The following is a 72,089-nucleotide window of genomic DNA, read 5'->3' on the forward strand; positions in this document are numbered from 1 at the left end:
GGACTGCAAGGAGACCCAACCAGTCCATCCTAAAGGAGATCAGTCCTGGGTGTTCATTGGAAGGACTGATGTTGAAGCTGAAACTACAGTACTTTGGCCACCTGATGCAAAGAGCTGACTCATTTGAAAAGACCCTGATGCTGGGAAAGATTGAGGGCAGGAGAAGAAGGGGACGACAGAGGATGAGATGGTTGTATGGCATCACCGACTCAATGAATATGGGTTTGGGTAGACTCCAGCAATTGGTGATGATAGGGAGGCCTGGAGTGCTGTGGTTCATGTAGTCGCAAAGAGTCAGACATGACTGAGCGACTGAACTGACTGAACCGACAAGTTTGAATGTGATTATAATAATAATAATCACTTCCTTGCTTTTCTTGTTGTATAATAAAAATCATCCGTTCCCCCACACAAAAAAAAAGATATTTAGAAAGATATTTGATTGAATAAAAAAAGAAATATATTTACTTGAGTAATGCCTTATACAAACATCTTACCCCAAAATTATTGCTAGATTCCAGATATCCTTATACAATTAAGCCTCAGTAATTTGAATTCCCACTTCATATAAACACTGATTAGCACAAGGTATGTGCTTGTTCCTTTAGTACCCTGAATTAACATTTAAGCACTTTTAATTTTGGAGGTTGTGTAAAAGGAATGTTTTTAAGGTATTTTTGGCAGGTGCTTTGGCTAGCTTAACTGAATCTATTCATTAGTATAAGGGGACATTTTCCCCTAGTTGCAGAAGAACCCAAAGGTAAAGCTTACTGAGTAAACATTTCTGTTTACTTGTCATGGTAAATTATTTGATTTACATTTGAACTAGTTTGCTATAGACAATAATTTTGCTTGATAAATTAATAAATAACACATAGGCGCCAAGACACATGGCTGGTAATATGTTAAGGATGACATAACATTGAAAGGTTTTATATAAAGTGAATAATAATATAATTCAGTTCAGTTCAGTCACTCAGTCGTGTCCGATTCTGTGTGACCTCATGAATTGCAGAATGCCAGGCCTCCCTGTCCATCACTAACTTCCGGAGTTCACTCAAACTCACGTCCATCGAGTTGGTGATGCCATCCAGCCATCTCATCCTCTGTTGTCCCCTTCCCCTCCTGCCCCCAATCCCTCCCAGCATCAGACTCTTTTCTAATGAGGCAACACTTTGCATGAGGTAGCCAAAGTACTGGAGTTTCAGCTTTAGCATCAGTCCTTCCAAAGAACACCCAGGACTGATCTCCTTTAGGATGGACTGGTTGTATCTCCTTGCAGTCCAAGAGTCTCTCAAGAGTCTTCTCCAACACCACAATTCAAAAACATCAATTCTTCGGTGCTCAGGTTTCTTCAAAGTCCAACTCTCACATCCATACATGACTACTAGAAAAACTATAGCCTTGGCTAGACAGACCTTTGTTGACAAAGTAATGTCTTTGCTTTTGAATATGCTATCTAGGTTAGTCGTAACTTTACTTCCAAGGAGTAAGCGTTCTTTAGTTTCATGGCTGCAATCATCATCTGCAGTGATTTTGGAGCCAAAAAAAAAAAAAAAAAAAAGTCAGCCACTGTTTCCACTGTTTCTCCATCTCTTTTCCATGAAGTGATGGGACTAGATGCCATGATCTCAGTTTTCTGAATGTTGAGCTTTAAGCCAACTTTTTCACTCTCCTCTTTCACTTTCATCAAGAGGCTTTTTAGTTCCTCTTCACTTTCTGCCATAAGGGTGGTGTCATCTGCATATCTGAGGTTGTTGATATTTCTCCTGGCAACCTTGATTCCAGCTTGTGCTTCTTCCAGCCCAGTGTTTCTCATGATGTACTCTGCATAGAAGTTAAATAAGCAGGGTGACAATATACAGCCTTGACGTACTCCTTTTCCTATTTGGAACCAGTCTGTTGTTCCATGTCCAGTTCTAACTGTTGCTTCCTGACCTGCATACAGGTTTCTCAAGAGGCAGGTCAAGTGTCCTGGTATTCCCATCTCTTTCAGAATTTTCCAGAGCTTATTGTGATCTACACAGTCAAAGGCTTTGGCATAGAAAATAAAGCAGAAATAGATGTTTTCCTGGAACTCTCTTGCTTTTTCCATGATCCAGCAGATGTTGGCAATTTGATCTCTGGTTCCTCTGCCTTTTCTAAAACCAGCTTGAACATCTGAAAGTTCAAGGTTCAGGTATTGTTGAAGCCTGGCTTGGAGAATTTTGAGCATTATTTTACTAGTGTCTGTGATGAGTGCAATTGTGTAGTAGTTTAAGCATATTTTGGCATTGCCTTTCTTTGCAATTGGAATGAAAACTGACCTTTCCCAGTCCTGTGGCCACTGCTGAGTTTTCCAAATTTGCTGACATATTGAGTGCAGCACGTTCACAGCATTATCTTTCAGGATTTGAAATAGCTCAACTGGAATTCCATCACCTCCACTAGCTTTGTTCATAGTGATGCTTTGTAAGGCCCACTTGACTTCACATTCCAGGATGTCTGGCTCTAGGTGAGTGATCACAAAATCATCATTATCTTGGTTGTGAAGATCTTTTTTTAATACAGTTTTTCTGTGCATTCTTGCCACCTCTTCTTAATATCTTCTGCTTCTGTTAGGTCCATACCATTTCTGTCCTTTATCTAGCCAATCTTTGCATGAAATGTTCCCTTGGTATCTCTAATTTTCTTGAAGAGATCTCTAGTCTTTCCCATTCTGTTCTTTTCTTCTATTTCTTTGCAATGATTGCTGAGGAAGGTTTTCTTATCTCTCCTTTCTATTCTTTGGAACTCTGCATTCAGACGCTTATATCTTTCCTTTTGTCCTTTGCTTTTTGCTTCTCTTCTTTTCATAGCTATTTGTAAGTCCTCCGCAGACAGCCATTTTGCTTTTTTGCATTTCTTTTCCATGGGGATGGTCTTGATCCCTGCCTCCTGTACCATGTCATGAAGCTCCGTCCATAGTTCAACACGCACTCTATCAGATCTAGTCCCTTAAATCTGTTTTTCACTTCCACTGTATAATCATAAGGGATTTGATTTAGGTCATACCTGAATGGTCTCGTGGTTTTCCCTATTTTCTTCAATTTAAGTCCAAATTTGGCAGTAAGGAGTTCATGATCTGAGCCACAGTCTGTTCCCTGTTTTGTTTTTGCTTACTGTATAGAGCTTCTCCATCTTTGGCTGCAAAGAATATAATCCATCTGATTTCGGTATTGACCATCTGGTGATGTCCATGTGTAGAGTTTCCACTTGTGTTGTTGGAAGGGGGTGTTTGCTATGACCAGTGTGTTCTCTTGGCAAAACTCTATTAGTCTTTGCCCTGCTTCATTCCATATTCCAAGGCCAAATTGCCTGTTACTCCAGATATTTCTTGACTTCCTTCTTTTGCATTCCAGTCCCCTATAATGAAAAGGACATATTTTGGGGGTGTTAGTTCTAAAAGGTCTTGGAGGTCTTCATAGAACCATTTAACTTTATCTTCTTCAGTGTTACTGGTTGGGGCATAGACTTGGATTACTGTGATATGAATGGTTTGCCTTGGAAATGAACAGAGATCATTCTGTCGTTTTGAGATTGCATCCAAGTACTGCATTTTGGACTCTTTTGTTGACCATGATGGCTACTCCATTTCTTCTAAGGGATTCCTGTCTGCAGTAGCAGATATAGTGGTCATCTGAGTTAAATTCACCCATTCCAGTCCATTTTAGTTCGCTGATTCCTAGAATGTCGATGTTCACTCTTGCCATCTACTGTTTGACCACTTCTAAGTTGCCCTGATTCATGGATCTGACATTCCAGGTTCCTATGCAATATTGCTTTTTACAGCATCAGACCTTGCTTCTGTCATAAGTCACAGCCACAACTGGGTATTGTTTTAGCTTTGGCTCCATCCCTTCATTCTTTTTGGAGTTATTTCTCCACTGATCTCCAGCAGCATATTGGGCACCTACTGACCTGTATCCTATCATTTTGCCTTTCATACTGTTCATGGGGTTCTCAAGGCAAGAATACTGAAGTGGTTTGCCATTCTCTTCTCCAGTGGACCACATTCTGTCAGACCTCTCCACCATGACCCGCCCATCTTGGGTGGCCCCACATGGCATGGCTTAATTTCATTGAGTTAGACAAGGCTGTGGTCCTAGTATGATTAGACTGACTAGTTTTCTGTGATTATGGTTTCAGTGTGTCTTCCCTCTGATGCTGTCTCACAACACCTGCTGTCTTACTTGGGTTTCTCTTACCTTAGAAGTAGGGTATATTACATTATAATAATATAATTAGTATGGCTATATTGCAATTATCACCACCATCATCATTTTACCTTCATGTGGAGTTGAAATTTCTTATAGAAAATGAATATGAACATAATTCATATTTAGTAAGTATTTCAGTTATGCCTTTGTATTGGCCAGGGTTCTCTCTGAATATATGAAGATATTTGTTTTAAGAAACTGGCTTACCTGATTATGGAGGTTAACAAGTCCAAAACTGGCAGAGTTTTCAGGCAGAGAGGCTGGAGACTCAGGAAAGAATCAATGCTACAGTTCAACTCAAAAGCAGAATTCCCTTTTACTTGGGGGAGGTCTGTATGTTTTTCTATCTAAACCTTAAACTGATTAGATGAACCCTATCCACTTTGAATCCATTCCATTCAAACTTCACCAATTTAAATATTAATCTCATCTGAAAACACCCTCACAGAAATAACTAAAATAATGTTTGAATATGTATTTGGCACCATAGCCCAGCCAAACTGACACATAAAATTAGTCATCATGCCCATTTTTAATTGTAATCAGGTTTATTGCAACTTTTAAAACTGAGTTAGAAGGATACATATCTGTCAGAAATAGAGATGACTGTAGTAAATTACTACCAGTGAGAAAGTTGTCAGATGTTCATACTTAATCATTTCTGCTATTCTGGATAAGCAAGTTGTCTGCAAAACACTTCACCCTGACTTTTTTGATCTCCACTCCCACTCCCTAACCCTTATACCTACTTTGAAGATATTAATCCTATTGTTTCTGTTGCTTTAGTCACTAAGTCATCTTACTCTTTGCGACCTCATGGACTGTAGTCCACCAGGCTTCTCTGTCCATGGTACGACCCAGGCAAGAATACTGGAGCAGGTTACCATTTCCTTCTCCAGGGGATCTTCCTGTCCAAGAATCAAACTCGCATCTCCAGCATTGACAGGTGATTCTTTACTGCTGAGACACTAGGGAAGCCTCAAAGTTAATCTTATGTCAGCCTTATTAAAAAATGCAAGCAGGCAATAAGTGGCATGTCATATGTTTCTCCCCTGCTCCCACTCCCCTTCTCTTCTCCTCTCCTTCTGTCCTCTCCCCTCTTCTCTTTGGCAGCCTCTAAGCCCAGGGACTTGTGAACACTGTTCTGGAGAGGTGTGTTTGACATTAATACCTTACACAGGAGGGAATGAACACATTACAACTGGCTTTGTCAGGCAAGTGCAATAATAGCACCAAACTCTGAAGACCAGTACTAGACAAGAGAGTGCAGAGGGTAAGATTTCTGATTTCTTACTCAATGCATAAGCACACTAACACGTATATTTTGTAATTTTTAAAAATATGTAAAACATTAAACCATATAATTGGAATAACTCAGATGACTATGATATGCATTTTTATGATACACATTTCAAATATAGTGTTACCAATGGCACAAATAAAAAAGAAATTTATTCTCACACAAGTTAAGGGCCCATGCTCGTGTGGCAGTTGTGCTACACAAATTAATCACAGAGTCAGCCTCCTTCTATCCTGTGTCTATCTATGTATTCATAGAAGATTCACTACCACCTATACAAAAGTAAAAAGGAAAGAGGGAAGGAAAGATATTTCCTTTTTCTTTAAGGGTATTATTTACAGGAGGCAGAGAGTAGGTCTGTTTATATGCCACTGTCCAGTACATAAATATATCTAGCTTGGAGGGAGACTTGAAAACTTCTTTTCCAGTCTAATGATGTATCATCATTATAAGGGGAAAGAAAATGGATGAGGGCCATTAATAAACAGCAGTGTTGACCACATATCTAAATTTTAGCTTAGTAATTATTATATGCATATATAATTTTATATATGTTGTTTATATTATATATGTATAATTATTCTATTACACATATGTAAAAAATTAGGAACTTTAGCCTAATTTTCATTTTCACAGTGGTCAAAGTTTAAGTAATCCAAGTCTATGCCCCAAACACTAATGCCGAAAAGCTGAATTTGAATGGTTCTATGATGACATACAAGACCTTCTAGGATTAACACCAAAACAAGATGTCCTTGTGATCATAGGGGACTGGAATGCAAGTGTTGGAAGTCAAGAGATACCTGGAATAATCAGGCAAGTTTGGCCTTGGATTACAAAATGAAGCAGGGCAAAGGCTAACAGAATTTTGCCAAGAGAACACAATGGTCATAGCAAACACCCTCTTCCAGCAACACAAGAGATGACTCTACATATGGACATCATCAGATGGTCAATGCCAAAATCAGATTTATTATATTCTTTGCAGCCAAAGTTGTAGAAATACTATGCAGTCAGCAAAATAAAGCCTGAGACCTGACTGTGGCTCAGATCATGAATTTCTTACTGCAAAATTCAGACTTAAACTAAAGAAAGTAGGGACAACCACTAGACCATTCAGCTATGACCTAAATCAAATCCCTTAAGATTATACACTGGAAGTGACAAATATATTAAAAGGATTAGATTTCATAGACAGTCGCTGAAGAATTATGAATGAAGGTTGATAACATTGTACAGGAGGTAGTGATCAAGAACATCCTCCCCTCAAAAAATAAAAAAGGGAAAATGGTTGCTGAAGAGGCCTTACAAATAGCTGAGAAACGAATAGAGGCTTAAGGCAAAGGAAAAAAGGAAAGATTTACCCATCTGAATGCAGAGTTCCAGAGAACAGCAAGGAGAAATAAGAAAGCCTTCCTCATTGATCAGTGCAAAGGAATAGAGGAAAACAACAGAATGGGAAAGAAAATTAGAGATAACAAGGGAAATTTTCATGCAAAGATGGGCACAATAAAGGACAGAAATGGTATGGACCTAACAGAAGCAAAAGATATTAAGAAGAGGTGGCAAGAATACATAGAACTATACAAAAAAGATTGTAATGACCCAGATAACCATGATGATGTGATCACTCACCTAGAGCCAGACATCCTGGAATGGGAACTCAAGTGGGCCTTAGGAAGCACCACTACAAACAAAACTATTGCAGGTGATGGAATTCCAGTTGAGCTATTTCAAATCCTAAAAGATGAAGCTGTGAAAGTGCTGCACTCAATATGTCAGCAAATTTGAAAAACCATAGCAGTGGCCACAGGACTAGAAAAGGTCAGTTTTCATTCCAATCCCAAAGAAAGACAATGCCAAAGAATGTTCAAACTACCAGACAATTGCACTCATCTCACTCTAGCACAGTAATGCTCAAAATTCTCCAAGCAATGCTTCAACAGTACACGAACCAAGAAATTCCAGATGTTGTGTTGGAGAAGAAAGGACACCTTTTTTAGGTGTTAGTTCTAAAAGGTCTTGGAGGTCTTCATAGAACCATTCAACTTCAGCTTCTTCAGCATTACTGGTCAGGGCATAGACTTGGATTATCGTGATATTGAATGGTTTGCCTTGTAAATGAACAGAGATCATTCTGTCGTTTTTGAGATTGCTTCCAAGTACTGCATTTTGGACTCTTTTGTTGACTATGATGGCTACTCCATTTCTTCTAAGGGATTCCTCCCCACAGCAGTAGATATAATGGTCATCTGAGTTAAATTCACCCATTTCAGTCCATTTTAGTTTGCTGACTTCTAGAATGTCAACATTCACTTTTGCCATCTCCTGTTTGACCACTTCCAATTTGCCTTGATTTATGGACCTAACATTCTATTAACTTCCATTCCTAGTTAATATTGCTCTTTATAACATCAGACCTTTCTTCTATCACCAGTCACATCCACATCTGGGTGTTGTTTCGCTTTGGCACCATCCTTTCATTCTTTCTGGAGTTATTTCTCCACTGATCTCCAGTAGCATAGGAGAAAAGGAAAGATACACCCATTTGAATGCAGAGTTCCAAAGAATAGCAAGGAGAGATAAAAACCCTTCCTCAGTGATCAATGAGGAAATAGAGGAAAACAATAGAATGGGAAATACTAGCTGCCGCTGCTGATAAATCACTTCAGTCATGTCCAACTCTGTGTGACCCCATAGACGGCAGCCCACCAGGCTCTGCCGTCCCTGAGATTCTCCAGGCAAGAACACTGGAGTGGGTTGCCATTTCCTTCTCCATGGGAAATACTAGAGACCTCTCCAAAAAATTAGAGATACCAACAGAACATTTCACACAAAGATGTGCTCAATAAAGGACAGAAATGGTATTGACCTAACAGAAGCAGAAGATTTTAAGAAGAGGCGCAAGAATACACAGAAGAACTGTACAAAAAAGATTTTCACAACCCAAATAATGATGATGGTGTGATCACTCACCTAGAGCCAGACATCCTGGAATGTGAAGTCAAGTGGGCCTTAGAAAGCATCACTACAAACAAAGCTAGTGGAGGTGATGGAATTCCAGTTGAGCTATTTCAAATCCTGAAAGATGTTGCTGTGAAAGTACTGCACTCAATATGCCAGCAAATTGGAAAACTCAGCAGTGGCCACAGGACTGGAAAAGGTCAGTTTTCCTTCCAATCCCAAAGAAAGGCAATGCCAAAGAATGCTCAAACTACTACACAATTGCACTCATCTCACATGCTAGTAAAGTAATGCTCAAAATTTCTTCAAGCCAGGCTTCAGCAATATGTGAACTTCCAGATGTTCAAGCTGTATTTAGAAAAGGCAACGAACGAGAGATCAAATTGCCAGCATCCACTGGATCATCAAAAAAGCAAGAGACTTCCAGAAAAACATCTATTTCTGCTTTATTGACTATGCCAAAGCCTTTGACTGTGTGGATCACAATACGCTGTGGAAAATTCTGAAAGAGATGGGAATACCAGGCCACTTGACCTGCCTCTTGATAAACCTGTATGCAGGTCAGGAAGCAACAGTTAGAACTGGACATGGAACAACAGACTGGTTACAAATAGGAAAAGGAGTATATAAAGGCTGTACATTATCACCCTGCTTATTTAACTTATATGCAGAGTACATCATGAGAAATGCTGGGCTGGAAGAAGCACAAGTCGGAATCAAGATTTCCAGGAGAAATATCAATAACCTCAGATATGCAGATGAGACCACCCTTATGGCAGAAAGCGAAGAAAAACTAAAGAGCCACTTGATGAAAGTGAAAGAGGAAAGTGAAAAAGCTGGCTTAAAGCTCAACATTCAGAAAAATAATATCATGGTAACCAGTCCCATCACTTTATAGCAAGTAGATGTGGAAACAGTGGCTGACTTCATTTTTTTTGGGCTCAAAAAATCTCTGCAGATGGTGACTGCAGGCATGAATTTAAAAGACGCTTAATCTTTGGAAGGAGAGTTATGACCAACCTAGACAGAATATTAAAAAACAGAGACATTACTTTGTCAACAAAGGTCCGTCTAGTCAAGGCTATGGTTTTTGCAGTAGTCATGTATGGATGTGAGAGTTGGACTATAAACAAAGCTGAGTGCCGAAGAATTGATGCTTTTGAACTGTGGTGTCGGAGAAGCCTCTTGAGAGTCTCTTGGACAGCAAGGAGATCAAACGAGTCCATCCTAAAGGAGATCAGTCCTGGGTGTCCATTGGAAGGACTGATGTTGAAGCTGAAACTCCAGTACTTTGGCCACCTGATGCGAAGAACTAATTCATTTGAAAAGACCCTGATGCTGGGAAAGATTGAGGGCAGGAGAAGAATGGGACGACAGAGGATGAGATGGTTGGATGGCATCCTGGACTTAAGGGACATGAGTTTGGGTAAACTCCCCGAGTTGGTGATGGACAGGGAGGCCTGGCATGCTGCAGTTCATGCGGTTGCAACGAGTCAGACATGACTGAACGACTGAACTGAACTGAGATTAACTAAGAGACCTTTTTAAACATTGTTTTTAACAGACAACTTTAACAAAAATTTTAAGAAAAATTATAAATATAATAATAAGAGTTTGGTGGAACGATAGAAATGCTAAAATGCATTACTATATAAAAAGATGAGCTAGTCAGAGGGTAAAGTATACAATGAAATGAAGCCGAATGAAATATATGCAATTCTTATTTTATGCTTAAACTTTCAGATTCCTTTCATCTCACCAACCTTATAAACACGTATATGACATTTGCCCCAATTTTGTGCCCTCATTCTTCAGTCTGAGGGCTTAATACCAGCACATTTGCCTTGTCTATGACAAGTCTGCCATCTAGTGACAATTACGTGTAACTACAGAATATGGGAATGTATTTAGTGCATACAAACATGGATGTGCTTGTGCTTGTGTTTGTGCTTAGTCACTAGGTCCTGTCCAACTCTTTGCAGCCTGCCAGGCTACTCTGCCCTGGGGATTGTTCAGGCAAGAATATTCGAGTGGGTTGCCATGCTCTCCTCCAGGAGAACTTCCCAACCCAGGGATCAAACCCAGGTCTCCCACATTACAGGCAGATTCTTTACCAACTGAGCCACTAGGGAAGCCCACAAACATGCATGCTTTACCTCAAAACAAACCATTCTTCTCCCCGGCCCCCCCACCCCCCCATCCCACCACCCCTCCCACTCCCCTCACTCCCCGACCCCCCCCCACCCCCCGCCAAACGAATATTTATAGAGTTCATTTTATGAGTAGGAATGTGGAGAGACAATGGTTTGAAACAATTAATATGGCTTCTAAAATTTTAATGGACAACAGATATCAAAATAATCACCAGTTAAATGTAAAAGTTGCAAATATAATCACATCTCTAGCACCAAAACTCTGTCAGAATAATTCACTTAATACTTACAGCAATTCTAAGATAAAGATATTGTCTTCTTACAGATCAGAAAACTGAAGAAGAGAAGTTAAGTAACTTTCCCTATGTTACAAAGCTGAGCAGGATTAGAAGACACAGACTGTTTCACTCTCAAATATATGTTTTTAAATTGACTGTGAATGTAAAACTGAAACTGTGATATATGCAAGCAAGATAAAAATATGACTTGACAACATTCATTAATTCAATAAATATTTACCAACCTCCTACAATATATCAGATACTATGTTTGGCCCGTAGATAAAGAAGCAAATACAGACAAACATTCTAACCTCATGGAGCTTATATCATAAACACATATATGCATGCACACACAAATACACATATAAGATTTAATATATAACTTCTAGGTTGTTATATGGAGAAGTCAATGGCACCCACTCCAATACTCTTGCCTGGAAAATCCCATGGACAGAGAAGCCTGGTAGGCTGCAGTCCATGGGATCGCTGAGTCGGACACGACTGAGCGACTTCCCTTTCACTTTTCACTTTCATGCACTGGAGAAGGAGATGGCAACCCACTCCAGTGTTCTTGCCTGGAGAATCCCAGGGACAGGGGAGCCTGGTGGGCTGCCGTCTCTGGGGTCGCACAGATTCGGACACGACTGAAGCGACTTAGCAGCAGCAGTAGCAGTTAGTTAGTAGTAGTTGTTATATGCCAAGAAATGAATAAGGCAAGTAAGTGATTAGTGATTTTAAATGAAGTGGCATGCTACTTCCAGAGCACTGGCAAAGTCCTCTCTGAGGAAAGGACATCTGAAAAGAGACTGAACAAATGGGAAGGATGTGCGCATCTAAACCAAGAATGCTAGAAAGAGTGACAGCAAACACAAAGGCATTAGACGGGAGCCTATTTTTCCTTCGGTGCCTTCACCCCACCATCCTCAACCCCCACTGAAGCAAGAATGACTAAAGGGAAGTATTCAAGAAGAATAGTAGTGGGATATCAAATTACAGCAGTACCCAGAAACCCTTAGAGGGCATAAGAACTTTCTGTTTTATTCCAAGTGTGATGGGAAATCAAAGTTTCAAGGAGGGAAGTAACATGATCAAATTAATTTTTTTTTAAATTTCACATTAGTTAGTGTGAGAAAAGTAGACTTCAGAGTATATAAGGTAGAGGATAGCGCAAAATTCCAGGTAAGGGATATTGATGAAGAAGTTTAACCATGTCAAATCAAACTCACAAATAACCATAATTCAAAAAACTATAAATGTCATAACAAAAGGTACAAAGTACACAGGGAATAAAAGAAAAGGTCATATTTGAATGACGATCAAGAAAACATGAATCAGAGTCAAGTAATGGAGGGACTAAAAGAATTAGGGAAAAAAATATTAATCTCTATTTTTTTTTTCCTCCATGCTTTCTTAACACAGCTTCCAGAAGGTCCTAAAACAATTCTGTTATTGCTGGTTTCTTTCTGTCAATGTGACTAGTACATGCATTTTTAAGTTCTTGGAGTGTTGAGCACAGAAAATGTTTGGAAACGATTAATAAATCTGCTCAAAGACCATTAAACTGTGGCACATCCATAGTCTGACAAAGCTATGATTATTTATTTGCTACAGTAAAAGATTGCACATCAGCAGAACTGGTGGAGAATTTCATCAGAACTAAGGAAGGAAAAACCAATATTCTCACTAGTATGGGGGCAAGGTGAAGTTTAAGTAAAATTTAAGTGAATAGTTCTTTGATAGGTTGAAAGCAAAGGATCAGGACTGGATTGAGAAATGGGCTTAAGGTCCTGTTTCCTTGGAAACTATGAAGTAAAAATGAATGTGGAATTGTATCTGAGAACACATTATCTGACTCTTTACACTTGGGTAGGAAATTGAGGCTACTTCTCTGAATCAAAGTAGCCATACAGTTCATTCCTCAGGAAATATGAGGTGTTCCCATCTCACTAACGTGATTGCAAAAAAGCAAAGTTTCTTGTTGTCTATTATTTTAGGGAACAAAGTTTTTTCAGTGGTACATCACTGGAGTTAATTAACAAAGAGGTTTTTATTTATTTATTTTACAGTTTTTCACCTTTGTGCATAGCTCTTAACATTATTATTTCATTTATTAGAGCACAATTTTAAAATGCTACTTTTGCCTAAAATGTTGAAGTTCAATTTAAGAAAGCTCTTGAGAGTCCCTTGGACTGCAAGGAGATCCAACCAGTCCATCCTAAAGGAGATCAGTCCTGGGTGTTCATTAGAAGGACTGATGCTAAAGCTGAAAGTCCAATACTTCAGCCACCTCACGTGAAGAGTTGACTCATTGGAAAAGACCCTGATGCTGGGAGGGATTGGGAGCAGGAGGAGCAGAGGATGATAGAGGATGAGATGGCTGGATGGCATCACTGACTCGATGGACATGAGTTTGAGTGAACTCCGGGAGCTGGTGATGGACAGGGAGGCCTGACATGCTGTGATTCATGGGGTCGCAAAGAGTTGGACACGACTGAGCTACTGAACTGAACTGAACTGAATTGATGAAGCAGTCACATGCCTGTCTTGGGAATGAATGAATGAGAAGAACAGCAGTTTAGAGGTGAGTGGAGACATCTGCCATTTGCTCAGACCACTTGTGAGCTAGTTATAAGAATGCTGAAACTTCCTAGAAAGTAACTGACATTTAAGCCAGCAAATCACTATAGGAAATAGCTGGATTACTTGTGGATAGCGTCTATCCAACAGGGTCATTTGCTTGAATGAATGGCTGCAAGTGATTAGAAGCAGTAACTGAAGGGTAATCATAAGTAGTCAGCTAGAAGTGGAGTGGAGTGTTAGTTGCTCTTTGTAACTCAATGGACTGTAGCCCATCAGGCTCATCTATCCATGGATTTCTCCATGCAAGTGGGTTACCATTCTCTTCTCAAGGGGATCTTCCCAACCCAGGGATTAAATCCAGGTCTCTAGCATTGCAGGCAGATTCTTTACCTTCTGAGTCATCAGGGAACCATCAATACCATGAAGTTGTATGGCAGAGATCTTGCCCTTTAAAGGTCCACCAAAATGACCCATATACTAGGATATCTGCCACAAAGAGGAAACCGAGAGCCAAGAAAGAACTATGTCTTTTTCCAGGGGCTCTTAAAGCAGAAAGAGGAGGTGAGGGAACGCTGAAAGAAAAGATTATCCTAGCTTCTTCACTACAGATTTCCACAGAGAAGCATATATATAAGCTTAGAACTGAGATTACTATTTTAACTAAACTGAATGATAAATAATAGTTCATTTTTAAAATCAAACTGTAGGAAATCTAAGGGACATGTCAGGGAATGCAGATACAATAAAACATGTTTGAAGATGTAAAATACATATATATTTCTTGCCATGATTTATATCTTGAAGAAATAGCAGATAAAGTTTATTTAGAACTTAGTTATGTCAACAAATTGGAATTACGGGAAATGTACATGTTGTGAACAGAGGTCAGTACCCACATATTCATAATACAAAGGTAGATGATTATACAAGGCAAAGGTTTTTCAAAAACAGATCACAAAATTATTTTTAAGTCATATTTTTATTCCATATTACTTCCAGAGACTTGAACTCATTTATCTCAAAAGAGAAACATTAAATCCATAAAGAGACTAGTAGAATTATATATGTGTAGGCAGATGAAAAAGGAAGAGATGGTTGGATGGCATCACCAACTCGATGAACATGAGTTTGGGCAACCTCTGGGATTTGGTGATGGACAGGGAAGCCTGGCATGCTGCAGTCTATGGGGTTGCAAAGAGTCGGACATGACTGAGCAACTGAACTGAACTGAACTGAAGGTTCATGTGCAGAAAGCTAGTTTACTTATTACTGAGTAAGCTGTTAAGTGACAGGTGTAAGTTGTTAGATCACAAAGAAAAGCTTGATTTGGGTCTCAGAAACATATATAATTAATTAATATATATATATGTAATTAGGTTAAGATGAACTCATGCAGGTGGGGCCCTCATGATGGGATTATGCCCTTTTAAGAGTTATACCAGAACATTCACTCTATCTATCTCCCTCTCCCTCTCTCTTCTACCATGTGAGAACACAGCTAGAAGGCCAGCCAGGAAAAGAGTTATCACAAAAACTTGACAATGCTGACACTGATCCTGGACTTTCAGCTTCCAAAACTGAAAGAAAATACATTTCTTTAGGTAACCCACTCAGTTTATGGTATCTTTTTTTGTGGCAGCCCAAGCTATCTAATGTAAATTCTGAAAACAGAATTGCTAGATGAAAAGGTACATTTATATTTTACTTAAGCAAAGGTTAAGGATTTACTCTTCTGAAAGCTACGACAAAATTTACCTTCATATGCATGCCAACATAAGATTTCACAGCTGGTTAAAAGGCTTATTTTACCCAGAAGTAAATCTACATAGGCTATCCATGAGATCCACACATCATCTGAAGAGACTTAGCAGCAGCAGCAGCAGCAGACAGAAACAGATTCAAGGGATTAGATATGATAGACAAAGTGCCTGAAGAACTATGCATGGAAGTTCATGACATTGTAAGGAGGCAGGGATCAAGACCATCCCCAAGAAAAAGAAATGCAAAAAGGTAAAACGGTCATCTGAGGAGGCCTTACAAATAGCTGAGAAAAGAAGAGAAGCAAAAGGCAAAGGAGAAAAGGAAAGATATACCCATTTGAATGCAGAATTCCAAAGAATAGCAAGGAGAGATAAGAAAGCCTTCCTCAGCGATCAATACAAAGAAATAGAGGAAAACAATAGAAAGGAAAGACTAAGGATCTCTTCAAGAAAATTAGAGATACCAAGGGAACTCTTCAAAGACGGGCACAATTAAGGACAGAAATGGTATGGACCTCACAGAAGCAGAAGATTTTAAGAAAAGGTGGCAAGAATACACAGTAGAACTATACACAAGATCTTCATGACCCAGATAATCACAATGGTATGATCACTGACCTAGAGCCAGACATCCTGGAATGTGAAGTCAAATGGGCCTTAGGAAGCATCAGTGAGAACAAAGCTAGTGGAGGTGATAGAATTCCAGCTGAGCTATTTCAAATCTTAAAAGACAAAGTTGTGAAAGAGTTGCACTCAATATGCCACCAAATTTGGAAAACTCAGCAGTAGCTACAGGACTAGAACTGCAAACTTCCAGATGTTCAAGCTGGATTTAGAAAAGGCAGAGGAACCGTATATCAAATTGGCAACATCCGTTGGATCATCAAAAAAGTAAGAGAGTTCCAGAAAAACATCTACTTCTTTTATTGACTACACCAAAGTCTTTGTGCAGATCACAACAAACTGTGGAAAATTCTGAAAGAGATGGGAATACCAGACCACCTGACCTATTTCTTGAGGAATCTGTATGCAGGTCAGGAAGCAACAGTTAAAACTGGACATGGAACAACAGACTGGTTCTAAATCGGGAAAGGTGTACGTCAAGGCTGTATATTGTCACCCTGCTTAGTTAACTTATATGCAGAAACGCTGGGCTGGATGAAGCACAAGCTGGAATCAAGATTGCCAGGAGAAATATCAATAACCTCAGATATGTAGATAACACCACCGTATGCCAGAAAGAGAAAAGGAACTAAAAAGCCTCTTGATAAAAGTGAAAAAGGAGAATGAAAAAGCTGGTTTAAAACTCAACATTCAGAAAATGTTGATCATGGCATCCAGTCCCATCACTTCATTGCGAATAGATGGTGAAACAGTGGCAGACTTTATTTTTGGGGGCTCTAAAATCACTGCAGATGGTGACTACACCCATGAAATTAAAAGATACTTGCTCCTTGAAGAAAAGTTCTGACCAACCTAGACAGGATATTAAAAAGCAGAAATGTTATTTTGCCAAAAGAGTCCATCTAGTCAAAGCTATGGCTTTTTCAGTAGTCATATATAGATGTGAAAGTTGGACTATAAAGAAAGCTGAGTACCAAAGAATTGATGCTTTTGAACTGTGGTGTTGGAGAAGACTATTGAGAGTCCCTTGGACAACAAGGAGATCAAACCAGTCCATCCTAAAAGAAATCAGTTCTGAATATTCATTGGAAGGACTGATGTTGCAGCTGAAACTCCAATACTTTGGCCACCTGATGCAAAGAACTGACTCACTGGAAAAGACCCTGATGCTGGGAAAGATTGAAGGTGGAAGGAGAAGGGGATAACAGAGGATGAGATGGTTGGATGGCATCACCAACTTAATGGACATGAGTTTGAGTAAACTCCAAAAGTTGGTGAGGGACAGTGAGGCCTGGCTACTGCACTCCATGGGATCACAAAGAGTCGGACACAACTGAGCGACTAAACTGAAGGCATACGTTAATGCTTAGGGGATACAGAGAACAATATAGCAATTCCTATTTTCAAGCTTACTAGGAAGAGGGAAATCATACACACACTCAGTTAACTATAATAAAATGTATATATGATGATTTGAATTATAAAAATAAATTCTGCCTTAGGAAAAGGAAAAGTCTTTGGTGGTGGTTGTATTAAACAACAGAGTTTTGGCATGGTTTATTACACAGCAGTAAACAACAAAAGCATTGAAAAATCTGCTGCTGCTGCTGCTAAGTCGCTTTAGTCATGTCCAACTCTGTGCGACACCATGGACAGCAGCCCACCAGGCTCCCCTGTCCCTAGAACTCTTCAGGCAAGAACACTGGAGTGGGTTGCCATTTCCTTTTCCAATGCATGAAAGTGAAAAGTGAAAATGAAGTCGTTCAGTCTTGTCCAACTCTTCGCGACCCCATGGACTGCAGCCTACCAGTCTCCTCCATCCATGGGATTTTCCAGGCAAGAGTACTGGAGTGGGGTGCCATTGCCTTCTCCGTTGAAAAATCTAGTTTTCTGTATTTCAGCAGCTGCAACACAAAGAACAGAAAGTGCAGAGATAGTGTTGATGGACAAGGAACAATATAGTGAAAATGTAACATTTGAACACGTGAAGAAAATTAGGGAGCCAAAATGCAGATCTCTGTGGGAAAAACATTTTTCAAAGTTTTAGCTAGTATAAAGATCTTAGTCACAGGTCTGAAGAACTCAAGAACAGAGAGAAGGTTCATATGTCTATAGTATGGTGTGAAAGAGGAGGAAAAGAATAGATGAAATTTGAAAAGTATTAAATACTACCTTGAAGAAGCCAGATCACATAAGCTCTTACAAATCAAAGGAAGAACTTTACCTTTTAGTCTAAGTGAGAGGAAAGGCCACTGGAGAGTTCCAAGGGCATAACAGAATCACTGTGGCTTTTATAACAAAAATATATTGAGGAATATATTATATATAATATTACACATATATAATAAATTTAAAAATATATAAAATTAAGTATATGATTTATGAATGTATTTTCATACTTGAATAAAAATAAAATTATATTTCATATTTATTATTGGGTTGGTCATAAAGTTTGGGTTTTTCTGTAACATGGAACATTTGAACAAACATATTGGCCAACACAATATATATTTATATTTTATAAAAATATATATAATATCATTTATTTATAAATTAAAATATGTATTTATTTATATTTAAAAAATAGAAATATATATATTTATTATGAAGAATTCTGAGAAGGCAATGGCAATCCACTCCAGTACTCTTGCCTGGAAACTCCCATGCGATGGAGGAGCCTGGTAGGCTGCAGTCCATGGGGTGGCCAAGAGCAGGACACGACTGAGGGACTTCACTTTCACTTTTCACTTTCACACATTGGAGAAGGAAATGGCAACCCACTCCAGTGTTCTTGCCTGGAGAATCCCAGGGATGGGGAGCCTGGTGGGCTGCTGTCTATGGGGTCACACAGAGTCGGACACGACTGAAGAGACTTAGCAGCAGCAGCAGCAGCATGAAAAATTGGCTTATGTGACTATGGAGGCTGAAAAGTCCCATGATGTGTCATCTGCAAACTGGAGATCCAGAAAAGCTGGTGGTGTAATTCAGCCTAAGTTTGAAAGCCTAAGAACCAAGGGGCGTTGATGCTGCAGAACCCAGTCTGATTGTTGAAGATGAGATGTCTCAGCATAATCAGTGAGGCATGAAAAAGGGGATGATTTTTCTTTTCTCCACCTTCTGTAGTATTCTGGCCCTCAGTGGGTTATATGATGCCCTACCATATTAGGGAAAGCAATCTACTCTACTGAGTTCACCAAGGCAAATGTTAATCTCATCTAGAAACACCCTCAGCTACACACCCATAAATAATGTTTCATTTGGGTACCTTATGGTCAGTCAAACAGACACATAAAATGAGCTATCACAGAGTATATTTTTAATGGTAAAAGAATAGGCTTTACCACGGGAAAAAAATTAACTAGCCCTAAACTAACAGTGTATTTATTCAATAAAAGTTAATAAAAGCTATTTTTCACCTATGCAAAATTTGGAGAGAGTCAAGCACCTTTGATATGGTGACCAGGTACATATTCTATGTAGTGTTTACCTCACAGCTCTTTGACCTTAATATATAGCCCCCACAATCACTGCTTTCACATCTCTTCTATAATATAGTTTGGAATTGACACATGTTGCTTTCATTAGTAGCCCACTGACCAGAATGAATTGTACAGTCCCACCTAACAAGGGAGTTGGAAAATGTAGAGAAATAACATGGAATAATTGCTGAGACTTACTGAGTCTTCCCAGGTGGCAGTGCTTCTTAAAAATCAAAAGGTGGGACTTCCCTGGTGGCCCAGTGGCTAAGACTCTGCTCTCTCAATCCAGGGGGGTATTTCCAGGTCAAGAAACTAGATCCAACATGCCACAACTAAGAACTTACCTGTTGCAACTAAGATCTTTAAAAAAAAAGAAAAAAAAAGAGGGATAATAGGCAACAAGGAAGCACTGAGGGATGTTGTGAAAAAATTACTAAAACAATAAGGGTACCATAAGCTGAGAAAAGTTTGGGAACCTCTGGGCTATATCAAGAAAAGGAAATGAGAAAAGCACAACTCAAAGCAGACCACAGCCACTTCCACTTAAACATGAAAGAAATGAAAGCAAATTACATCTTCCTCCTATCCCTCAGGTCAAGCCTTATAAGAGGGGAGAGTAAGAATTGTGAATATATTAGAGTTTGAAGTTGATATTTCAAACCAACTTGGACTGTTAGTAACCAAGGGTGACCAAGATATTATGAAATCCGCCTGAGTTATTGTCAAGGGAAGGACAAGGTGTATTTGATTGAGTACCACAAAAAGCAATTAAGTATAGAGAAAATAAAATTCTGTCATGTTCTTATCTCACTGAGTTGTGATAGCTTAATTATAGTAAAGACAATTAAACTCATCTTAATGATTCATGTAGTTATTACTGACTATAGCAATGGCACCCCACTCCAGTACTCTTGCCTGGAAAATCCCATGGATGGAGGAGCCTGGTGGGCTGCAGTCCATGGGGTCGCTAGGAGTCAGACAGGACTGAGCGACTTCACTTTCACTTTTCACTTTCATGCGGTGGAGAAGTAAATGGCTACTCACTCCAGTGTTCTTGTCTGGAGAATCCCAGGGGTGGGGGAGCCTGGTGGGCTGCCATCTATGGGGTCGCACAAGTCGGACACGACTGAAGTGACTTAGCAGCAGCAGCAGCAGCAGCAGCAGCAGCATAGGAGAAAGTGATAATATTAAAGTCAATTCATTCATGAATTCATTCATTGAACAAATATATACATATGCCTACCACATGCTGGGGCTTCCTTGGTGGCTCAGACAGTAAAGAGACTGCCTGCAATATAGGAGCCCCAGGTTCAATCCCTAAGTTGGAAAGATCCCCTGGAAAAGGAAACGGCACTCCACTTCAGTATTCTTGCCTAGAAAATCCCATGGACTGAGGAGCCTGGAAGGCTACAGTCCATGGAGTCACAGAGAGTCAGGCATGACTGAGTGACTAACACACACACACACACACCTCATATGCTAATTATATATGATAACTGTAAGAGATGCTGGAGAAAGCATGCAAAGATAGTGTTTAAGGCAGCATGCTCCAATCAGTTTGGGGTTCCCAGGTGACTGAGTAAAGAATTGGCCTGCCAAGGCAAGAGACACAGGAGATGAAGGTTCAATCCCTGAGTTGGAAAGCTCCCTGAAGGAGGAACTGGCAACCCACTACAGTATTCTTGCCTGGAAATACCCACAGACAGAGGAGCCCAGTGGGTTACAATCCACAGGGCTGCAAAGGGTCAGACATGACTTAGCAACTGAGAACACCAATCCGTTTCTCTCTCAACCTTGGCTGTTTTTGTTTTTGTTTTTTTTTTCTCACTCAACTTCAGTCAGTTCAGTCGTTCAGTCATGTCCGACTCTTTGCGACCCCATGAATCGCAGCACGCCAAGCCTCCCTGTTCATCACCATCTCCCAGAGTTCACTCAGACTCATGTCCATCGAGTCTGTGATGCCATCCAGCCATCTCATCCTCAGTTGTCCTTTCTCCTACTGCCCCCAATCCTTCCCAGCATCAGAGTCTTTCCAATGAGTCAACTCTTCGCATGAGGTGGCCAAAGTACTGGAGATTCAGCTTCAGCATCATTGCCTCCAAAGAAATCCCAGGGTTGATCTCCTTCAGAATGGACTGGTTGGATCTCTTTGCAGTCCAAGGGACTCTGAAGAGTCTTCTTCAACACCACAGTTCAAAAGCATCAATTCTTCGGTGCTCAGCCTTCTTCACAGTCAAACTCTCACATCCATACATGACCATTGGAAAAACCATAGACTTGACTAGACGGAACTTAGTCGGCAAATTAATGTCTCTGCTTTTGAATATACTATCTAGGTTGGTCATAACTTTTCTTCCAAGGAGTAAGCGTCTTAATTTCATGCCTGCAATCACCATCTGCAGTGATTTTGGAGCCCCCAAAAATAAAGTCCGACACTCTTTCCACTGTTTCCCCATCTATTTCCCATGAAGTGATGGGACCAGATGCCATGATGTTCGTTTTCTGAATGTTGAGCTTTAAGCCAACTTTTTCACTCTCCTCTTTCACTTTCATCAAGAGGCTTTTTAGTACCTCTTCACTTTCTGCCATAAGGGTGGTGTCATCTGCATATCTGAGGTTACTGATGTTTCTCCCAGCAATCTTGATTCCAGCTTGTGCTTCTTCCAGCCCAGCATTTCTCATGATGTACTCTGCATATAAGCTGAATAAGCAGGGTGACAATATACAGCCTTGACGTACTCCTTTTCCTATCTGGAACCAGTCTGTTGTTCCATGTCCAGTTCTAACTGTTGCTTCCTGACCTGCATACAGATTTCTCAAGACACAGGTCAGGTGGTCTGGTATTCCCATCTCTTTCAGAATTTTCCACAGTTTATTGTGATCCACAGAGTCAAAGGCTTTGGCATAGTCAATAAAGCAGAAATAGATGTTTTTCTAGAACTCTCTTGCTTTTTCCATGATCCAGCGTATGTTGGCAATTTGATCTCTGGTTCCTCTGCCTTTTCTAAAACCAGCTTGAATATCAGGGAGTTCATGGTTCACGTATTGCTGAAGCCTGGCTTGGAGAATTTTGAGCATTACTTTACTAGCATGTCAGATGAGTACAACTGTGTGGTAGTTTGAGCATTCTTTGGCATTGCCTTTCTTTGGGATTGGAATGAAAACTGACCTTTTCCAGTCCTGTGGCCACTGCTGAGTTTTCCAAATTTGCTGGCATATTGAGTGCAGCACTTTCACAGCATCATCTTTCAGGATTTGAAATAGCTCCACTGAAATTCCGTCACCTCCACTAGCTTTGTTCCTAGTGATGCTTTCTAAGGCCCACTTGACTTCACATTCCAGGATGTCTGGTTCTAGATGAGTGATCACACCATCATGATTATCTGGGTCGTGAAGATCTTTTTTGTACAGTTCTTCTGTGTATTCTTGCCACCGCTTCTTAATATCTTCTGCTTCTGTTAGGTCCATACCATTTCTGTCCTTTATCAAGCCAATCTTTGCATGAAATATTCCCTTGGTATCTCTAATTTTCTTGAAGAGATCTCTAGTCTTTCCCATTCTGTTGTTTTCCTCGATTTGTTTGCATTGATCACTGAAGAAGGCTTTCTTATCTCTTCTTGCTATTCTTTGGAACTCTGTGTTCAGATGCTTATATCTTACCTTTTCTCCTTTGCTTTTTGCCTCTCTCCTTTTCACAGCTATTTGTAAGGCCTCCCCAGACAGCCATTTTGCTTTTTTGCATTTCTTCTCCATGGGGATGGTCTTGATCCCTGTCTCCTGTACAATTTCACGAACCTCATTCCATAGTTCATCAGGCACTCTATCTATCAGATCTAGGCCCTTAAATCTATTTCTTACATCCACTGTATAATCATAAGGGATTTGATTTAGGCCATACCTGAATGGTCTAGCGGTTTTCCCTACTTTCTTCAATTTGAGTCTGAATTTGGTAATAAGGAGTTCATGATCTGAGCCACAGTCAGCTCCTGGTCTTGTTTTTGTTGACTGTATAGAGTTTCTCCATCTTTGGCTGCAAAGAATATAATCAATCTGATTTCAGTGTTGACCATCTGGTGATGTCCATGTGTAGAGTCTTCTCCACTTATTTATTATCCAAAAGGAACCCATTTACTTACTTATCCACATGTTTAAGTCCGTCTTTACTACTAGAACATCAGTGCCAAGAGAAAGGATTGCTTTGTTCTTCCTCCTCTCAATTCTCAACACTGGCATTCCCCATGGATCAATACTGGTCCCGTTTCTCTCTACCTACACTCTTACATCTTGGATATAAATATATGTCGTGATGCTACATATGTACCCAGTGTTGCTGTTTCTCCAGAATGTCATACTTAGACATCTAACTGCTGCTGCTGCTGCTGCTGCTGCTAAGTCGCTTCAGTCATGTCCAGCTCTGTGCAACCCCATAGACAGCAGCCCACCAGGCTCCCCCGTCCCTGGGATTCTCCAGGCAAGAACACTGGAGTGGGTTGCCATTTCCTTTTCCAATGCATGAAAGTGAAAAGTGAAAGTGAAATCGCTCAGTTGTGTCCTACTCTTACCGACCCTATGGACTGCAGTCCACCAGGCTCCTCCATCCATGGGATTTTCCAGGCAAGAGTGCTGGAGTGGGGTGCCATTGCCTTCTCCGATTCATCCAAGTACCTACTTTAAAAATGGATACTGAATCAGTTATTTAATGTTTTCCTTTCTCCTCTACAGTCCCTAAACTAGCTGCAATTTAGGAACTCTTCTTATCCTCATTCACCTAGATGGTTTGGGACTTAAGCCAAAACCCCAAACTTATGTGTAACTACTCTCTTTCATCTGCAAATCTATTAATTTTACTTCCAAAACATAGCCCAATTTCAGTTTGTTTTCTCCATATCTACTGTTGCTAAGCGCTTCCCTGTTGGCTCAGTGATAAAGAACCCATCTGCCAATGAGGGAGAGGAGGGTTTCATCCCTGGGTTAGGAAGACCTCTGGAGAAGGAAATAGCAACCAACCCCAGTATTACTGCCTGGGAAATCCCATGGACAGAGGAGCCTGGTGGGCTATATCCATGGGGTTGCAAGAGTTGGACATGACTTAGCGACTAAACAACAACTGTTACCATACTATTTCTAACAGTGTCTTTTGCCCAGGCTGCTGCAGTAGCCCAATTAGTCTTCCTGCTTCTACTCCATTTTTCATATTGCAACCAGAGAAATTTTCATATCTAAAATGTAATCATTACATACATATTTACACAGGGCTCTACTAAAAAAATTGTGTCAGTTTCCAATTGCTTTTCAGATAATCAAGACTCGGAACTAACCCACAGGGCCCTCATGGTCTCCATACATGACATTTTGTGGATGGGTTCGTCATGGTTTCTCTAGTTTTTATTCGTTTTACCCTTCCCAGCTCCCCAATCCGTTTTCCATAGGAGCCAAACTTTGGTATACTGTTTATTGCTATATAGTTATCATCTGATCAATATCAAATTAAAAAGAGCAGTAAGAGGCACCTTAGACCTGCAGACTGTGGTAGCTTCACCTAAAATACCTCTACCTAGAATCCTCAAGGCCCTCACTGTATGGAATAAGTAAAACATCTCAGCTTCACTCCATTCAGAAACAGGGCAGAATAGGGTAAAGTCCAGTCTTACTAGCAGGGTCAAATTTCAGCTCTCTCATTTACTAGCTGTGTGATTTACACCTCCTTGTACACATCAGAGTCTTCAACTGTAAAGTAGGGACTGATGTTAGGGTATCTCTTCCTGCATGCCAGTCCTGTCCAACTATGTGCGACCCTAAGGACTGTAACCTGAGAGGATCCTCTGTCCTCACGGGAGAATCTAATGGAATACTGGAGAGGGTTGCCATTTCCTCCTCCAGGGGATCTTCCCAGTCCAGGGATCCAACCTGTGTCTCCTGCACTGGCAGGCGGATTCTTTTCTCACTAAGCCCCAGAGGCCGCTAGTTTCATGAAAGGGAGCAATGGCCATATCTTATCAGGCTGCTGTGTCCCATGATTCAACAAAACAAAACACGGTTTGTGTCTCAATTTTTCCATCCTTAAAACTGAGTTAGCCTGGCTATGCGAAGGCTACTCAGCCGAAAAAGAAACTTGCAACCTTCAGGTATTACCATCCCAACGCCGCGGACAAACCCCCTATATTTGTCAGCCAATCACAAGCTCTTGGAAACCTGCCAGAATTACAAACCTAACAAGCGCCTTTCGAGACCGCCCCGGTGCCACGCCCAGACCGGCGCCCCGCTCGCACATGCGCAGCAGTAAGTCCTTCTGCCCTTGGGGTTACTTCCTCCTCAGAAAAGGCGGCTGTAAGTCCGTCGTACTTTAACATATTTTAATCCTCACACCTCTCTCGGGGGAATTTTTGTTTAAAACAGCAGCAGCAGCTATCTGGAATTTGAATCATTTTGGTTTCCTATCACTGGAACTTCCCCTTTCAATCTAAGGAACTTGTCTCCGAAAAGTTGTCATCCGTTTGTGGTGCAGATCTCGCGAGAAGGCGACCGTCTCTCGCGTTATTTCCTTGCTTCCAGAATCCTTAGCGCGGAGTGGAAGAAGACTCTTTTAGCTCCGCTTCTTTTGATTACTGCGGTTTCCTCAGCGGCTTCCCAGGTGCTGAGTCTGTGTGAGAAATGGCGGCCCCAGAACAGCCGCTTCCGATGTCCAGAGGATGCCAGAGTTCTGTTTCGCTTTCTCCCCCGCGGGGCGACCGAACCCTTCTAGTGAGGCACCTGCCAGCCGAGCTTACCGCTGAGGAGAAAGAGGACTTGCTGAAGTATTTCGGGGCGCAGTCCGTGCGCGTCCTATCCGATAAGGGGCGTCTGGTAAGAGCGCGGGAACCCCTAGTTTCCGGGGAAGGTCCTAGGCCGGTGACGTGGGGAAGGGACGTTCTGACAGAAGGAAAAAGGAGAGTGGGGAAGATGCGCCTGTGGAGTGGAGGCTTCCTCTTCCCCTTCCCAGTCTGTCTTTCATATCAAAATATCTTTCGTCCCAAATCAAGTTTTAATTGGTTTGTGCCTCGATTAGTCGCCGCGCTGCGGAGAAGGGCGATTGAGAAAGGCAAAGCAGAAAGAATGAAAAGTAACCTTTGTTATATTCCTTTTCTCACCCACCCTGGGAATCTCGAAACTCCTCGGAATTTAGAAGTATTTGTTTCAAAAATACTTTCAAAAATATGTAACAAAGGGAAACAAAAATCTTGGTTTGCTTATAAGCCAGCGTTAAGAAGTTCATCAAAATAGAGGAGAAACTACAGAAGTCGGCAACTTGAGTAAGCTGGTTACAGGATTTCTGCTAGATTTTTGAGGAAGATGTTCTTCATAAATATTGTATAACGTAATCTTTCAGGGAGTGATAATTTAAAACTATTAAAAGTCCAATCCAGGAATGTACAAAATGACTTTATTTTCCATTATACCTGAAGATGTTTTACATGATTGCTCTTCATTAAAATAGTGACGGTGATGTTATTAAATTTCTGCCAGATGATCTATGACGGGACAGGACATCAATAGTTTGTCTCCCTAGGTGATTTTAATATGCAGCCAAGGTTGTGAATTGAGTTAAAAGAAAGACCTATTTAAACTTTGCATTTGGCTATATAGCGAAAAGTTTAGATCTTTGGATGCGTTATACATGGAACATATTTTATGATTTTGGATAGTTTAAGAGTGGACTTCCCTGGATAGTAGAGGTTTTTAAACTTACGGACTGTTGAAGTACTTGAAAATATATTTAAAACATGCTGTGTGTGCGCAAGGCTTTCATTTCAAAGAAGTCTGATCCTAAACTGATTTAAAAACACTGTCCTGAAATTCACAATCAGTTAAATGATCTTGACTTCCTGCCTTTTCTGTGATTTTATTAGTGTGTCAAATCACTGTCAGCTGGTAAAATATCAGACACCCTTATGAGAAATTGAAATTATATTTGAAATAATTTGTACCTTAATTGTTTTTCAGAAACATACAGCTTTTGCTACTTTCCCTAATGAAAAAACAGCTGTGAAGGTATGACTCCTTCTTTTCTGTTACTTATTACCAACTTTCTGTTATACAGGCATAGTTAAAAAATGAAACATTAGGCTAAACTATAGTTTTTAAAGGCAAGGTGAAGTAAGTGAAAGTCGCTCAGTCCTTTCCTACTCTGGGACCGGTGGCCTATATAGTCCATGGAATTCACCAGGCTAGAATACTGGAGTGTGCAGCCTTTTCCTTCTCTGGAGGATCTTCCGAACCCAGGGCCTCCTGCATTGCAGGCGGATTCTTTACCAACTGAGCCACCAAGGAAGCCCTTTTAAAAGCAAAAAGGTTTGTATTTCCAGAATTTGCCTCATTGGCTGCGTGCAGCTTGTCAGTTGGCAGATTTTGCCCAAAGTGTAGATATTTGGGCATAACACTATTATGAGTTGACCAAAAAGTTCACTGGGGTTTTTCCTTATGATGTTATGGAATAGATTAACAGGAACATGAATATAAATTGAACTGTAATTTTTTATATAATTAAAAATGACAAGCTTTGAAGGATGCAAACATCCTTTAGACATAAATGTTGTAAGGCAAGATGCTTTAAGCATTAAATAGAGAAGGTATAATCCTAGGGGATCATTTGCAAAGGAGGTGACCTTTGAGGTAGACCTTTAATGATTAGTTGGATCTTGAGACGAAAACAAAGGGAAATGGGTGTTCCATGTTCTGAGACCGCTAAAGAAAACTGTGGACCATGGAAAGTTCTAAGTGGAGCAAAAGCTGAGGGTTGAAATTGAAATAGGACTTGGAAAGTAGGTTGAGTCTAAATTTGGGTTGAGGGGAGGGAGGGATTGAATTTTGTTTAGTAGTTATTCTTAAGGTACTTGAGAAATGTAAGCTGACCAGTAATATAGTCAGCTTTATGAAAGATATCTTATAGAGTTCATGTAATGGATTAGATAGGGAAAAAGATTAGACATAGAAAAATCAAAAGGAAAGGCTAGACAAGAGAACTGTTACAATGGCCAAGGCAGGAGAAAAGATCTGAATAAGGAAGTAAGAAGACAAAAGAAGTAGATATACATTGGGTAGAGATTGTGTTTGTAGGTCCTGTGATCCCTGTAGATATGGTTGAGAGGGAACACGTGAAGATTTTCAGACTGAGTTCTTGGGTTATTGCATTAGCTGATATGAGGGGCAGGACTCAGAGAATGTTTTCAAAGGTATGTAATGAATTCATATGTTATCTATTGACTTTGAGGAGTCAGTGGGCTACTTCTGTGGAAATATTTTTAAAAGCAATTAAAAATATGGGTCTAGAGTGGAGGTAGGCTTAAAAATGGAATTTCTTCAACAAAGTGAATAAATATGGTTGCCCAAAGGAAGAAGAATCAGCAAAGAAGACAGGGAGGGAAGGAGAAGTTAAAAAGGAAATAGAACTAGAAAACAGATTCTCATGGATGCAAAGAAAAGAGAGTTTTAAGAAGATAAGATCCTCTGATGACACAAGGTGAAGAATTAAAAGTCTAATAGTAAAGTACTTTTTATTGGGAAACTGTAGAAAAGACTAAATTCTTAATAAGGGGAAAGGACACTTTAAATTGTAGTGTATCCATACACTGGACTACAACCCTCAGAAAAATGAAGTCAAAAGAATATGTACTGATCAAGAATGTAACCCAGATAGATTCATAAACAAAGTTGGGAAATACATACTATGTAACCTTGGAGTTGAAAAGTACTACTATGTGTATTAGTGTATGCCTAGAACAAAATGTAGCAGAGCTATATACCAGATAATAAATGTCTTTCTCCCAGGGTGGAATTACAGAAGACTTTAACATTGTATGTATTAAAATATAGGAGAACATTTTTTTCAAAAAATACCTTTTGAAATACAGTTTTAAAATATTGTTGGTTAAATATGGTAATGAACCACATTGTTTTAGAGTCAAGATTAACTTGGAGGAGAGGACATGGAACCCATCATTATCTTTGGGAAATATTTGTATCGAAAGGAAGGAATGAGAAGATAGTAGCAGTGATAGAGTTTTTAGGTTATAGTGCACCTGATTGATAGTTCTTTAAAACAAAGGGAGAGAAATGTTTATAATAAGTAACTGAGAAAGCTATGAGGACTAGTTAACATTAAAAATTAAAAGCTATAACTTTGAAGAGAATGTGTAACACATTTTGAGTGGAAGAAACTTGAAGTAATTCAGCTGTATTTCAGATAATCAAAGGTTCGTTGACAGTGAAGAGGTCTAGATTGAATTAAGGACTTGAAAATTATTAAAACATTTAGAAACTTGGTTTGTATAATGAGTCAAATAAGAATACATAAAAATGGTAAAATAAAATTACAGTCTCAGGTAAGCCCTAAAGTTCCATTTGTTCAAAAAATACACAGTACCTACTATGTGCTGGATGCTCCTTTAAATCTTGGGATCTATCAGTAAATAAAACACAGATTTATGCCCTCATTTGAACTCCTGTTCTTGAATGGAGAGACAGACCATAAATAATAAACTTAGTAAGTTTTTTAGTATTTTAGAAAATGAGAAATGCTATTTGAAAAAAAAAAAAATAGCATCAGGAATGCTGGGTTGAGAGGGTTAAGCTACAGTTAAGGTAGTTAGGGTTGACCAACATTTGGAAAGAAGTGAAGGAAGTTAGCTAAGGAATGAATCTGGGGAAGTGAACTGCAGTAAGGGAAATACGTAAAATACACTAGCTTGTGACCAAGGCATGAAAAATGGGGGGAGAAATTGGATTTGAGGTCAGGAAAGTTAGTGAGGGCCATGACATGTGCCTTCTAAGTACATTAGATTTTGCTGAATAAAATTGGGTGCCATTGTAGTACTGTGAGCAAAAGAGCATCATAATTTGACTTATATTTAGAAAGCTATGAGGACTAGTTGGAAGAAGACAATGGCAGCCCACTCCATTACTCTTGCCTGGAAAATCCCATCGACAGGAGAGCCTGATAGGCTGCAGTCCATGGGGTCACTAAGAGTCGGACACGACTGAGCAACTTCACTTTCACTTTTCACTTTCATGCATTGGGGAAGGACATGGCAACCCACTCCAGTGTTCTTGCCTGGAGAATCCCAGGGACGGAGGAGCCTGGTGGGCTGCTGTCTATGGGGTCGCACAGAGTTGGACGTGACTGAAGCAACTTAGCAGCAGCAGCAGAGGACTAGTTAACACTAAAAATTAAAAGCTGTAACTTTGAAGAGAATGTGTGACACATTTTGAGAGGAAGAAAGTTGAACTCAACACTTTGTGTTGAGAATAGATGGAAGGCAGGGAAGAGTAGAAACAGAAAAATGTGTTAAAAGATTATACTGCTAGTTCAGTCCAGAGATTATGGTTGTTTGGACCATGGTGGTAGCAGTGGAGATGGTAAGGAGTAGTTAGATTCTAGATTAATTTGGAAGCAGAAGCAAATACCAATTTTTGATGGCTTGGTTATGCAACATGGGAAAGAGGTGTTAAGGGTTATTGAAAGATTTTTGACATGAGTAAATGAAAGAAGGGAGTTTCCATTGAAAGTTTCCAGATGGGAAACATTTGAGCTGAGGGTGGGGAGAGAAGATTCAATTCCTGGAGTGTTAATTTTAAAATGTTTAAAATTAAGAGAAGCCATCCAATAGTTTGAATATATGTTCCTTGACTTAAGGACAGAGATTTTGGCTGAAATTATAAATTGGGAAATTATCAGCATAGAGACGGTCTTTAAATTTAGGGTACTGGTACTGGACTAGATCCAAAAATAGATCTCTGGAGTATACCAACGTTAAGAGTTCAAGACAGCATAAACCAAAGTGATTGAGGAGTAAAACACAATAAGCGTGGAAGAAAACTGTAGGGAAGTTATAATGTCTGGACTCCAAGTGAAGAACATGTACCAAGGAGGGAGTGATTGTGTTAAATACTATAAAATGAAGATTGAGAGTTGACCATTGGTGTGGCAGTACAGAATTTGTTTATGACAAGCAGTGTCAGTGGAGTGATTAAGGCATAAACCTGATTGGAGTGAGTTTGAAACTGGATGGGAGGAGAGGAATTTTAGATAGAGAGCATAGATGTTTCTTGAGGAGCTTTACTGTTAAAGTAAGGGGAGGGAGGGGAAAGGGGGGAATAGTGATAAGTGGGATCAATAGATGAGGAAAAAATACTTTTAGGATGGGAGAAATCAGATTGTGTTTGTATACTGTTGTGGACAGTCCCGTAGAGGACAGAAAATTGGCAATGTAGGTAGGAACACAACCTGTACAGTTCCAGAAAGAAGAAGAGGGGCTAGGATTTAGTATACAAGTGAAGTGAAGTTGCTCAGTCGTGTCTGACTCTGATCCCATGGAATGTAGGCTACTAGGCTCCCCATCCATGGAATTTTCCAGGCAAGAGTACTGGAGTGGGTTGCCATTTCCTTCCCCAGAGAATCTTCCTGACTCCGGGATTGAACCCAGGTCTCCCACATTGCAGACAGTCACTTTAGCGTCTGAGCTACCAGGAAAGCGTATACAAGTCAACTAGATTTAAATAAGAACATGGATCGTTGATATGTGATAACAGATAGAAGGGTAGAATATGTGGATTCAGAAGATGGTAGATGAGAAATTATGGTTTGGAATCCGAAGTTCTCATTTTGTAGCTTCATTTTTCTTAAAGTAGGAAGCAATATCCAAGGCTAAAAGAATGGGACAGGACTATCATGAAGTTAAGGAAGAAGGAAATAGTGCAAAATATTATCTTAGAGATTGGTAGAAAAAAATGAACTGAGAATGTAGTATGTAACTGGTTGGCTTCATTAAGATTGCCCTCAGATTTGTGGTTGTGATTGTGAATTTAAAGTGAGACCAGCCCAGTTCATTATGTTTGTTTTTCTAAACATTTTCTGCTGCATTAGCACAGGTAAAGTTGGATTTAACCAGATCTTAGTTTTGCTAAGTGATTGGAAGTGATTGCCTAATGAGTAATGAAGGCTTGGCAGCCTGACATTAGAAATGGGTGAAAAAATAGCCAAGGAAATGTTATCAGCATTAACAAAAAAGTGTATAAATTACTTTGTATGTGGTCTCTAACAGATAACATAGGTACAGTTATTACTTATTTTACTCTTTTGTTCTTCCAACTGAAGGCATTGACAAGACTTCATCAACTGAAACTTTTGGGTCATACTTTAGTTGTTGAATTTGCAAAAGAGCAAGATCGAGTTCATTCACCATGTCCCTCTTTGGGAACTGAAAAAAAGAAAAGGTATGTAGATAGGTTTTCCTAGCCTTTTAAAAGTTTATTATTATTTTTTAAATTTATTTAAAAAAATTTTTAAATTAAAAAATTACTAATTTTTTTAAGGAGTTGTATTGCTATTAGATTATTTTCAGACTAGCAAGTAAATAATCTGAAACAGTAAATGATTGTATCTTTCTACTAAATCTAGTGCTTGAAAGCAATACATTTGTTTGTTCCTAATTATGCATTAGTAACCTGAGTATTGATTTAATATTAGGACTTAACCAGTGTGAAGTGAAAAGAGAGTAGGGTGAAAGCGTTCAACTGTAAGTGGAGGGAAGGTAACTAGTATAAAGTCCTAATATATAGCAAGGTATCATTAATAGGCACAGCCTTGATTCCTAGCTGTAATTCTTTGTAGCTATATAACCTTTATAAGTTGCTTTACACCAGTAGTTTTCATAGTACAATCCCTGCACCAGCTGCATCATCGAGAATCTTGACTGAAGGAAAGATTGTTCGTCCTTAACCTAGTCCTACTGAATCAGAAATTTGGGTTGTTGGGGCTGGGGAGGAGGATAGGCCCCAGTGGTCTGGTTTTTAAGAAACCCTTGCTAATGCACATTAAAGACATTTGTGTGCCACTATTTTATACCTGTGAACTTCAATTTTTGTGAGTGAGGGCTGTCAGTAAGATTAATCATACCATCTTTGTGTCGTTGCTATGAAGAATAAATGAAAATGTGCCTTGCCTTATATAATATCTGGAATTAGTTTTCTTTTTCATTGGTATTTACTTAATAGCTGAAAATTGTACTTTCACAGCTGTTTTTATAATGCTGTGTTTGAAAAGATAGTGTCATTTTAGTCATTCTGTTTCTTCTATAGATAACATCAATTTTGATTCCATATTTCTTAGGTCTGATGATCCTGTGGAAGATGATAAAGAAAAGAAAGAACTTGATTGTTTAACCATAGAAAATGGAATCGCACCAAACCATGGGTTAGCATTTTTGTTTGTATTTCATTGTGTCTTTTGGTTTTATTTTGGATAGGTAGGTTTGTGTGTATGTGGGGTATGTGTGTGTGTGTTGTCAAATAAGGTATTTTTAAAGGATATTTTAGTATATATAATGAAGATTTTTAGTGTGTTGATTAAACATATTGAGCATTAAGAGTTTGTCACTGAATTTGGGTTCCATTAAAATGTTCAAAGTTGTAAGATAAGCTCTGAAAAGAAATGCTATATTCTATAATGCAGAGAGAAGGCAACTTGCTCTTTAAATGTAATCATTTAGATCTTTTAGGAACAGAGTACTCTTAGATTTACTGAATCATTTGAGCAATTTGTATGTTGTTGGGTTACCTAAAATGAATTATTGATATGAATCTTACTAAAACACAATAAGCATTTTAAGTATTTTTTTTAGGCTGACTTTTCCTCTAAATTCATGCCTCAAGTATATGTACCCACCACCTTCAAGTACAATCCTAGCAAATATAGTAAATGCTTTGGCAAGTGTGCCTAAGTTCTATGTACAGGTAAGTAGAATAAACATTTCTCAAAGTAAATACTTTCTCATACTTTTTAAAAAATAGTTGTATTAATCAGACTAATTCCTAAAGGGGTGATTATATTTCAGAATTTTAAAGATGCCTTGGATTGGGCTGTTATAGCTAAGTACCATGATCTGGACGTTTTTTAAATAATAGAAAATTATTTCTCACAGTCTGGAGGTTGGAAGTTGTATTCCAGTGTGCCAGTATAGTCAGGTTCTGGTGAGGGCCCTCTTCTGGGTGGAAGATGGCCATTTTCTCTTTGTAATCTCATGTAGCTGAAAGAGCGTGAGAGAGCTTTCAGTTTGCTTTTTATAAGGTACACTATTCCCATTTATGGGAGTTCTACCCTTACGACCTATTAACTTCACAAAAGCCTCATGTCTTAATACCATACCATTACAGGTTAGGATTTAACATATGAATTTTTGAGAGGGACATAAACATTCAGTCTATTGCAGAAGGTAGTGAAAAAATTACTACATTCAAGTACGGGTTTTTATAAACTATAGTGTAAAAATACTATGTTTATTATTAATAATACTAATAAGCATAAGCTAATTTGGGAAATGTAATTTCTGGTAATTCTTCATTACTTTAACATATGCTTTTTCCTTTCTTAGAGGAAAAGATACAGAGAATCCCTCAATAAATGCTTAGAAATATTAACAATAAAAGATACTTTTAAGTACAAAATATAGATGATGATTTTCTTTATTATGCTTCTCTATGTTTCATAATTCACAATAATCAAGGGAAAAACACTTTAGTAAATTTCACATTGTAAGACTATAACATTTTTAATAATGAGAATAATGGTATTTTGTACAATTGATAAATATTTTAGGAAGGTTGGTCTTCTAAGATATACCAGTGCCTGAGATATACCAGTTTAGCCCTTTGCTGGTATTATAAAGGCAAGAGGTGATCCTTCCTTTGCACTAAATTAATCACTAGTGTTATTGCAGAGTTTTTAAGTACTCTATCAGATGTGAGTTGAATCATGATTTTTCTATTTGATTTCAAATGTTTTATCCCTTTTATTAAGGTGCTTCATCTTATGAATAAAATGAATTTGCCTACACCTTTTGGACCAATTACTACCCGGCCTCCCATGGTAAGAAAGCTCTTGGAATTTTCAACATTCAAAATTTCGCTTCTTGTGGTGAGATTATTGAGGCTAAATTTTACAAATGTTGTGCCAGTGACCTCTAACGTGTACTTAAAATGAAGAACAAATACAAAGTTAATGTAATAATAGTCCTGTGGAGAACTGAAAGTGGGAAAGAGCCAGAACTTTTTTTTTTTTTAATTTTTTCTTTCTTGGCCATGCTATGCAGCATGTGGGATCTTAGTTCTGTGATCAGAAATTGAACCCATGACCCCTGCAGTTGAAGCATGGAATCCTAACCACTAAATAGCCAGGGAATTCCCAAGAATATTAAAGTGATGTTTTTAGTAATAGAGGCCATCATTTCTCTTAGGGTTATTCAGTCCTTTGATCTAGAACATTGTGCTATCCTACAAGGTAGTTAACATTTAACAAGCTGAATTGTCTAAAATTTCCATTTTTCTGGTTTTATTGCTAGTAAGTTAAATTTGGAGAAGATAAAAAAGGTTGATAATTTTTTTATTAGAATTTACTATGCAGATCTATCAATAATTTTGTTGGTAGGTTATGTCTGCTCTTCAGTAATTTTAGCAATTTTTTTATTTTGCTGTGATACTCAGTACTTTGTTTTTTGTTTTTATTTTTTATTAATTGGAGTATAGTTTACAGTGCTGTATTTCAGGTGTGCAGTCATACCTACATCAGTTATATTAATATATATATGTATAGCTCTCTTTTTTAGATTCTTTTCTCTATATAGACCATTGTAGGTTATTGAGTGGTTTCCTATGCTATACAGTAGGTTCTTATGTATATTATGTATAGTAGTGTGTATATGTCAATCCCAATCTCCCAATTTATCCCTCCCTCACTTCCCTCCTGGTAATCATAAGTTTGTTCAGATTCATGAGTGATTCTTAAGTCATGTTTGTAACTCTTTTATTTCTGTTTTCTAAATAAGTTCATTGTACCATTTTTTTAGATTCCATGTATAAGCAATATCATATGATATTTGTCTTTCTCTGACTTAACTTCATTCAGTAAGACAGTTTCTAGGTCCATCTGTGTCACTGCAAGTGACATTGCTTCATTCTCTTTAATGGCTGAGTAATATTCCATTGTATAAATGTCCCCTTAGTACTTTTTTAGATAACAGCAATGAGAAATTATTTTAGAAGGCTAACAAATAGAAAATTTGCTTTTGTATTGTGCATTGATTGCTTTTCTAATGTCTATATTGGCTTCATAATTTTTCTTTGTAACCTAAAACCTCAATGCCTGGCATGTTGCCAGGATAATAGTTAAAATTATACTAGCTGCTGTTAACAAAACTCAAATCTTAGTCACTTAACACAATTCAGATTATCTCTTGCTCATGTCAGGTTCATTCCAAAAGTAGGGCAGAATGGTGTTCTTTCCTGAATCACTAAAAAGATCCAAGTTAATCTGCACTATGTGCATTCCCTGGTTGGTGAGGACGTTAACGTGCAGCCTGCAGATAAAGAAACGAGAGAGTTTTATGTGTGAGAAGTCTTTATGCTTACCTTTTCATTGACTAAAACTCGGGTGAAATCTAACTGCAAGGGAAGTTTGGAAATTTACTGCAGCTAGGTGCCAAGGCAGAAGAAACAAGTTTTGTGATCTACTAAAGTCTACTGAGGCAGGTGTTCCATCAATATATGTTGAATGTGTAAAAGAAAACCATGAGGAATAGAGAAATGTGAGAATCATGTATCTGAATGGAAATAGTTTTCTAATCTGTAAACATCATAGATTACCATATTATTTTTTGTTTTTACTTAGTATGAGGACTATATGCCATTACATGCACCTCTTCCAGCTACATCTCCTCAGCCACCAGAGGAACCTCCTTTGCCAGATGAGGATGAGGAATTATCTAGTAAAGAATCAGAATATGAAAGCAGTGATGATGAAGACCGTCAAAGGTATGTCATGTCAAATATTTGTGTAGATTCTAGTAAACATAGAATATATGAATGAGATTCTCTTACTCTTCGTAAATTTTGCATATAGTTGTTCCTAATTGAGGGTCCTTAGCATTTGTCCATTTCCAACTCCCCATCATACTGTATAGATTAAGGCCTGAGACTAGAAATCAAGGCCTAAGGAAAAATTTTCGCATGACGAGTAATTTTTTGACTAATCATGGTATAAAATTGATCATCATTTTTTATTGATTCTGTATTTGTGAACTTGCCCACTAGTTACAGTTTATTTATAACTTCAACATCAGTAATTGCAGTGCTTTTACAGTCTTCTAGCAGACATGGGCATGTACAGAATGGTGAAAAATTTGAGTCATTTGACGTGCACATCACTGATGAGGTAGAATAAAGTGACATTCTGTCTTCTTGTTTCAGCTCTTACACTGTAAAAAAGGGTCTTTCTCACTGTTTATATGTATTATGTTTTTCATGTTTTTGTGCTGTTTGTTGTTGGTTTTGCTGTTTAAAATGCCCCCAAATGTAGTGTTGAAGTGCTATCTGTAACTGCTAAGTCACTTCAGTCGTGTCCGACTCTGTGTGTCCCCATAGATGGCAGCCCATCAGGCTCCCCCGTCCCTGGGATTCTCCAGGCAAGAACACTGAAGTGGACTGCCATTTCCTTCTCCAGTGCATGAAAGTGAAACGTGAAAGGGAAGTCGCTCAGTCTAGGGTTTCCAAAATCAAGAAGGCTGTGATGTGCTTTATGGAGAAAATTCTGTGTGTTAGATAAACTTTGTTCAGGCCTGAGTTATAGTGTGGTTGAGTATGAGTTCAGTGTTACTGAATCAAAAATATATATTAAATAAGATGTTCTTAAAAGTAAACAAACGTAAAACGAGGTATCTAATGATCAATTGATGAAATGTGAGCATGTGCTTGCAGGAACCTAATCCTGAATTTCCTTTAGGGACAGTGATTCATTATTCACTAATTGAATGTTTGTGAAGACCTTAGAGAGCAAAGTTAGGTTGTATTTCTGTTTTGTCAGTTTACTTCCCTGGACTTTTTTACCTCAGAGTAATTTCTAGAGCAACTTCATAGAGTTTTATACAAGAATATACAGAATGGGAAAGACTAGAGATCTCTTCAAGAAAATGAGAGATAACCAAGGGAACATTTCATGCAAAAATGGGTTCAATAAAGGACAGAAATGGTATGGACCTAACAGAAACAGAAGATATTAAGAAGAGGTGGCAAGAATACATGGAAGAACTGTACAAAAAAGATCTTCACGACCCAAAAAAGATCACTCATCTAGAGCCAGACATCCTGGAATGTGAAGTCAAGTGGGCCTTACAAAGCATCACTATGAACAAAGCTAGTGGAGGTGATGGTATTCCAGTTGAGCTATTTCAAATCCTGAAAGATGATGCCGTGAAAGTGCTGCACTCAATATGCCAGCAAATTTGGAAAACTCAGCAGTGGCCACAGGACTGGGAAAGGTCAGTTTTCATTCCAATCCCAAAGAAAGGCAATGCCAAAGAATGCTCAAACTACCGCACAATTGCACTCATCTCACATGCTAGTAAAGTAATGCTCAAAATTCTCCAAGCCAGGCTTCAGCAATACGTGAACCATGAACTTCCTGATGTTCAAGCTGGTCTTAGAAAAGGCAGAGGAACCAGAGATCAAATTACCAACATCTGCTAGATCATGGAAAAAGCAAGAGAGTTCCAGAAAAACGTCTATTTCTGCTTTATTGACTATGCCAAAGCCTTTGACTGTGTGGATCACAATAAACTGTGGAAAATTCTGAGAGAGATGGGAATACCAGACCACCCGACCTGCGTCTTGAGAAATCTGTATGCAGGTCAGGAAGCAACAGTTAGAACTGGACATGGAACAACAGACTGGTTCCAGATAGGAAAAGGAGTACGTCAAGGCTGTATATTGTCACCCTGCTTATTTAACTTCTATGCAGAGTACATCATGAGAAACGCTGGGCTGGAAGAAGCACAAGCTGGAATCAAGATTGCTGGGAGAAACATCAGTAACCTCAGATATGCAGATGACACCACCCTTATGGCAGAAAGTGAAGAGGTACTAAAAAGCCTCTTGATGAAAGTGAAAGAGGAGAGTGAAAAAGTTGGCTTAAAGCTCAACATTCAGAAAACGAACATCATGGCATCTGGTCCCATCACTTCATGGGAAATAGATTGGGAAACGGGAAAGAGTGTCAGACTTTTTTTGGGGGGGCTCCAAAATCACTGCAGATGGTGATTGCAGGCATGAAATTAAAAGACGCTTACTCCTTGGAAGAAAAATTATGACCAACCTAGATAGCATATTCAAAAGTAGACATTACTTTGTCTGTCTAGTCAAGGTTATGGTTTTTCCTGTGGTCATGTATGGATGCGAGAGTTGGACTGTGAAGAAGGCTGAGCGCTGCAGAATTGATGCTTTTGAACTGTGGTGTTAGAGAAGACTCTTGAGAGTCCCTTGGACTGCAAGGAGATCAGCCCTGGGATTTCTTTGGAAGGAATGATGCTAAAGCTGAAACTCCAGTACTTGGCCCACCTCATGTGAAGAGTTGACTCATTGGAAATGACTCTGATGCTGGGAGGGATTGGGGGCAGGAGGAGAAGGGGACGATGACAGAGGATTGAGATGGCTGGGTGGCATCACTGACTCAATGGATGTGAGTCTGATTGAACTCCGGGAGTTGGTGATGGACAGGGAGGCCTGGCATGCTGCGATTCATGGGGTCACAAAGAGTCGGACACGACTGAGCAACTGAACTGCATACAAGAATATTCATAATAATAATTGCAAATGAATTATTGTTTTACTTGTTCTTGATGATCTACATATATTTTATTTAAAGCTTCTGGCAAAGAGCAATAAGTTGTTAGTAATGTTCAGCAGAGCCTAAAATAGAAATTGCTGAACATTTTCTGTAGGGAGACAGAATTCTGTTGTCGTGGGAAAGCACCAGTGGATGATACCTAAATGAATTGATGTTGCTATCTTCAAGTGAAACTTTCTGTTTAAAAATAAACAGACAATGACTAGATTCGGTCCTTCGGCTATAATTTGTCAACCCTTAGCCTAGAAGACCTGTATAGGCAAATGGTGCGAATCACAGATACACACAGAAGCCACCAGATACAGAGGGAGTGTTTTGACAGGAATCGGAATCCAAGCAGAGAATCTAGGCACCATATACAAGTAATCACCAGCAATTTGAATGTTACTAAAGCAGTATCCACCTGAGTAGTGTGGCTCCTTATACATTCTCTTTCTAGTGAAAGAGTTAAAAGTCAAAGCATAGGTGGGGTTAAAATTACCAAAATTAGAGTTAATAGAACATCTGTCTTGAATAGAGATATTTATGAAGGCTGGCAGCTTTCGTTAGACTAATTTGTTGCTAAATAAAGAAAAAAAAGTATTACAGTGGATTAATTAACCTCTTTAAATTTTATTTTCTTTATGAAAACAATGATAGTAATGAGAAATGTTTTATAGGCTGGCCGCAACTGTTTTTGTTTTATTTGAATTTCCATTTAGGGATGTAGTGAGGAAGTCTGCAACTAATTAATTTCAAGTCATGAGAACAAAGCCTTTGAATGAACTAAGCTAAGCTCTGGTTTCATGCTTCTTTGTTATCTTTTGGAAATTATAAAACATGCTACTTCGTATTATTGATTACTTACATAAAATATGCCTTGCACTGTTGTAGAGGCTTAGTATACTTTTGGTGAGCAATTTATGAATATAGATATATGTTTCATATAACTGGATTTATTCATAAAATTTTTGTTAAACCATGGTTTTTAAGAGGCTTTAAAAATTTGTAGCATATGTTTTCATTTTTTTCCTGCTTAAGGAAAAAGGGTTTAAAACTTATTTTAACTCTTAACTACATATTATTGTGCTTGTTTTCAAATTTCACAAATTAACTCTGGAGAAGTAGAGCTGTGACTAATGGTTTTGAACTTGCTTTGTGGAAACATTGTATCTGATCCTGTGGAAGAGCCAAGAAAGACTAGAGAAGATCTATGCTAAATATTCATAACCATAACAGAGATAAGTTATATACAAAGTATCAATTGTCACCCCTTGGTTGATTAAGCAACTTTAGAGTATAATACTTGAAAACTCTGTTTTCAGGAACAGTGTAAGTTATCTTGTTTATAGAAGGATGCTTTCCAACAATTATGTGCAAAATATTTTTAACTTAAGTATTTAAGCCTAGGTTTTCTTTAATAATTAGAATATGAATCAAAATAATTTTACTATGTTTATAAGATCTGTTGACTATGCGTCAAGGCAAGAGCAGTAAAGTTACATAGATTATATTTAGTGTATCTTGTTTAACTTTTTGACACAAAGTACAGTCATTTATTTGGGCAACTAATAATTTTCTTAATAAAACATATCTTTAAAGCTTGACAAGTTGTAATTAAGTAAATTCCCAGTTCCTTCAAGCTAAGATGAGAATTGATCAAGGAGATTCATAACTTGAGCTTTTGTCAAATGAATTGTATCTTAAATTATGACTTAGAGATTCTACTTAAGCCATATAAATCATTTTATAATTTATAAGCTCAAATAAAAATTTAAGCTTAACAAAAACAATGGTAAATAACTGGGCTTTTACATAAATCTTTTTTACTTTTCTTTCCGTTAATGTAGAATGACCAAACTAATGGAACTGGCAAATCTTCAGCCCAAAAGACCAAAACCAGTAAAGCAACGCCATGTGAGAAAAAAGAGAAAAATAAAGGATATGTTGAATATACCATCATCTGCTTCACACAGGTAATTTTGTTTTAGATTATTGGATAAGGGTTCTTTATATAATTTCTTTAATTGCTTAACTGAAATCATTTCTCATTCTGACTTTTATCAGTCCATTTCATTTACCAATGATTTCTTATTTGCCAAATTCACAAGTATCCCTAATTTTCTCAAAGTTGACAAGCATTTGATGCTATTGACTATGCCAGGTTTCAAAATTGTCCACCTTTAATTTTTTGTTTCTCATATTTAACTCCGTCGCTTCCTCTTTTTCTTCCTACTTTTTTCTTTTTTGACTTTCACTCACTCACTCACTTGCTTTTTAAGTATTGGATTCCATATGTTCCTGTTTGTGGTCATTTTCCCTTCATATATTTTTACTACTTGTTAATATCATTAGTTTTTATGATTCACCTGTTGTAGCTGATAGATTCCAAATCTCTCTCTCTAGATTTAAACTCCTGAGTTTTATTTCCAGTTTCTTGTTTGTATACTCAGTGTCTTGTATGCACTTAAGGTATTATTCAAAGCAAAATTAATTTACTTTCGTTATGTCTTTCTCTTCCTATACTGACAGTTTGATAATGGCATCACCAGTGTGCTTATATGAAAGTTTGTTAGTTTTTCCTAACTTCACTACCTGATATCAAACATTTTTTTGCTAGCAGGTAAAAGTTCACATGGCTTAGCACATAGGACCTACCTTTAAATATTTATTAAATGTGTGATAAGTTCCATGCTAAATATTGTGGGGTTTAGAGCATGCTTCCAAAGCTCAGAGCTACCTTTTCAAACAGTGAGTTAATAGTCTTATGGGCAGGTAAAACATATGCACAGATGACCATTGTATTAGCAATTATAATAGTAAATGATATAACAAGATGTAACTGAGAATGAAAGATTGTGAGAAAGGAGAAATCACAGCCAGTTAAGAAATCTGGAAAGACTTTAAGACAGAGGAGACAGTTTGAGCTGGGCTTGAAGGAGGAGAGACAAAAATGAGTCAGGGAAGAGAGATGCAATTTGAATAAAAAAGTACATTTCTAGAGGTAAGGCAGTTTGGTGCTTAGGAATAGAAATGATGAAAGGGAAAGCTAGAAGGATGTGGAGATACCTGCCTTAAATGTTACGTAACAATATTTGAGTACATTGAAGGAGCTGTTTTAATACATTAAAAAATTAAAAATTTCTCTCAGATTTTATCTTCTTTCAGTAAGCTTTCAGGAAATATACTGATGTGGGGTGATGATCAGGGCAATGAATATGAAAGAATTTTATTAGATATAAATTAACTTCCCAGTATGTCTTAAACTTTGTGTTAGAATAGAGAAATTGCCAATGAAATAGTGTTTATTACTGTGTATTTTGTTTGAAATGTATTATCCCTTTTGACTGATTATCTGACATTTTGCATTAACAAATTTTTTTTGAAATTATGTTAGAAATTATTAGCCTGTTTGCCATGGATTTCTGTGTACTTACATATCTTAATCAACGAAAATTGCCATTAATTACAGTTTTAATTCTGTTCAGCTTTTCTACAAGGTAAATTTCCTTTGAACTTGTAAGTAACTTCATAAATGGAGAAAAGTTTGTTAAAATGATATTTTTACATTTTTAAAGGAATAGGTCTTTAATCTTTGGATTTTTTAGAATTATTTTCTCATGTTAAGTGTACATATTATGATGCATATTTCCCACCTATGTATGTTTTGACACCACAGTCCCATGCTTTTAATCCCTATAACAGCACCAAACAATTAAAAACTAATATAGTTGACCCTTAAACAACATGGGTTTTAACTGTGTGGGTCCACTTGTATGCAGATTTTTTCAGTAAATACTACAGTACTACATGATCTGAGGTTGGTTAAGTCCACAGATATGGATCCATGAATACAGAGGAACCATGGATATGGAATGTTGATGAAGTTATATACATACAGGTTTTTGACTGCTGGGGTCAGCACCCCTAACCTCTTGAGTTGTTCAAAGGTCAGCTGTAATATGAACCAATTATATTTTCCAGTGACTACATTAAAAGATGAAATTTATTTTAATAATGTATTTTATTTAACCAGTTATACCTGAACTGTTATTTCAAAATACAGTTAATATAAAACACTGTTGAAATGTTTTACATTTCTTTTTTTCCACACAAAGTTGTCAAACTCTGGTGTATATTTTGTACTTAGAACATAAGTACAGATTAGAACATAAGCAAGATTTCAAGTGCTTATTAGCCACTTGTGGCCTATGGCTACTCCATTGGCCAGCATAGATTTATTATATGTAGTATATAGAATACAGTGCATAAAATGCTTACATTACACATAGAATGAACTTTTTTGCATATTGGCCAATATCCTGATGTTTAGAATCAATAGTCCTAAAGTTCTGTCTCTTGTCTGACTGACTTTATGCAATTATTTAACATTCTTTAATCTCAAACTCCTTACCTGTCTAAACTAAGAATTTAATAATATCCATATGAGAAGTAGGATTTTTGAAGTATTAAATGTAAGTTACTTTGTTCAGTGCCTCTAGTGTGTTTTATTAGCTTTTTAAATTTAAAGTTAATATGAAATAATGTTTTTCTCAAAATTGTTTGCAATTACAAAGTAATGCTATGATTGTTTATAAACAGCAGTTTACATCCAGTATTGTTACCTTCGGATGTATTTGACCAACCACAACCTGTAGGTAATAAAAAAATTGAATTCCATATATCTACTGACATGCAAGCTGCATTTAAGAAAGATTTAGAAAAGCAACAGAATTGTGAAGAAGAAAATTGTGGTAAGCATATTCTAGTTCTTAAACATGCTATGTAAAAATTTTTCTCAATCAGTTTTTTGTATTAGAATTAAATTCTATATGCTTCTGTGTTTAGTATATGTGAATATATTTAAAATGTGCAGTTAGGTCTTCCTTAGTTAGTGTCATGGAATACTATTCATTTTAAACTTTTTAAATAAAACTAAAATTGGCGCTAAATGTGTTACCTTTTACTAGTAATGAACTCTAGGGTGAAATTTAGTCTGGTTTTTGCTGATATTTATTTACTTAAAAAATATAAGTGTTTCTTGTATTGAATTATTTTTCATTGCTTACTAAATGTGTGATGCTCTGTGGTTTTATTAGTACAATTGAATTACTGATTAGGAAAACAAGCTGTGAAATCTTGTGTGGAATTTTCTTTTAATCCAAAAGACACGGAAGGTTGTTAAACAAGATACCACTCTTAACTTTAAAGATAATATACTGATATTATAGATTTTTTCCTGCTTATTTTAAACATTATTTTGATATTATACTATAGTGGCATTTCTTTATTCTTTTAATTTTTAAATTTTAGAAATAATACCAGCCTATAGAAAATATAATCAGAACAGAAGCCTGTGAAATTTTAAAAAGTTAACACCTCAAACCCCACTTTTCCCTGTTTGACTACTTAGAGATAAGCATTGTTAGTAATTTGATATGAAGATAGTCCTTCCAGATCTCATCCTATGCTTGTGTATAAACATTTCATTCTCTCTCTTTTTTGTTTAAATAATCATCATAGGTTACTTTTTGAGGGTGCATTACACTCCATGGTAGAGTTATGTCAATATTTCATTAAATTCTAATGATAGAAGTTGAAGTTTTCATTTTTTTATTATTACAGAAATTCCGATATGTACATTTTTGTACATATATCTTTAAAAGCCCTTGTATGAATATAGGGTAGAGTTCTAGTAAGTGTTGCAGATGTACTGAATGAATAGGTAGTTTTAAGTCTTGTCTCTCTGATGGTGGTGAGAACACGTTGCCTTTACAGATAAGCTCTTTTTTTGGTTTCAGTGTCTGTATTTGATGGCTAGTGATGCTTTGACACAAATTTCTTAATTTTTTAAGCATAATTTACTCAGACTTCGACCTTATTGAGGGGCGTGGCAGTCATCCCATTCTGCATCAATGTAGAATAATGGTGAATAAACAATGAAAACAGTTTTAAAGGTTCTTTTCTTCCTGATGCCTTGGGGCCACAGAATATCTCTTGAAACAATAGTTTTTCCACATTAGGAGACTTTTAAGATCCTAAATGTGGCATGCAAATGTGGCATGTTTGCATCATTTTCACAGCTTTTTTAAGGTTTTGTTTGCCTTTTTAGGTAGTATAACTGGGAATTTTTCTACTACATGTTTAATCCTGTCCTTTTCAATCCTCTACCCCAAATCAGTTTAACTTTCACTGAATCTAAAATTGATGTTTTCTGAATGAAATTCATTATATTGCTATGTTGTGAATTAAAAATTTATAATTATTTTAATTTTCCCAATTGAGTAAGTGTGCAAATACATATTTTTCCTGACCTCTTGTAGGACCACCATTAGTATTGACCTTTGTTTTTTTTTTTTTCTTTGTTGGGGAGAGGTATAATGGATGGATTTTTTCTTTTTTTAAAGTACCCTCAAATGGAAATGTCTTTTTTTATGATTTTCATGTTATAGTGGCAGAGTTGAATAGTCATAATAAAAACCATATGACCTGCAAAACCTAAAATATTTACTGTTTGAATCTTTATAGAAAAAGTTTGCTCACCCGTTTCAAAGCATTGAGAAAAACACTAAAGAGGTTTAGTGCTAGAAGATATCTTAAAAATTAAAAATGGAGAAGAAAAACTATTTTGAAGGGGAGATTTTTAATGGCTAATGTCAATGTTAACTCTAGACTTACCTGCTACTGAAGCTGATGCATCTAATATAGGATTTGGAAAAATCTTCCCCCAACCAAATTTGAACATCACAGAGGAGATTAAAGATGACTCTGATGAAATGCCATCGGAATGTATTTCTAGAAGGGAGTTGGAAAAGGGCAGAATTTCTCGAGAAGGTAATTTCATCAAATAAACCAGAACTTACTTTCTATTTTACATTTCTTTGGCCCTTCAGAAGCAAAACAAATCTCTTCATGTTATTTACCATAACTAAAGCATGTACTTCAAGACATAGCTTCAGTTAAATGTTTTTAATCATCACTTTTGGTTTTTAGTGCTCATATTTTATAGGGAAGAAAGTATCGCTCAATACAATGTTCCCAGAGTATATTTGTTTGGAAGAATGTTTTCATTTCTGAGACTTTTATATGACATCTTAAGTCAATGTTACCAACAGTCTGGAATTCTGTATTTAAGATACAGTTGATAGACCATCACAATACTGTGTCTGAGATGTATGCAAAGCAGTTGTTTGTCTATTTAACTCTTTGGTAATTAAAAGCCTGTGTTTATGAATTTTATATCCTAATATGGTAGTTTTTTAAATTTTAATGGATTTTTCCTATTTTAGTATATTTAAAAATATTTAGGGGCTTTAGATTGACATGTGACACATAATAATTTCATAATAATTAGAAACAGACTTCCAAATAGCATTTTTGCTTAAACATCTAGTTGTCAGGAACACATTTCAGAGACTGAATAGAAATAGCTACATAGGGATTCAGAACCCACAGTTTGTCTGAAATACTTGATAATTATATTTTGAGTAATTTATTTTACATTTGAATATATTGGTGTTTGGTACTTAGGGAGATTGACTTTAATCAGAAAATAACACAGATGTTTGATAGCATCTTTATTTGCTCAGTCTTTCAAATAAATTAAAATTAAGCTTTAATAAAAATATTTTATTGGATACATTTTAGTAATTCTAGATGCCTGAAATTTTTTTAACTTATCACTTTAGATTCTTAATGGGTATTTTTATACCATTAGTAACATTGTCATTAACTTCTATGATTTTAACATTTTCTTAATGCTTATTTTGTCTATTTAGCAGTTATATTTGATTTCTGTTAAAGTTTTTCTTCAAAAAATTAATGCAGCTGTCTTAATTTTGTATCCTTGTCTTGCTTTGTTTTTATGTAAGAAATGGAAACACTCTCAGTTTTTAGAAGTTACGAACCTGGTGAACCAAACTGTAGAATTTATGTAAAGAATTTAGCTAAACATGTTCAGGAAAAGGTAAGTTGAAATTTATAAATTTGTTTTATTATTTTGCATGTTTTCCCCTGGTTTTCCTTATTAGTCTTTTCTTTGTTGAAATTCTAGGACCTTAAATTTATTTTTGGAAGATATGTTGACTTTTCATCAGAAACACAACGGATAATGTAAGTGGCATGTATATTCTCAAATTTTGTTTTGTTTTTAATCTGTTAGAGATTAACCCTTTTTAAATATCATATTCCCTTTAGTGATTAAAATTATATGAAGAAATTGATCATATCTGTTGCATAATTAATCTTTTAGACATCTAGATCAGGATTCAGCAAATTTCTTTTTAAATGAACAGAGTAAAAATTTAATATTTTTATATTAAAATATTACAGTGCCTATTGCAACTACTCAGTTTTGTCTTTGTAGCATGAAAGCAGCTCTAAACAATACATAAATGAATATTAATGACTGAGTTCCAGTAAAAGACTTATAGAAACAGGCTTCATCATAAATTCTAGACTTCTTTCCTAACCCTAAAGCAGTGGTTCTCAAACTTTAACCTGCCTAAGAGTTTAGTAAAACCATTTCCTTGGTCCATCCCTAGAAAGTTTGGTTTTCTAAGCTGAGATAGGATGGATGAATTTGTGTTTCTGAAAAGCCTGTGGATAATGCCACAGCTGCTGGTCCAAAGATTAGATTTTGAAAACTAGTGTTTTAATGACTAAACCAGGAGTATATGATACTAAAGCCAAGTGTTTTAGATTCTTCCTGTAGTGGTAGCTTCCCTTCTTTCAGTTGGAAAGACTTACATTTTATGAGTGCAAAAGAAAAGGATAATGATTGTAAATGATTTAAAAGGTAATGTTTGAAGTTAGAATTTCAATCTTTGAAATTTTATAATTAGTTAACTCTAAAATATGTATGACCTTGGCCATATAAATTAGAAGTAAAAATTAGAAAATGTAAGGAGGGAGACTCTTGAATGGAAGTTAGATAGAGAAGTGACTAATTAATGTAAAATTAATATTTTAAAATCTTAACCTGGGCAATGTACTTCTTTATATAGGCATGCACTGTGTTTTAAAAATGTCCATTTATACTCATTAGTGGCAGATACCTCTTTTTATTGGGATACCAAAAGTTTATTTTGCTGGATGTGCAAAATGGTAACCGTTGTTCCCGTTGTTGCCTTTGTATAAGTGGAAAAAATTTAAAAATATATACATTTGTGGGTGTGTGTATGTAAATGTATGTATGTCACACACAAATGTATTGTTTTATTGTGTGTGCCTGTATATATATGCATGTGTGTGTATACATATGTGTGTGTGTATATGTACACACCATGTGTATGCATCCTTTCTATTTCCAGTATTGCCTCCCATTAGCATTTGAGAGGAAAAATAATTCTGTATTGAGAAACTGTACACATCAAAATGGTAAATTAATAATTGTTTCCTGTGGGACTAGTCTTGTGAATTTTTTAGAAAAGAATTTAACTGCACATTTCGATTCTTAAATTTCTTTTTATGCTTTTGCTAGTCTCATAGGCTAAATGCTAGGCAGTATTTTAGTTGTAAATTATAGCCTGTTTTTTAAGTAGTTTAGAGTATAGTTTCCTCCCCTGAATTGTTGACAGATGAATACACTAGGGAATAATAGACTAACTTGGAATGCAAAATCTGGGTTGTATTTTTGGCCCTAACTTTAGCTATCAGTGTAACACTGAAGAATGGACTCAGTCTCTGTATGCATTGTCTGTAAAATGGTAATTTTTGACTAGGTGATCAATAAGGTCCCTTTCTCCTCTGAAATTCCATGTTACTTTTCTATAGTTTCTGTCAACCCTTTTAATTCTTGGTTGTATAGTTGTTTTTGTCACTTGAGTAAACAGTATTAAATTGGCTGCATAAAACTTTTAAAAAAGAGGGATGAGAGAAAAACTTATTTACTTTTATAGTTGCAAGTAATATGATTTTTTAAAATCATATATACTTTTATGATAGTTAAAAAATAAGAACATCATCAAACTTGTATTACCTACTTATGAAAAAAATTTTAAAACAATATAAAATATAATTTTAGAAAGGCTAAATAATATGCTGATCAGATAGTAGAGTCATTTTTATTCTGAAATAGCAGAATTTTAACACATTTCCATTCACTTCATCAGAATTCTTTGACATTCTTCAAGTCAAAACATTCTTTCTTCCTTGACTGCTAGGTTTGATATACGCTTGATGAAAGAAGGTCGCATGAAAGGACAAGCTTTCATTGGACTTCCAAATGAAAAAGCAGCAGCCAAAGCGTTAAAGGAAGCTAATGGATATGTTCTTTTTGGAAAACCTATGGTGGTTGTATCCTTCAAATTAGTTGGTTCCAGATTGAGTTTATAGCAGTAAGGGTATAGTTAAAACTAATTTTTATATTATGCTTTGGAAATCTCAACAGCTTGCATTCCAGCTTGAAAATATTCAGTTATAATATTTATAATACAAACATTTGAGTCAGATGACAATGTTATTTAGATTTTTATTGGAAAATTAGCATAATGAGTCTATTAAAATCCATCCAAGTCTAAACATTTTATTTAATACTTAAAATATATACACTAATGCTAAACCAAAGATAATACAGTATCCAGAAGTACATTAGAATCCTTAAAAGGAAGATATGATTCATTGTAGTTCAATTTTATATTTTATTGTATTGTAATTCATATTTATGTTTAAGAATTTTAATAACAATGTATCATTGATTAGCCATCATGCTTTCCACAGTCAATGCAATTTCAAACTAGAAATTAGTGGAATAAATGAAGGAGCAGAGGTATAGGTGTAAAAAATGACTATAAAAGAAAGCAAAAATTTTTTGCTTCTCCCCCAGATCATAGACAACTAGGAGGCAGTCAAGAAATACTGACGAATGACTGAGTAGGAAGACAAATAGAGAAATTAAAAACTCTGCTCCTATCCTACATTAGGATGTTCTTGATAATTCTTTAGGAAAGATTCCTTTCATGTTTGTGAAGGAAACCTTAATTTTTAAATATTAGCAATTTGCTCGATCTGCTAGACCAAAACAAGATTCTAAAGAAGGAAAAAGAAAGTGTTAAAAATTAGTAAAGGTAAGTGTGGTGATAACATACTAAAAGCACAAGACTTTCTTGAGAGAAAATTAAGAAGGGATAACAGCCTGAGTAATGTTTTTAAAGGATCCATCACTCTGACTGTCTAACTATGCTGTTAATTTTCATTAAACTGCACAATTATGCAATAAAGTTCATTTGTATGCAAAAAATTAAATTTGGAGAGAATGAATTTTATAAGGGCAATGTATCTTTATTATTCTTAATTTACTTTCTTAGAAAAAAACAGTATTTCTTAAATTTTAACGTGTGTTTTAATCACCTAGAGAGCTTGATAAAACAGAGATTACTGGATTTCCTCTAACCCCCACACAGAATTTCTGATTCAGTAGGTCTGCAAGGGTGTTTGGCCTTGGGTCATCAGTTTTCCTAGTTTTCTTGTGAATAAGAGGTTTTCTAGGATACTGGACTTTTTAATGCTAACAGTGGGAAGATGTCTGCCAAGTCAGGACAAGTTGGTTACCCTTGGTGGGACCTGAGAATTCGCATTGCTAATTACTAATTGTCCTCCTCACAGAAATTTGTCCATATATTTTGGAATGAAGTATTTCAGCTTTCAAATAAGTAATTTTAATTCATAAGTAATTTGATAATTAAAAATGATAAAATGAAGCATTTTATGTCAACAATTTAAGAAAGATGAGTGGAACTATATTCATTTTGTTTTAAATCTTTCTGCTTTAGAATAATGGAAGAACATGGGCCAAAATTACTGATGGTTAAGCTGAAAAAATTATATAAAGAAAGTTACCTAATGTTTATTCCTTTTGGGAGGCACCTTGAATATTTGAATTTTGTAGTAAAGTATCTATACTGGTATAGTCAGACGTCTTACAAATACTTTGGAAGAACAGATGAAAATAAACCATTTTCTATGTGTGTTTAAAAAAATTTGTAAATCTAACATGAAATATGAGAAAAAAATTAAACTGCATTCTGCTGTTCTTCTTTAGAAGCATCCCTGCGTAAATACTGCTGTAATACTGTCATACAAAGTGTATCCTTTCTTGTCGTATCCTTTTGGGGCAGTGTTTTTTTATTTTCCTAGAAGTGTTTTGTCTCTCCTCAACCCACTGATCCAGCTTATGCAATAATTTTTTTTTTTACAATGTACTGAAATTATTTCTAAAATTATCTGTGTTGATTGAATACATCTTTTATGTGGTTTTTATATTTGTTGCTGAATTTTCTGTGCTATCCTTTAGGTTATGTAGTTTTTCCAGAGAAAGTTAGTGAATCAGGTCAACTTATGTACATGGAGGATGGATACATTTGCTTTAACACAGATTTTATTCTTGCTTCTTCTATTTATATATTTTCTAAGTCTAATTCAGTAACAAATGCTTTCTCTTTCATGATGTATATGGTTTAGGTATTCTGTATAACCTATTATAAAATTCTTCCTCCCCCTCCCCCACGCCCATACATATGTTGAAATTTTAAATAACTGAATTTCAGTGTGAATTCCAAATAAGAGTAGCAGACATCTGAGGTTTTATTATTGAAATCTCCTTTGAGATAGCAAGTAGAAGTATCTTTTTTCCCTTTCATTTTCTAAACAAAATAAAAAGATTAAGAAAAGAGTAACAGAGAGGAGAAGACATAAAGTTGACTCAGGGTAGCACAATAAGTGGAAAGAAACAGTTCTGGTAGGTATGTAAGAGCAGTGGTTTCCAGACCTGTTGATAATCAGAACTGCCCAAACAGTGGTTCTCAATTTGGCTGCATATTAGAATGACTTGCAGAACTTTTAAAAAAAAAAAAGAAAAATAATAAAGTAAAAAGTATGTTGCTTGGGTTTCTTCCCAGAGTTTTGTTTTAATTGGCCTAGATTTCTGCATAGATATCAATATTTTCAAACTTCACTGAGTATTGGTTCTAATGTGCAACCAAGGTTGAGAACCACTGAGGAAAGGATTTTTATACGTTAAGATTCCTGGACTCTATCTTGGAACTGATAGATGAAAATATCTGGAATCAGGACCAAGAATCTAATTTTCCCTTATTAATTCTGAGGACTGACCAATTTAAATACTGCTTTGTTACATTAAACTGATTACATGGGTCCAAGACATCACCCTAGCCATCTAAACTTTTATTAGTAGGAAAATACAGCATTGGAATCTTTGCATCCCTTTTCTTACTAATCCTACAAATAGTACTATGAAAACAATGCAAAATTCTGTTGTTAATCATTATCACTCAAAAGATACAAAAAGCACGAGATATTGAAATTGTTGTTGCTTTTTTCTATTGACACAGTTAAATATTTTATTTTTTAATGTTATAAATCAGTTTACATGCTGTTAGATAATTAAAATTTTGTTGCACTGACATGATTCACTAATTTTCCAAATATAAATGTTCTAGCTTTTAGTTATTTTATAATAGTGAACTGTTTAATAATCATTATTTTTAATGAATTTTTATGGTGTTTTAGGTTCCTTTATCTCTCAAGTACTTTCCACCTTTGTGGAGATGAAATTGACCACCTGGACTATGGAACTGTGCGTAATAGCTTTTAAAGTGTATTTAAAAATTAAATCTATATGCATTTAAATCAGTTTATTAGAGCTCTATCACATGTATTTTAATCATCTTCCTCGTATAATAAATTATTTTCTTTCCAATTAAAATAATGATCTTAATTTTTCTTTGTTATTTATATGTTGAGGAAAGTATAATTTGATAATTACATAAATTTTTTATCAAGTAATTTTATAATACTAAATATAAATTTTCTTTTATGGTTACAAATATTGCCCTTTTTCATTCTTACTTGTATACTGATGCACTTAATTTTTTTTATAGTAATCTTATTTTTTTCTAATTATTCTCCAAGTAGTTTTATTTGGTTGAATTTTGATGATTTTGATCTTGTTTGTTTTGATTTTGTTTTTTCTCTTAAGTGGTGGGGGATTTTTCACAGGTTAGGAAATTTGTATACATGCCCTAACAGTTTTTCGTTGTTGTGTCTCCCAGTGTATCAGAATGTCACTCAGTGGTATAAATGTTTCCTATATAAAATTATTCTGTTCCCTTAGTAAAATTAATTTCAGCTGTATGATAAGTAGGAAATATTGATAGTTTTAATGAATTTGTTCTGGTTGATACTCTTCTGTGAGTATGTAGTAACAGTTTTACCTTAGAGTCACTTAGATCTTTGTTGGAATGGTCTTGTGTATCACAGCTTCTTCCCTTTTACTCATAGCTTTGTGAAATAAGGTAAGTGAAAAGTTTAAAGGTAGCAAATAGAAGAATGGAGATTTGAACCCTGAAACAATCTAATATTTAGATGTCAAGTGGTAAGAAAACATGACTAAGAGTAGATAAACCCAAGTGAAGAAAGAAGCCCAGCTAGGAAGGAGTGATTAAATATGTTAGGTCTGTTGATGGTGCAAGAAAGATGAGTTCCGAAGACAACTGTTAAGGAGTCTTGCTTTCTCAGGGAATAGTGAAATGGGTTGTTAATACAGGGGGATAAAGATTGAAAATATTGCAGATTTGTATGGTCTAATGTAGTAGAGAAAAAACAGAGACATGATGCAGGAGTGAGAGGAATGTCACTGGAACCATAGATTCAGTGTTTAAATAGAAGGGTTAGTTTTACAGATGGTGTGTAAACAGTTCATTAATAGCAGTGGAAGGAAGGACAGATTATAAAGATCTAGATATTTGCAGTTCAGTATATCTAATGGGAGCATGTAAAATTTTTGTTGTATTTTCTCAGTAAATAGGAAGCAAGGTCATGAAGTGGAGGGAAGAACTCTTGGGGAAAAATGGATTGAGGAAAGAAAATATAGATATTTAGGGAAGTGAGAAAAAGACACTTAGAAGGATTGCTGGATATTACTTTAAAAGTGCCTACTTGAAGTCCATGGTTGTTAATTTAATTGAGATCAGTCAATGTGGTTTTGTGTTTTTCCCAATTTAGCCTTTGTACTGCTGTTGAGTAAACAGTCAGATTTTTAAAGTTGGTATTTTCTCACATGAATATAACAAAAAGGGAGAAGGGAGAAAGTGTTGACATAATCAAAAGAATGATTATGAAGGAGGGACATGGAAAGTAATTTGGTAATGAGCAAATTGAGAAAATGGCATTTCAGGCACAATGGAGAAATGGTATGATCCATTGAGATTGCAGTGTGGTTGAAGATGTGTTGTTATTTCTTAGAGGTAGGAAATTTGGGAGGTTGAAGTAGAGTAAGGGACTGAGATTGAAAATATTAGAGCACAGTAATTAGTGACTTCTGTAATGTGAGTATGGTAGTTGAGTGAACTTGAGGTTATGGAAAGAGATGAATTCAAGAAATTGAGAAACTTGGATATCAAAAGGATCATATGCATATCATTAATTATGATAGGGGTAGTGAGCCAAAAGCTAAATTATTCCTTGGAATGTGTAAATTTGTCAGGTTTATGACAGTGCACTCCAGTATTTGTGCCTGGAGAATCCCATGGACAGAGGAGCCTTGAGGGCTACAGTTTATGTGGTCGCAAAGAGTTGGACACAACTGAGTGACTAACACAAACACTACCGAAAAAGAATGTTTCTTAAAATCAACCTTATCCTGCTGTAGTGTTGAGAGTTTCACCCTTAATAGTTCACTGAAAAATAGTGTATTAAAGTGGTTTTACAGGTATAGGTTCAAAATTCAAATGTGTCCATGCCTTAGTTGCTTTATGGCTTTTTTTTTTTTTTTTTTGCATTTTCCATGGGAGTAATAAAAATGGCTAACTTGAGATTGTTGTAAAGTTCATTAGATGGATATAAAATACTTGCATATGGTTGTGTGTGTGTGTGTGTGTATATAGAGAGTGTCACATTTTCAATAAATATTAGCTCTCATAGTGGTGGTTGTGGTGATTCTCAACTCACCCTGATACTGAAGGTGATAAAAAATTCTGAGATTTTCAGTAATTCAGTCATCTTTGATTATCACTGAGATGCCCAGATTCTTCCTTGCCACACCTAGGGAGCAAGAGACTATTTGAAAAGTTGTCTAGAAATTACGGAGCTGGAGAAGTAACTTACATAGCAAGAGCCCAAATAGCTAGTCTGTCATTGGATTTTTCAGTTACTTTAAACAATAAGTACCTTTTTCCTTTTGCCAGAGAGATTTGGCACACTGGCCAAGTGTGGGTCAGACACATCACCTCTGAGGCGAGAAGTGAAGTTTCATATAAACCATGTGAAATGAGAGTTGGGAATAGGCTTGTTCATTAAAGGAAAAGCATAGCACTGTAAAATCAGAAAAGAAACGTAGATATTAGGCAGCTAAAAACAAATGTTTTGCTACAATATGCAGTATATAAAACTTTTTGCCATGTGATTGTTTTCCATTTATGCCTTTTACAAGGGCCTGGACTAGTGTAAAGCAAAGGAGGTTCCTAGGGTATAAAATTTAAGGAGGCATATACTTTCAAGTAATGCAAGTGCTCCTCACTGTACCTTAGTCATTAACAGAATCAGCATAATCCTGATTAGGTAAATCACCAAACTAAAAAAAAAAAAAAAAATGGTAGCATACAAGTTGGGCTTTCCTGGTGGTTTGTGGTAAAGAATCTGCCTGGCAATACAGGAGATGTGGGTTCGATCCCTGGGTCAGGAATAGCCCCTAGAGAAGGAAATGGCAACTCACTCCAGTATTCTTGCCTGGAGAAATCCCATGGACAAAGGAGCCTGGCGGGCTACTGTCCAAGGGGTTGCAAAAGAGTTGGATACAACTTAGCAACTAGACAACAACAGCGAAGCATACAAGTTGCTGGTTTAGATGATTTGGAAAGTATTTGCTGTGCAAGTGAAACTCCTTCAAAAACCAAAGTCTTGAGAGATTAAGTCTTTGAAATTTGAAAGGAAGTAAGACAAAGGAATCAATACCTATTAAGCACCTAAAATTTTAAAGACATTGTACTGTTTATGTATAGTAATTTGATCTTTAACACCCTGTAAGAAGAGAACACTTCCCTTTGTGAGTAATGAAGTTTTTTGATAAACTTCAACTGTGAGTTAATAAGATACTTTATTACATTTAATTGTTTTTACTAATGCATGTAAAGCAAAAGATAGTGACTTCAGTAGGACTGTTCAGTAGAGATGACAGCTAAACTACATGTGTTAGGCACATAAGAGGCATAACTGATGATTCTCAGAAATAGAAATAGAATTCCCACCCCCATAACTTAAGCTACTATATATTGTACACTGGAATTTCCTAAAAGCAAACTATAGTAGAGATACAGCATTCACACAAAGGATAGTATAGGAGATTTAAAATAAACAACCAAGACTCACCAAATACTGAAAAAGTACCAGGAAAGAGAGATTCTGTACCCACTGAGCTTAAGTTTTATTACCATGGGGGAAAACTGGGAGATCAATGAAGTATCTATGATTTAATATACAAAGATTTAAAGGAACAACAATATTTAAAAATGTGTGTATATTTATATGTATATCAGAAATCAGTAAAAGGGTATTTGACTACATAGGACATTCCTTTTTTTTTTACATTATGGTATGGCATCAATATACCACTTCTCTAGTACTTATATACCGGGATCTTTGAAAATTTAAGAATTCCAGAAGAAAATATGAACAGCTGATTAATTTCTTTTTCATGAATCTTTTCAGAGCTTAATATGATGCATAAAATGTTACATATTATTTATGAAAACATTTAATATCTTTCTGTGGAAGAAAATGGAGGGGAAAGAGATTGAAATTTGAGTGGGTTGTTCTCTATATATATATTGGATTTTTCTTTAAAAAAGATATTTGTATATTTTTCTAAATGTTAACATTATTAAATGTGGGTCTTGGGATATGGGGTCTGTTACACTTTTTCACACTTTGCTGTATGACAAATATATCAGCTCTTAAATGAAAAATAAAATAGTGAAACACCTCTAATCCAGTGTTTCTTAGCCATTTTTTGCCCTTCTACTTCTGTGAATTTTTAGACTTTTTTTTTCCTAATCATCCTTATGAAATTTTAATACCACAGTATAATATTATGTCTCTTTTGGACTGTTTGTGTATCTGTTCTTATGTTTTAAAAAAGTAAGGTTTTTCTTCCTGCGCAACCCAGTGACCTAACCAGCAGTAGAATTTAGAAGATAATTATTATTAGCAAGCTAAGAATCTTAAATCATGCAATTCTCTGATCTTAGCTGAACAAAATCAGATATTGGTAACAAATATCTGAAAAAAAAATTTAAGTTTATAGATATTAAGTAATGCATTTCCATGTTATATGTATGGATCAAGATAGACTTTTTATGAGAAATTACTTGAATGAAAATGAAAATTCAACATCAAAATTTGGGAACTCCATCTAAAAGGAGAGAATTTGGCATATTAGAAAAGAAAAATAACAAGATTTAACCTTCTACCATAAGGAGCTAGAAAAAGAATAAACAGAATGCAGAGCAAGGAAATAATGAAAATAATTATAAATCAGTGAACTTGTAGACAGAAAAGAGTTGAAAATATTGGAAACAGAACTTGTTTCTGAGAAGATCAATTGAAAAAGTTCTAGCCTGACTGCAAAGGAAAACCCTTGTTCCCTCTCAGGTTGTAAGAAAATGATAGTGGAGTATTTTTAGTAAATTTATTTCCATAAATATGGCAACTTTGATGAAATGAGCCAACTTCCTGAAAGTATTAAACTAATTTGAGAAGCAGGTAACCTACTTCTCAACTCTGAATAACTCTGTATCTAATAAATATACTTTGTAGTTAAAAGTTTCCCTGGAGGCCTGAAGAGCTTCACTTGTGAATTCTGCAAAACATTAAATGAAGAAACCAACAGTACTGTACAACAAAACACTTCCAAATTCATGTTGAGAGGCATGCATTACCTTGGTCATAAAAGAAAACTGTTTCTGTTTCTCGTAGGTATAGATGCAGTAATCTGCGACAAAAATATTAGCAGGTTGAATTAAGCCATATGTAAAAAGGATTTAAATCATGACCAAGAGAACTTTATATTAGAGTGGGCAGTCTATCGAACCTTTTGAGATCAATAAATGTAAATCATCCTGTCAACAGACTAAAGAAGAAAACACATATGATCATCTTAATAAATGAAACAAAAGCATTTGACAAAGCTAAATATCCATTCTTAGTAAAAACTCAGTAAACTGGGAATGGAAAAGAGCTTCCTTAAGCTGAAAAGTATTTACAAAGTCCCAATTGTTCTTCAAAGTGAAGTGAAGTCACTCAGTCGTGTCCCATTCTTTGTGACCCCATGAACTTTAGTTTACCAGGCTCCTCCATCCATGGGACTTCCCAGGCAAGAGTACTGGAGTGGGTTGTGATCTCCTTCTCCAGAGGATCTTCGTGACCCAGGGATTGAACCTGGGTCTCTTGCATTGTAGGCAGATGCTTTGCTGTCTGAGCCACCAGAGAAGTCCAAAAGGCTAAATGTTTTTCCCAAAGGAAGGGGAAACAAGGAAGGCCACACTCACTACTATTCAACATCTAAATGAGAAAGAGAAGAGTATACAAATTGGAGATTTAAAAATAAAACTATTCCTATACAGAGGTGATATGATTGTTTATGTAGAAAATCCCCCAAATTTAAAGGCTTCTACAATTGAGTTAAACAAGATTGTAAGATTAAAAGTAAATATGTAGAAATCAGTAAATAAACTAGCAATGAACTACTAGACCTTGAAATTTTTTTCTACGATTAACATTTGCAGTAGTACCAGAATTGAAATAATTAGGTATAAGTCTACCAAAATGTGTACCAGACACTTATGCCAAAGACCCTTCCCCAAATTTTGATAAAAAAGATCTAAGTAAACACCTAGATAGCATATTCAAAAGCAGAGACATTACTTTGTCGACTAAGGTCCGTCTAGTCAAGACTATGGCTTTTCCAGTAGTCATGTATGGATGTGAGAGTTGGACTGTGAAGAAGGCTGAGCGCCGAAGAATTGATACTTTTGAACTGTGGTGTTGGAGAAGACTCTGGAGAGTCCCTTGGACTACAGGGAGATCCAACCAGTCCATTCTGAAGGAGATGACCCTGGGATTTCTTTGGAAGGAATGATGCTAAAGCTGAAACTCCAGTACTTTGGCCACCTCATGTGAAGAGTTGACTCATTGGAAAAGACTTTGATGCTGGGAGGGGTTGGGGGCAGGAGAAGGGGATGACAGAGGATGAGATGGCTGGATAGCATCACTGACTCAATGGATGTGAGTCTGAGTGAACATGGGGAGTTGGTGATGGACAGGGAGGCCTGGCGTGCTGCGATTGATGGGGTCGCAAAGAGTTGGACACGACTGAGCAACTGAACTGAACTGAAGTAAACAGAACTATACTGTATACATGACTTGAAAGAGTCATGGTTATTGTGATGTCACCTCAAATAGATTCATTTCAAATTGGAAATTGTAGCAGGATAATTTGTTGATATTGCTAAACTGACTTTCAGAGCTCTTTTGAAAAACAGCAACCAGAATGTCCAGCACAATTTAAAAAAAATTATATAACTTGTTACATACTTCTGAGTTTTATTATAAACCTAGAATAGCAGTGTATTTGGCAGAGGATATATGCATAGATCACTGAAATAGAAAAGTCCACAAATATACCCTCATATCTATAGCAGATTAATTTTTGACAAAAATAAGTTCAGTGGAGAGGATTGCTATTTTAAGATGTTGGAGTGATTGGACACCTGAACCCCCCCAAACACACACAAAAGGGAAACCTTTAAAAAATTTCTTTCACACAAAATTTATTTGAAATACAGACCAAAAGTTAAAGGAAAAAATATCTGTGTGACATTGCTTACAAAGGAATTCCTGTATACAACACCAAAAGTTTCCTCCATTGAAAATAAATTAGATGTTATCCAATAAAAATCTTATTCAGAATATGCTATGAAAAATTAAGAGGCAGTCACACTGGGGACAGTCTTTGGGGAGCATATATTTGACAAAAGAATATCCAGGATATATATAAAGAACTGTAAAAATAAAAACAATAAATTTGTAAACACCAAAGATTTACAGATGACAAATAAGCACATGAAATGATACTTCACGTCATCATCCATTCAGTTCTGTTCAGTCATGTCCAACTCTGACCCCATGAACCGTGGCACACCAGGCCTCCTTGACCATCACCAGCTCCCGGAGTTTACCCAAACTCATGTCCATTAAGTTGGTGATGCCATCCAGCCATCTCATCCTCAATCGTCCCCTTCTCCTGCCCTTAATCTTTCCCAGCATCAGGGTCTTTTCAGATGAGTCAGCCCTTTGCATCAGGTGGCCAAAGTATTGGAGTTTCAGCTTCAACATCAGTCCTTCCAATGAACACACAGGACTGATGTCCTTTAGTATGGACTAGTTGGATCTCCTTGCAGTCCAACGGACTCTCAAAAGGCTTTTCCAACTCCACAGTTCAAAAGCATCAATTCTTCAGCCCTCAGCTTGCTTTATAGTCCCAACTCTCACATCCATACATGACTACTGGAAAAACCATAGCCTTGACTAGACGGACCTTTGTTGACAAAGTAATGTCTCTGCTTTTTAACATGCTGTCTATTTTGGTTATAACTTTCCTTCCAAGGAGTAAGCGTCTTTTAATTTCATGGCTGCAATCACCATCTGCAGTGATTTTGGAATCCCCCAAAGTAAAGTCTGCCACTGTTTCCACTGTTTCCCATCTATTTGCTATGAAGTGATGGGACCGGATGCCATGATCTTCGTTTTCTGAATGTTGAGCTTTAAGCCAACTTTTTCACTCAAAGAGGCCCTTTAGTTCTTCACTTTCTGCCATAAGAGTGGTGTCATCTGAATACCTGAGGTTATTGATATTTCTCCCAGCAATCTTGATTCCAGCTTGTGCTTCTTCCAGCCCAGCATTTCTCATGATATACTCTGCATATAAGTTAAATAAGCAGAGTGACAATATACAGCCTTGACATACTCCTTTTCCTATTCGGAACCAGTCTGTTCCATGTCCAGTTCTAACTGTTGCTTCCCGACCTGCATACAGGTTTCTCAAGAGGCAGGTCAGGTGGTCTGGTATTCCCATCTCTTTCAGAAGTTTCCAGTTTATTGTCATCCACACAGTCAAAGGCTTTAACATAGTCAATAAAGCAGAAATAGATGTTTTGCTGGAACTCTTACTTTTTCGATGATCCCACGGATGTTGGCAATTTGATCTATTTAGACAAATACAAAACACAACCGCAATAAGATGGCACCACACACCTTTTAGAATGGCTTAAAATACACTCTGATAGTACCAAGATTAGTCAAGAATGTGGAGCAACTACAGCTCTCATACATTGCTGGTGAAATTACAAAATGGTACAACCTGTTTTACAAAACATTTTGAGGAAGTTTGTAGTAATGTTAACATGTGACCTATCCACCACACTTCTGAGTATTTATCTAAGAACAACAAAAATTATGTTCACACAAAAATCTATACCTAAGAGTTTTCTGGGAAGATGATGGAGTAAGAAGTAACAGGAGTCCAACTTAGCACCTAATGTAGTTGCACCATAGTCACTATTTTGGAATTCTGGAGTCTAGGGCTTGCAACTTCCAGATGAAGCCTTGGACAGTAAATTGTTAATTTAGGCCAGTTTCAGCTCTTAGCATAGTAATAGCAACCAGTCTTCCAACCCCAACCATGTGGCAGGCAGCCATATATGTATCCTGGAGCACCTTGCTGATAGGAGTCAAGGTGAGCAAAAAGAACACTGAACTCTTAAATATTGAGGAATCTATGCCATAATTATTTATGCCGCTTTTGATCACAGAGGTGCATAGATTGGCAGCCATGGTTGTTACACCTCCCATGTTTGTAAGCCATGTCTCCTATCTCTACCACCCCCAGTGAAGAGACTTACAGGAGAATAATAAGCCAGGTCCCCCCTTTTTCCTTTCCTCTTTAGTTTTCCCACTTTGGGGAGCCAGTGAACATAGGCTAAGTGTCCTGTGGAAAACCATCAAACAGGCCAGCAGGCGCACTGAATCACAGGAGAGAAAGAAAGAGAATAATTGATGTAATAGCTGAAAACAAATCTGATGAAAAGTTATGAATATGAAATGAAAGTTATACATATCCAAGAAGTTCAATGAATTCCAAGTAAAACTGACTCAAAAATCCATATCAAGACATAATAAAATTGCATAAGACAGAGAAGTAAATACCCACCTAAAAGGGATTTTCAAAGATTATCAGAAGATTTTCCATCAGGAACTTAGGAGGCCAAAAGAAGTGGGCTGATATAAAGTGCTAAAAGAAGAAAAATTCAACTAGGAATTCCCTATCTGGCAAGACCATTTTGTTTGTTTGTTTCTTCAAAAGTGAAGGAGATATTGACATTCCTACATAAAGCTCAGAGAGTTTACCACTCGACCTTCCTTGCAAGAAATGCTCGTGGAAATATTGCAAGGGTCAAATGAAAGGACACTAGATCATAACTAATGCCATATGGATAAATACAGATCATAATAAAGAGAAATATAGGAACAAATATAAAAGCTAATATTGTGAAAGTGGTCAATTACTACATTTGTTATCTACAGGATTTAATAGACATACGTTGAATAGAAAATGTTTAGTCAATAAGCTTGTATTATTGTAATTGTGTTCTGTAAATCTACATGTTGTTTTCTACTTCATTTAAGGGACTAATGCATTTAAAATAGTTGTCTATGTTTAGGGGCACACAGTGTATAAAGATGTAATTCAGGGAACCTCAACAACTGAAGATTGGAAACAGAAATGTAAAGACATTTTTTATATGTTATTGAAGCTTAAAGTAAGTGAAGTCGCTCAGTTGTGTCTGACTCTGCAACCCCATGGACTGTAGACTACCAGGCTCCTCCGTCCGTGGGATTCTCCAGGCAAGAGTACTGGAGTGGGTTGCCATTTCCTTCTCCAGGAATTCTTCCCAACCCAGGGATCGAACCCGGGTCTCCCACATTGCAGGCAGATGCTTTACACTCTGAACCACCAGGGAAGATAAGTTAGTATAAATTAAATCAGAATTTATAACTAGTATGTTAAGTTTGCAGCACGCCAGGCCTCCCTGTCCATCACCAACTCCCAGAGTTCACTCAGACTCACGTCCATCAAGTCCACCACAAGGAAAAGAGCTATGGAATACACACAAAAAAATGAAGTATTTAAACCTTACTACCAGAATATGTCAACATAAAAGACACTGCAGTGCTGGAGTGGTGGCAGTGTGGCACTGAGCAACTTTGAAGAGAAACCCCACATCCAAGGACAAAGGGGAAACCCCAGTAAGATGCTAGGAGGGGTGAAATCACACTTAGAATCTAACCCCATACCTGCCAAAGAAGTTCAGAGGGATCAAATGTACTTTGTGTGCACCAGAACACAGAGACTGAGATAGAACTGTCTGGGTATCTCCTGAGGAGACACAATCACAGAAAAATAACCAATCTGATCATATGGACCACAGCCTTGTCTAAATCAAACTATGAGCCATGCTGTTCAAGACCACCCAAAATGGATGGGACATGGTGGAGAGTTCTGATAAAACGTGGTCCACTGGAGAAGGGAATGGCATACCACTTCAGTATTCTTGCCTTGAGAACCCCATGAACAGTATGAAAAGGCAAAAGGCAAGGACACTGAAAGATGAACTCCCCAGGTCAGTAGGTGCACAGTATGCTACTGGGGATCAGTGGAGATATAACTCCAGAAAGAATGAAGAGACAGAGCCAAAGCAAAAACAACACCCAGTTGTTGATGTGAGTGGTGATGGAAGTAAAGTCTGATGCTATAAAGAGCAATATTGCATAGGAACCTGGAATGTTAGGTCCATGAATCAAAGCAAATTGGAAGTGATCAATCAGGAGATGGCAAGAGTGAACATTGGCATTTTAGCAATCAGCAAACTAAAATGGACTGGAATGGGTGAACTTAACTCAGATGACCATTATATCTACTACTGTGGGCAAGAATCCCTTAAAAGAAATGAAGTAGCCACAGTCAGCAAAAGAGTCCAAAATGCAGTACTTGGATGCAGTCTCATAAAATACAAAAGGATTTCTGTTCATTTCCAAGGCAAACCATTAAATGTCACAGTAATCCAAGTCTATGTCCTAACAAGTAATGCTGAAGAAACTGAAGTTGAATGTTTCTATGAAGACCTACAAGACCTTTTAGAACTAACACCAAAAAAAAGATGTCCCCTTCATTATAGGGGAATGGATGCAAAAGTAGGAAGTCAAGAATTAACAGGCAAATTTGGCCTTGGAGTACAGAATGAAGCAGGGCAAAGGCTAAGAGAGTTCTGCCAAGAGAATGTACTGGTCACAGCAAACACCCTGTTCCAACCACACAAGAGAAGACTCTACACATGGACATCACCAACGGGTCAATACTGAAATCAGATTGGTTATATTATTTGCAGCCAAATATGCAGAAGCTCTAGACAGTCAGCAAAAACTAGACCAGCAGCTGACTGTGCCTCAGATCATAAACTCTTATTACCAAATTCAGACTTAAATTTAGGACAGTAGGGAAAACTGCTAGATCATTCAGGTATGACCTAAATCAAATCGCTTGCAGTTATACAGTTGAAGTGACAAATAGATTCAAGGAATTAGATCTGATAGACAGAGAGCCTGAAGAACTATGGATGGAGGTTTGTGACATTGTACAGGAGACAAGGATCAAGACCATCCCCAAGAAAAATACAAAAAAGCAAAAGGGCTCTCTGCGGAGGTCTTACAAATAGCTGTGAAAAAAAGAGAAGTGGAGAGCAAAGGAGAAAAGGAAACATACACCCATTTGAATGCAGATTTCCAAAGAATAGCAAGGAGAGATAAGAAAGCCTTCCTCAGTGATCAATGCAAAGAAATAGAGAAAGACAACAGAATGGGAAAGACTAGAGATCTCTTCAAGAAAATTAGAGATACCAAGGGAACTCTTCATTCAAATATGGACACAATAAAGGACAGAAATGGTATGGACCTAACAGAAGCAGGACATATTAAGAAGAGGTGACAAGAATACACGGAAGAACTGTACAAAAATGACCTTTATGACCCAGATAACCAAGATGGTGTGATCACTCACCTAGAGCCAAACATCCTGGAATGCCAAGTCAAGTGGGCCTTAGGAAGCATCACTAGAAACAAAGCTAGTGGAGATAATGGATTCCAGTTGAGCTATTTCATATCCCAAAAGATGATGCTGTGGAAGTGCTATACTCAATATGTCAGCAAATTTGGAAAACTGAGCAGTGGCCACAACTGGAAAAGGTCAGTTTTCATTTGCATCCCAGAGAGAGGCAATGCCAAAGAATGCTCAGACTACGGCACAATTGCACTCATCTCACATGCTAGCAAAGTAATGCTCAAAATTCTCCAAGTCAGGCTTCAACAGTACATGAACGGTGAATTTGAAGATGGTCAAGCTAGAGTTAAAAAAGGCAAAGGAACCTAGATCAAACTGCCAACATCCGTTGGATCATCAAAAAAGCAATAGAGTTCCAGAAAAGCATCTACTTCTGCTTTATTGACTATGCAAAAGCCTTTGATTGTGTGAATCACAATAAACTGTGGAATGTTCTTCCAGAGACTGGAATACCAGACTAACTGACCTGCCTCCTGAGAAATCTGTATGCAGGTCAAGAAGCAACAGTTAGAACTGGACATTGAACAACAGACTGGTTCAAATCAGGAAAGAAGTACGTCAAGGCTGTATAGTGTCACCCTGCTCATTTAACTTAGATGCAGAATACGTCATGAATAATGCTGGACTGGATGAAGCACAAGCTGGAATCAAGATTGCCAGAAAAAATATCAATAACCTCAGATATGCAGATGACACCACCCTTATGGCAAGAAAGTGAATAACTAAAGAACCTCTTGCTGAAAGTAAAATAGGAGAGTGAAAAAGTTGGCTTAAAACTCAGCATTCAGAAAACTACGATCGTGGCATCTGGTCCCATCATTTCATGGCAAATAGATGGAGAAACAATGGAAACAGTGAGAGACTTTATTTTGGGGGGCTGCAAAATCACTGCAGATGATGACTACAGCCATGAAATTAAAAGGCGCTTGCTCCTTGGAAGAAATGTTATGACTAACCTCAACAGCAAATTAAAAAGTAGAGAGAGACATTCGTTTGCCAGTGAAGATCCGTCTGGTCAAAGCTATGGTTTTTTCAGGAGTCATGTATGGATGTGAAAGTTGGACTATAAAGAAAGCTGAGCACCAAAGAATTGATGCTTTTGAACTGTGGTGTTGGAGAAGACTCTTGAGAGTCCCTTGGACAGCATGGAGATCCAACCAGTCAATCCTAAAGGAAATCAGTCCTGGGTGTTCATTTGAAGGACTGATGCTGAGAATGAAACTCCAATTCTTTGGCCTCCTAATGTAAAGAACTGCTGCTACTGCTGCTGCTGCTGCTGCTGCTGCTGCTGCTGCTGCTGCTGCTACAAAGTCACTTCAGTCGTGTCCAACTCTGTGCGACCCCATAGATGGCAGCCCACCAGGCCTCCCCCTTCCCTGGGATTCTCCAGGCAAGAACACGAGTGGGTTGCCATTTCCTTCTCCAATGTATGAAAGTGAAAAGTGAAAGTGAAGTCGCTCAGTCATGTCCGACTCCTAGCGACCCCATGGACTGCAGCCTACCAGGCTCCTCCGTCCATGGGATTTTCCAGGCAAGAGTACTGGAGTGGGTTGCCATTGCCTTCTCCGGATGTAAAGAACTGACTCATTGGAAAAGACCCTGATGCAGGAAAAGATTGAAGGTTGGAAGAGAAGGGAATAGCAAAGGATGAGATAGTTGGATGGTATCACCCACTCAATGGACATGAGTTTGAGCAAACTCCAGGAGTTGGTGATGGACAGGGAAGCCTGGTGTCCGGCAGTCCATGCAGTCGCAAAGAGTTGGACACAACTGAGTGACTGACCTGAACTGAAAAGTCACTAAAGGAATTAATGAGCACCCCCCCACCCTGCCACCTTAAAACAACAACTACAAGGCATATAGTAAACAAACCAAATAATAGTCTCTTTAAAGTATAAATGAATTAAACTCTCCCAGCAAAACACCAAGATTGAGAAAATGGATTTAAACACTGGAATCCACTGTGTATGCTAACTACAACAGTCACTTTAGATCCAAAGGTGAAATAGTTTGAAAGTTTTGAAAATAATAGTCCATGCAAATAATAAGCAAAAAAGTGCAGGAGTGGCTATATTAAAATAGACTAATATACAAAATAGACTAAGTCTAAAAAGTTGGAAGAGACAAAAGCATTAATACAAATTTCAAAAGAGAAAAGTGATATAATAATATAATATATAATATAATTAATATTTTAATAATAATATAAAAATTATATATTAATATTTACATAATATTACTACATTTACTATAATTATATTAATTATAATAATTATAATTTACAGACCTGCTGACATTATCAAAATATATGAATCAAAACCTGACAGTTGGAAGAGAATAACAGATAATTCTACAATAACAGTTGGAAACTGCTGGGCTCTGGTAATGATAATGTGTAGTTCAGTCAAACAGAAGTAAGGAAATAAATGACTAAGTAACTCCCTGCCTAACAGCCATATACAGAACACCGTAGCCAACAATAGCATACATATTTATCTCAAGTGTCCATGGAACATTTTCCAGAATAGACCATATGTCACGCCACAGATTAAGTTTCAATAGATTTGTAAAAAGATGTACAAAGTATCTTCTCCAACCACAATGGGATAATGGTAGAAATAAAGAAGAAAAACTGGAAAATCGACACTATTGTTGAAATTAAACAGTACACGGTTGAACAACTAGTGGTCAAAGAAATTACATGGGAAATTAGGAAGTACTTAGAAACAAAAACAGAAACACAACATGCCAAAACTATTGTTCGTTGCTAAGCTGTGTCCAACTCTTTGTGACCCTATGAACTGCAGCACAATAGGCTTCCCTGTTCTTTGTTATCTCCTGGAATTTGTGCAAACTCATGTCCATTGAGTCAGTGATGCCATCCAATCATTTCATCCTCTGCCACCCTCTTCTCTTGCCTTCAATCTTTCCCAGCATCAAAATCTTTTCCAGTGAATCAGCTCTTCTCATGAGGGAGTGAAAGTACTGGAGCTTCAGTTTCAGCATCAGTCCTTCCAATGAATATTCAAGGGTTGATTTCCTTAAAGATTGACTGGTTGCTTTGACCAAAACTATGGGATGTATCAAAAGTAGTGCTTAGAGGAGAATTTATAGTTACACTCGCTAACATTAAAAAACAAAGATTTCAAATCAATGAGTTAGTTTTATAACTTTAAAGGACTAGAAAAATAAGAACAAACTAAACCCAAAGTAGGAAGTGTAGAACATAATAAAAATTAGAGTCGAGATAAGTGAAATAAAGAATTAAATCGAGAAAATCAATAAAACCAAAAGCTGATTGCTCATAAAGACCAACAAAATTGACAAACCTATACCTATAGCAACAAAGAAAAAAAAAAACACTAAAAAATGAAATTGGAGACATTCTACATTATAGAGTCTATAGATATAAAAAGGACTATAAAAGTACTATAACAATTCTCCACTAATCAAATATGTAACTAGATGAAATGGACAAATTCCTAGAAACACAAACTTACTAAAGACTAAACTGCAAAGAAATGGAAATTCTGAATAGACCTGTAAATAGGACAGAGATTGAGTCAGTGATCACAAATCTCCCAACAAAGATAAGCCTTGAATCTTATGGCTTCACTATTGATTTCTGGCAAGCATTTAAGGAATAATTCAAACTAATTTTTCTTAAACTTTTCACAGAAATTGAAGAGGAGGGAAAGGTTCCTGATTAATTTCATGAGACCAGTATTACTCTAATATCAAATAAAGAGAAAGACACTGCAAATAAAGAAGATTGCAGGCCAATATACCTTTGGTTCAACACTGATGCAAAACTCCTTAAAAGGAGCATATTAAAAGGATTTTACTTCATGGCCATAAGGGATCTATACTGGAATATAAGGATGGTTCAGCATTGAAAATCTATCAAACCTAACAGAATGAAGGACAAAAACTATACTATCACCTTAATTGACAGACAATAGTTTGACATAATTCAATATACTTTCATGATAAAAGCATTCCATGAACTGGGAACAGAGGAAACTACCTCGTATAATAATATTCTTAAATGACAAACTCATAACATCATACTCCATAGCAATAGACTGAAAGCATTTCCACTAAGAACCAAAACAAGTCAAAGAAGTCCACTGTTGCCACTTCTGTTCAATGTATTGCTGAAAGTTGTACCCAGGGCAATCTGGCAAGGAAAGAATAAAAAGAATTCAAAGTGAAAAGGAAGAAGTAAAATTATTTCTGTTCACCGATGATCTTTTTTTTTTTTTTTCCCAGCTTTAGGGAGATATAGTTGATATATTAATTCAAAGTATATATTCTCAAAGTATACAACACAGTGATTTAATATATGTATACACTGGGAAAGAATATCTGCATTTATTTTGCTGCTGCTGCTAAGTTGCTTAAGTCGTGTCCGACTCTGTGCAACCCCAGAGAGGGCAGCCCACCAGGCTCCCCCGTCCCTGGGATTCTCCAGGCAAGAACACTGGAGTGGGTTGCCATTTCCTTCTCCAACTACTCTCTTAGCAAATTTCAATTATAGATTACATCATTACCAACTATAGTCATTATGCATCATGTCCTTAGTCCTTATTCATTTTATAACAAAGTCTGTAACTTTTACCAACTTTCCCTATTTCCCACCACCCAGCCCCTGGCAGCCACTTTCCTACTCTCTGGATATGAGCTCAACTTTTTTTTTTTTTTTTAATAGAAATGATACCATGCAGTATTTGGTCATCTTCTCTCTGGTTTCTTTAATGCCTCCAAGCTCATTCACACACAGTGAAATATTATGCATAAGTGTATGTATTTATGTGTGTGTGTGCATACATATATATTTATATCATGTTTTCTTGATCCATTGATTTGTTGATAGCCCTGTAGGGTCTATTGCAATGAACATTGGGGTACAGATACCTCTTCTAAATATTTTTTTTTAACTTTGAATATATACCAAAAAGTGGAATTAGTGGATTATATAGTAGATAGATTTTAACTTTTTGAGGAATTCTCATGCTGTTCTTCATAGTGACTACCAGTTTACATTTCCACCTGCAGAGTATAAGCCTTCTCTTCTGTTCATATTCTTGCCGGCATTTCCTACCTCTTTCCTTTTTGATGATAGTCATACAAACAGGTGTGAGGTGGGTGATCTCATTGTGATTTTGGTTTGCATTTTTCTGTTGATGGGTTATGTTGAACATCTTTTCATGTACCTGTTGCACATTGTATGTCTCATTTGAAAAAAAAAAAAAAATCTGTTCCAGTCCATTGCCTATTTTGATATTGGGTTTTATGTGGTTTTTTTTCCTATTGAATTGTAGATATGATCTTATTTAGAAAATCCTGAAGATTCCCCCCACCCCACACACGCACACAAAATCAACATACAAAAATCAGTTGCATTTCTATACACGAATAATGAACAATCTGAAAAGGACTGATCAATCTGTACATGGAAACAATTAAGTTTACAATAGCATGAAAGTAAGACCAGAAACTATAAAACTCCTAGAATAAAGCATAGGCAAAACACTCTCCAACATAAACCACAGCAGGATCCTCTATGACTCACCTCCCAGAGTAATGGAAATAAAAGCAAAAATAAACAAATGGGACCTAATTAAACTTAAAAGCTTTTGCACAAGGAAGGAAGCTATAAAGCAAGGTGAAAAGACAGCCTTCAGAATGGGAGAAAATAATAGCAAACAAAGCAACTGACAAAGAATTAATCTCAAAAATATAAAAGCAACTCCTGCAGCTAAATTCCAGAAAAATAAACGGC

General features: G+C 36.9%; 1 protein-coding gene across 8 annotated transcripts; it reads left to right on the top strand.

Annotated features, from left to right (window-relative positions):
• RNPC3 (RNA binding region (RNP1, RRM) containing 3) lies at positions 25,624-57,204 on the top strand. Of its 8 annotated transcripts, none has more exons than XR_001917845.1 (16): positions 25,625-26,222; positions 27,360-27,407; positions 32,509-32,627; positions 33,523-33,606; positions 34,034-34,145; positions 35,209-35,277; positions 37,075-37,217; positions 41,913-42,038; positions 44,665-44,816; positions 46,735-46,896; positions 47,934-48,028; positions 48,116-48,174; positions 50,226-50,358; positions 51,057-51,128; positions 52,103-52,802; positions 53,590-57,204. XR_001917845.1 is itself a non-coding variant. In XM_013962590.2 (15 exons), the coding sequence occupies exons 1-14, from the start codon at positions 26,031-26,033 to the stop codon at positions 51,114-51,116; spliced, it is 1,551 nt and encodes a 516-aa protein (XP_013818044.1). In that variant the 5' UTR covers positions 25,624-26,030; the 3' UTR covers positions 51,117-51,128; positions 52,103-57,204. The 8 variants fall into 8 exon arrangements, 4 of the variants coding, with proteins under 4 accessions (XP_013818044.1, XP_005678080.1, XP_005678078.1 ...); XR_001295482.2 differs by having other exon boundaries at positions 52,103-52,798; XR_001295483.2 differs by having other exon boundaries at positions 52,103-52,161; positions 52,721-57,204.

This window comes from Capra hircus, chromosome 3, assembly GCF_001704415.2.
Source record: "Capra hircus breed San Clemente chromosome 3, ASM170441v1, whole genome shotgun sequence".
In the NCBI taxonomy this organism is placed as follows: domain Eukaryota; kingdom Metazoa; phylum Chordata; class Mammalia; order Artiodactyla; family Bovidae; genus Capra; species Capra hircus.

Bases quoted from the DNA above. Each gene is read 5' to 3' on its own strand.
- RNPC3 (XM_005678021.3), top strand. From the start codon at position 26,031: ATGGCGGCCCCAGAACAGCCGCTTCCGATGTCCAGAGGATGCCAGAGT. The intron at 26,223-27,359 runs GTAAGAGCGCGG...ATTGTTTTTCAG, and splicing joins TATCCGATAAGGGGCGTCTG to AAACATACAGCTTTTGCTAC. The intron at 37,218-41,912 runs GTATGTCATGTC...CCGTTAATGTAG, and splicing joins GATGATGAAGACCGTCAAAG to AATGACCAAACTAATGGAAC.